The 69,256-nt window shown below is 53.9% G+C and overlaps 4 protein-coding genes across 8 annotated transcripts in view; 1 reads left to right on the top strand and 3 right to left on the bottom strand.

The window, feature by feature from the left end:
- The window catches only part of Prkd2 (protein kinase D2), a 32,027-nt gene extending 24,519 nt beyond the window's left edge, over positions 1-7,508 (bottom strand). The window contains exons 1-6 of one of the 2 annotated variants that reach the window (XM_027431337.2): positions 7,356-7,508; positions 5,974-6,448; positions 3,414-3,552; positions 2,140-2,271; positions 1,088-1,242; positions 750-975 (exon numbers count right to left, since the gene is read on the bottom strand). In XM_027431337.2, the coding sequence (XP_027287138.1) occupies positions 750-975; positions 1,088-1,242; positions 2,140-2,271; positions 3,414-3,552; positions 5,974-6,219 (898 nt within the window). In that variant the 5' untranslated portion in view covers positions 6,220-6,448; positions 7,356-7,508. Of the gene's footprint in view, positions 1-749; positions 976-1,087; positions 1,243-2,139; positions 2,272-3,413; positions 3,553-5,973; positions 6,593-7,355 lie in introns of those variants that run through there. The other variant, XM_027431338.2, reaches the window with a different exon arrangement.
- Positions 7,509-9,523: 2,015 nt separating this feature from the next.
- Strn4 (striatin 4) lies at positions 9,524-36,022 on the bottom strand. The gene is made up of 18 exons (XM_035449209.1): positions 35,676-36,022; positions 28,879-28,985; positions 28,259-28,332; positions 27,046-27,124; positions 24,036-24,233; positions 21,882-22,023; positions 18,539-18,698; positions 17,889-18,002; positions 17,449-17,564; positions 15,864-16,039; positions 15,740-15,787; positions 14,968-15,089; positions 12,721-12,891; positions 12,453-12,593; positions 12,062-12,160; positions 11,788-11,874; positions 10,478-10,710; positions 9,524-10,259 (listed from the first exon to the last, which is right to left on the bottom strand). The coding sequence occupies exons 1-17, from the start codon at positions 35,967-35,969 to the stop codon at positions 10,541-10,543; spliced, it is 2,298 nt and encodes a 765-aa protein (XP_035305100.1). The 5' UTR covers positions 35,970-36,022; the 3' UTR covers positions 9,524-10,259; positions 10,478-10,540.
- On the top strand, positions 35,533-45,208 carry LOC113837384 (fukutin-related protein). Of its 3 annotated transcripts, none has more exons than XM_035449211.1 (4): positions 35,533-35,586; positions 39,798-39,860; positions 42,442-44,266; positions 44,360-45,208. In XM_035449211.1, the coding sequence occupies exon 3, from the start codon at positions 42,483-42,485 to the stop codon at positions 43,968-43,970; it is 1,488 nt and encodes a 495-aa protein (XP_035305102.1). In that variant the 5' UTR covers positions 35,533-35,586; positions 39,798-39,860; positions 42,442-42,482; the 3' UTR covers positions 43,971-44,266; positions 44,360-45,208. The 3 variants fall into 3 exon arrangements, with proteins under 3 accessions (XP_035305102.1, XP_035305103.1, XP_035305101.1); XM_035449212.1 differs by lacking the exon at positions 35,533-35,586 and adding an exon at positions 38,614-38,951; XM_035449210.1 differs by lacking the exon at positions 35,533-35,586 and adding an exon at positions 38,963-39,706.
- Positions 45,209-51,246: 6,038 nt separating this feature from the next.
- On the bottom strand, positions 51,247-65,842 carry Slc1a5 (solute carrier family 1 member 5). 2 transcript variants are annotated; one of them, XM_027431345.2, is made up of 9 exons: positions 64,538-65,842; positions 61,136-61,178; positions 60,285-60,323; positions 59,770-59,817; positions 57,987-58,147; positions 53,815-54,048; positions 53,342-53,536; positions 53,086-53,220; positions 51,247-52,023 (listed from the first exon to the last, which is right to left on the bottom strand). In XM_027431345.2, exons 1-9 carry the CDS (start codon positions 65,104-65,106, stop codon positions 51,789-51,791), a joined length of 1,659 nt encoding a protein of 552 aa, XP_027287146.1. In that variant the 5' UTR covers positions 65,107-65,842; the 3' UTR covers positions 51,247-51,788. The 2 variants fall into 2 exon arrangements, with proteins under 2 accessions (XP_027287146.1, XP_027287147.1); XM_027431346.2 differs by lacking the exon at positions 64,538-65,842 and adding an exon at positions 61,874-61,979.
- Positions 65,843-69,256: the final 3,414 nt, after the last annotated feature.

The raw sequence follows: 69,256 nt of genomic DNA, 5'->3' as shown, positions 1-69,256 counted from the left end.
ACTCAGGTCATGAGGTTTGGCAGCAAGCACCTCTAACCTGTTGAGTGACCCCAATGACCCAGTCTTTTTTATCTTTCCTCTTTCTTCTAGATATTTTTATTGTTGTTTTGAAGACCTCCCGGAGCCCGGTTTGGACAGGAATTGGCTAAGGCAGGAGGTGACTTAACTCCCAGGCTGATTACAGGCTTGTGTGGCACCATCTAGCTCAAAGGTGGGGTACTGAGGATGGACCCTAGAACCTCACAATATTTCACGTAGTTCAGGTTGGCCTCAAACTATGTAGCTGGCGCTCGTCTTGAATTCCTGACCCTCGTGTCTCAACATGTCAAGTGCTGGGTGGGATTACAGGTGTGTAATTCCAGATGATTTCAGAAGTCTTGAATATATATCTGTATATATATTTGGTTTTGCAAGACAGCCTTTCTCTGTGTAACAGCCCTGGCTGGCCTCGAACTCACAGAGATCCGCCTGCCTCTGCCTCCCAAGTGTTGGGATTAAAAGCTTGTGCCACCATTGCCTGGCTCCAGAAGTCTTGAATCGTCTGCTCCTAAGGTTCCCTGACTCTCAGATCCTTGGGTCTTACAGTGTGAATTCTATCCTGTTCTAGGAATCTACATTTCCAAGGGTTTAGGGTTCTAGAACTCCTGAGACCTCCAGGGTGGCCTGGATTCGGAACATGGGTCTGAGATGCCGTGCTCCTCCTGAGGGGTGGATTGAGACCCACAGTCTTCCCAGCTGGTCCTACTGACCTTTGCACTGCAGGCCCTGGCGGAATAGACCCTTGAGCAGCTTCTTGCAGGCCTGGCAAACGGTGGGCCGTGTGTAGCTGTGTATAAGGAAGGTGTGCGGCACCTTGACCTTGGACATCAGCATCTTGTCCAGCTCAATGGGTCGGCCTGTGTAGAAGGAAGAGGAAGAGGAGGACGACGACGACGAGGGTGGCCGGCGAGGAAGGAGGTCGGTGGTGCTACGGCTCTACCCAGCAGCGAGGGTGGAAGGAACGGATGAGTTTATTAGCACCTGCCTGGCCCCATCAGCCCCCAGCCTCCCACCCTCCCCGCCCACCCCCATTCTCCAGCCCCCTCACCAGCTCCTCAGCGGTGCAGGGTAGGGATTCGGAGCTTCCTAGGCGCACAGAATGGCCACTGGCCAGAGACGTGGATGACAGGCGGCGCTTGCGAGCACCGCTGCAGTTGTTAGGGATGCTGAAGGCACAGCGTTTGTGGTAATTCAGCCCGCAGCCTGCAGAGGGCGCAAGACCGTCAGAGCTCAAACCTGCACTCACTACTAGGTATGCCCCCCAATCTAAACAAGCAGCCTGTCCTGCCCTCCACAGCAAACATGGATGGGGCACCCTAAAACTCAGTGCTCAAGTCCACATCCTGTTGATGAATGCGCCTGATTTTCACTAGACCTAAAAACTATGAGGAGTTGAGAATCCCAGCCCATAGAATTCAGCCTGTGGTACCCACGACCCCAGACAGGCCGTCCCGAGGATTGCGGAGCTGCCTGGCCAGCCTTGAAGTCCTCCAGGCAAATTCCTACAGATAAGCCTTTACTATGTCTCTCTGTTCTGTTTCTCTGCTTGGCCCCTGACTGACACGAGCTCGTTCTTCCGTCGAGATCTCCCCAGAGATGGCTCAGCGGTCTGAGCATTTGTTACTCTTGTAGAAGAGGACCCGGGTTCAGTTCCCAAACCCATGCATGCGGTGTAACAGAAATATATTCATGCAAAACACCCATGCACAAAACATAAAAATAAAAAAAATCTCCAAGTTCTTACTCTGGGAGCCCCATTTTCCTATGCCCTAGCCCCAGACCCGAGCTCTGACTCCTTCCCTGCTTTGTCCAGGAACCCCTAACTTCAGTTACCAAGGATCACCTCCTAAACTCCACACCCATTCCAGAGCCCGGGGGCCCAGACCCCTCCCTATTCCCCAAATTTAGCCCTGGAGCCCTAACCTAGCCCATTAGCCCCACACCCTGGGCTCCGCCCACACACTTTAATCCCATTCCTCTCCCAAAGTTTCCCTTAGGGAGTTTTCGCCTCGCCCACCTTCTAAACTTCACTCCTTGAACCCAGCCCCACCCCAGCCCCAGCCTTCCCAAACCCTGGACCCCAAACCCTCCGCCCCTCACCATCACACTTGAGGCCCTGGCGCACAAGACCGAAGAGCATCTCCCCACAGTGGTCGCAGAAGGCGGGAGCGCGGTATGAGTGTACAGTGAGAGCATGCGGACGGATCTGGAAGTCCTCAAACGTGGCGGAGGCTGTAGGCAGCAAGGAGGAGCGTACACTTGAGCCAAGAAGGTAGATGCCTGGTCTACAGAGTGAGTTCTAGGACAGCCAGGGCTACACAGAGAAACTTGGTTCCAAATAAATAAATAAATACAAAAGAATTCCAGCTCCCCACTAGGCAAAACGCCTATATGCCTCCTGATAGGAGGGAATTAATGAGTTGTTTAGTGGGCAGAGTACTTACTATTTTTTTTCAATATTAAAACAGTCCTGAGTGCTGGGTGGTGATGGCGCATGCCTTTAACCACAGCACTCAGAGGCAGAGACGGGTGGATCTCTGTGAGTTCAAGGCTAGCCTGGTCTACAGAGTGAGTTCCTAGACAGCCAGAGCTACATAATGAGACCCTGCCTCAAAATAAATAAATAAATAAATAAACAAATAAACAAAATAAATAAACAGAATAAAATAGTCCTGGAGCCAGTGAGACAGCTCAGCAATTAAAAGATGCTTGCTGCCAATCCTGGCAATCTGACTCCCGACACGTGGGACCCATTTGGTGCAACAATTCCCAGAAGCTGTCTCACACACAAACACACACAAAATGTAAAACAGTTCTGGTGGGCTGAGGGTATAGCTCACCGGTGCAGCGCTTGCCTCAAAAGTGCAAGATTCCAGGTTCAATCCCCACTACCATAAAGGAAGGGGCCTGCTAACTGGGTCCAGTGGTAGTCATTTTTTTCTTTCTTTCTTTCTTTTTTTTTTTTTTTTTTTTTTTTTTTGGTTTTTCGAGACAGGGTTTCTCTGTAGCTTTGGAACCTGTTCTGGAACTCACTCTATAAACCAGGCTGGCCTCGAACCCACAGAGATCCGCCTCCTGAGCGGATTTTTTTTGCCAGCATTATGCCTGTGCCTGCGGAGGTCAAGTCAAAAGAGGGCGGGCGTCAGATGCCTTGGGACTGGAGCTACAGTCGACTGGTGGTGAGAGAACCAGCGTTCTTGACTAACCCTGAGCCACCTGTCCAGCCCCGGTGTCTCACTCTTTAGCCCAAGCTGGCCTTAAACCCGTGGCACTTCTCAGAACTATCTGTGCCCCCGGGAATGCTGGGATCACGGGTGAGCCCCAGCGGTGCCCACCTTCAGCCACCCCTCCCTCCCAGAGGCCTGGCTCCTCACCCGACAGAACCACCTCCACCAGGTCGCCCTCCTGGATATCCGCAGCTGACCGCACCAGCTGCAGGAGGTTGGCAGACGTGGGGTCATGTTTGAAGAGCAGGATCTTGTCGTACAGGCCGTAGAAGCCACACTCTGGGAACTGACGGATGGAAGGGGGAGGGGAGTGGCGACAGAAAAGCTCAGAGCAGCCGGCGGCAGCCTACTTGAACCCTCTAGGGGCAGAACCGGCTGCTTCCCCCGGAAACCGAGACCCTACAGCCCACCGCTTCCTGTCTGACCCCTCCCAACCCCAGCTCCAGCCAGCAGGATGGGGGGGGCAGGTGTTCTGGGGGGGTGGGCACTGGCTAGTCTGGTGGAGGGACCAGCAGGGGAAGGGCTGGGGGTCAATGGTGGGGGTGGGTGGGTGGGTGGGGTGGGGGGTGGGGGTTAAAGGCCCCCGTGACATAATGAACACTTTGGGTTTTCCAGAGCTGGCGGGACACTGAGTGATCACCCCCTCCTCTTTTGGCCACATCTCCACCCCAGCTTCCTTCCTGAATCTATTGTCCCTGTTACCTGGCGCTAAGCCCAGCATTGAGGCAGAATGAACTAGAAAGGAGGGGGCTTAGGAGTTTTTTTTGGGGGGGGTGCTCAAGATAGCTGGAGGTAGGGAGGCCTCCCCTTATCCCAAGGCTCCAAAGACCCAGGTGTGCGTTGGGAGGGGACAGGAAATGAAACACCGTAAAACAGAAAGTGAAACTGCCCAGGTGGGGCACCGGGAAGGAAGGCAGGCAGGAAGGGGCCCTAAATTACAGCACCTGTACCCCAGGAAGAGCAGAAAACAAACTAGGCTGGGCCTGAGGAGGGGACCCTGGGGATCTGAACTCTCTGGTACCAAGGATTTCACTCCAGGGACAATGTGCTGGAGCCCCAGCCCTGCTTACCATCAAGCCCAGTGAGAGCTGGGCTGGACTTGGGGAGTTGGTGGGCACAGCCCTGCCCACCCTGCACCTTCTACAGAAAACCAGCCCCTTTCTACAGAAAGCCTCGCCCCTCATGGTGGCTTGATCTAGTTTCCTTTTTTCTTTTACTCTCTCTGTCTCTGAGACAGGGTCTGGAGATGTCCTAGCCTGACTTAAAGCTCCTGATCCTCCTGCCTCTGCCTTCCCAGTGCTGGGATTACAAAAGGGCCAGGCCTGGGAGATCACTTTCTAAACTAGTTTCACCGCCTGGAAAAAATGGGGGAGGAGGCCCTGTTCCTGCTGCTTCCCCAAAGCCCGAAGGATCCATTTCCAGGAGCCTGAGAAAAGCCTAAATCTGATGTTTTTGGATTCCAACGTGCTCTCATTATAGAATTACACATTCTGGTTTCCAACGGTAACTGTCGTATTATCAGTGTCATCTAGGATTCTTATGATGTAGCAACAAGATAAACTTAAGATTCTAATACTTGAATGCCTTAGTGTGGGAAGATTTCAGTGTCCAGCTACTCAGAACTCTGAAGTTCTCACAGTTTCACAATCAGGCACTTAACGACACACGAACATCCCCAAGCCTGGGACAGGGACGTGTGTGTGTGTGTGTGTGTGTGTGTGTGTGTGTGTGTGTGTGTGTTGGAACCCAGGGCTTTTGCTTGGTTGGCAAGTGCTCTACCAGCCTGGTCATAACTTTTGTTTGTTTGTTAAGACAGGGTTTCTCTGTGTAGCCCTGGCTGTCCTGGAACTCACTCTATAGACCAAGGTGGCCTCACACTCACAGAGCTCCTCCTGCCTCTGCCTCCTCCTTACATGCTGGGATTAAAGACGTGAGCCACTACCACCTGGCCTGGTTGTAACTTTTAACGTTCCTAGGATTTGGGCATGTAGTCCTACACGGTTCCCTCTTGCCATGACACTCAAGGGAGGAACCTTGATATCCAAAGCGAAGAGTAACATAGGGAAACTGTGATTAGGAGAGCAGACAGAGTCTGCAGGGCTTTTTTTTGGGGGGGGGGAGGGGGGTGCCTTGCTCCTTCACACCCCATCTGAGGCCTGGGAAAGGGTAGAGATTGCACGCAGAGAGAGACCTTGCTTGTCCCTGGCAGCCTGTCCACACATCCACACCCACACATGTCACCCGATCACCATGGCCGGCATGGCTTCAGTTTCTACTGTTTCCAAAGAACCGAGGCCCAGGGGGGGACCATCAGGAGAGGTCCCCCCTGATCCCGATCCCGATGGGCAGCTCCCCTTTGCCCCTACCTCCTCCCCACTCCACACCTGGCAGGCCCCTCCCTTCCTTTCTGCCCGCTGCAGAAGAAAACAACAACAGCAGCAGCAGCAGCAGCAGCAGCAGCAAGCAGGGACATGCAATTTGGGGAGGCCTCTGGGGCACCCCACCCCTACCCGGGCCTCTCTCAAACCGGTGGTGGAGTAAGGACACAACTGGAGAGTAGTGGTTGCCCCTCCTCGGCTCAGTTACGACCTAAGCCCCCCAGTCCCCCCCAGACACACACCTCCTCTCTCCCCAGCAAGCCCCAGGCCACCTCTGAAGCCGCTTCTTTATGGGATCCCCCCCCCCCCCCCCCACCCCGTGCCCTCACCTTCTGGTCCACGATCGAACAGGCCAGTTGCTTCACTTGGGCCAGCTCGGAGGCGGCCGGCAAGAGCACGAACTCTCGGGTCAATCCGATCTGGATGTGAAAGGAGACCCCGGAGGCCGGAGTCGGGAGCTGAGGCAGCAGAGGTGGCGGCGGTGACTGGAGATCCGAGCCGCCCGCGGGGGGTGGAGGAGCCCCGGGCCCGGGGGAGCCGGGGAGTCCGGCGGGATGGGAGGGGGCGGCGGCCATGGGGGAGCCAGCCAGCCCCGGAGCTGCGGGCGCCCGGCCCGGCCCGGGACGGAGGGAGGGAAGGAGGGAGGAACGGAGGGAGGGTCGGGGGGGGGTCCCCGAGGGACCTGGGACCTAGATCCGGGAGCTGTGGTGCGGCGGTGGCGGTGGCGGTGGCGGTAAGAAGGCGGGCATTTGAGAGAGAGACGGGTCTGTCAGGCTGAGGGAGGGACTGGAGGACGGCGGGACCCTGGGCAGTGAGAGAAAAGGGATCGAGTGGGCCCCAGGCCGGGAGTCAGAAGGGAAAGCCGTGGAGTGGAGCAGGCTAGCCCGGGAAGCAGGGACCCCGCGAACCGAGGCCGCTGCGAGACACAGGGTCGGGGGAGCGGAGCAGGGGGTGGGGGGAGCGGAGCCGGGGATGGGGGGAGCGGAGCCGGGGGAGCAGAGCCGGGGATGGGGGAGCCGGGATCGGGGGAGCGGAGCCGGGGGAGCCGGGGGTGGGGGAGAGGGGTCGGGAGATCCGGGGGTCGGGGGGAGCCGGGGATCGGGGGAGCCGGGGTCGGGGGAGCCGGGGATGGGGGAGCCGGGGATGGGGGAGCCGGGGGTCGGGGGAGCCGGGGGTCGAGAGATCCGGGGGTCGGGGGGAGCCGGAGGTCGGGGGAGCCGGGGTCGAGAGATCCGGGGGTCGGGGGGAGCCGGGGGTCGGGGAGCCGGGAGTCGGGGGAGCCGGGGGTGGGGGAGAGGGGTCGGGAGATCCGGGGGTCGGGGGAGCCGGGAGTCGGCGAGCCGGGGGTCGGGGGAGCCGGGTGGGGGAGCCGGGGGTCGGGGGGAGCAGAGCCGGAGGGAGCCGGGGGATGGGGAGCCGGGGTGGGGGAGCCGGGGGTCGGGGGAGCCGGGATGGGGGAGCCGGGGGTCGGGAGGAGCCGGGGTCGGGGGAGCAGAGCCGGAGGGAGCCGGGGACGGGGGAGCCGGGGGTGGGGGAGCCGGGGGTGGGGGTCGGGGGATCCCACCCGGGACCCAGCAGACTTGACGGCGGGCTGGAGCTCAGAGCGGGAGGCCCGAGGGTCCGCAGGGACCGAGCGGATCCTGGAGACCCGACCGGCCGGGGATGGGGACAGAGGGGTCCCGGGGCCAGGGCTGAGGGGAGAGACTCTTACAGGTCGCGCGCGGACGGTGGAGAAAAGCTGGGTCAGGGGCGGCGGCGGCGAAGGCGGCGTTGCCGGAGGCGGGGCGGGTGGGGGGCAAGGGAGGGTCGCACAGTGCGGTGGCTCTTTTTTTTTTTTTTTTTTTTCTTCCCCCCCTTCAAAGTTTTAAGTCGGCGGCAGCGGCCCAGAAGGAAGTCTCGGGAACGACGATGGCGCAGCCGGCCAATCAACACGGGGCTCCGTGACGCCGCGGGGCGGGGCCTTTGACCCAGGGGCCTGGGGCGGAAGGGGAAGGCGGGACCTGGCACCAGGGAGTTGGGGCGCTGGGGGGGACGGGTGGGGGGGAGAGAGGACGAGACAAGGGGCGATCTGGTGGCTCGAGTGGGAGGAGGGCGGCAGGGTCAGCGCTGCTTCCTCCGCACGCTCCAGTCTGGAAAGTTAACTTTGCGCTGCAGTCAACCGCGGGCGAGCGGGCGAGCGGGAGGGGCGGGCGCTTGGAGGTTCAAAGAGGGAGCTAGCTGTCAGACTGGCCCGCATCCGGCGCTCACCCCAGGGAAAAGGCTCGGAAATCGCTGTCAGACGACGATGGCTTTCCAGCTCTTGGTCCCATCTCCCCCCGCCACGAGGCCTCGGGATGCACAGGAGAGCTTAGCCCCGGGTCTGGAACACTCCAGTGAGTTAAACTGAGAGGGGTACGACAGAGCCTGAACCCCCCCAACCGAGGTGGCACGCCAGAGGGCAACACCACTTCATAGAGCGGGTGCCTACATCTTTCTGGCTGTGTGACTTGAGGTAGGGGCTTCCCCCTCTGTGAGCCTTAGTTTCTCTGTCAGGAGGCTGTATTCCGGAGACGCAATACAGGTGCCTGCCTGGAACACAGCTCAAGTGGCTGCCCTTAAATTTTGCAGAGAGAAACGGGAGGCACCAGACTCAGGGGCTTCTGGCTGGGTAGTGAGATGGCTCAGTGGGTAAAGGCACTTGCTGCCAAGCTCACTGACCTGAGTTCAATCCTGGAGACTCACCTAATCAAAGGAGAACCAGCTGGGTTGTCCTCTGACCTCCACCCTTCTCCTAAATACAATAGTGCAAAATCAGGAAATCTAAAAGTTACCATCTACTGAGAGCCTTCGAGCCAGGCCTGTGTAACCAACCCCAACTCCATCAGGAGCAATTCTGACTTCTACCTAACAATCAGGCAGAGGCTCCCCGCTAGTCTTCACAGCTTTAAAGCAACGACCTGTCCACAAGAGCCCCCCCTTACTGTTGAGTGTTGCTGGGGCAGCTGAGGTCGTACAGTGCTGGCTGTCACCACATCCGGGGGGTGGGGGGGCAGAGGCTGAGGAAGGAAGTCTGAGGCTGGAGTGAAAACCCAAACTACCACCTGGGGAAGCTGCAAAGAGCCCAAAGGGATGGGGGAGGCAAGGCCACGTGGAGCTCACAGCCTAGTCACTCGAGTATCACCCAAAAATCACATACCCACCTGCACCTTCTCCTAGATGGATGGGCATGCCCCCAGCGTGATCACGTACCTATCTGTGGGGCCCAGACTTCCAGCCCTATTTACCCCTTGACCCTTGTAGAGGGGCCGGAAGGTGTGTGCCTGCCTGTTGGAGTCAGCCTGAGATCTTGAGCAGACCTCACTCTCTTCCTCTGCAGTATGGACTCCCAGCCCTACCCCACTGAGGCGATGAAGATGGTGAGAGGACGAGGCCCTAACCCCTACAAGGTGACGTTGAACACAGGAGAAGGAGAGGGGCTTCTGCACTGTCATGAGGACTGGGTACCTGCACGGCCTCCACAGACTTGTCTATCAACTCCCTTCCTGTTCTGTCAGTCCAGGAGTGGCTATGGGGCAGGAAAGGAGCTGTAGCTCTCAGCTCCTGAGCAGGCAGGGGGTCTTCAACTAAATCATTCATTGCTACAACACAGCATCTGTTATCAGTTTACTGCCCCCGGGGAAGACATGTTTAGTGACAGAAAGGAGGGGCTCACAGAGATTTGGTGCGGTGTGCCACTTCTGCCCCTCCACTGACATGCCCCCCAGCTCTACCCACACCCCATTCTAACACAGAACATAAATCCACCACGCATCCCTCTCCCCAGACTCCACTCAGCCAAGGCATAAGGACTGACCCGCCCCAAAGTTCCCTATCCCCTTGACAGACGGCCTGGGGAACCTATCTTACTCCAAAGGGTTTATTGAGACAATTTTTTCACGTACAAGTTGGGGGCAAAAGGGATGGGGCTTATAAACAGGAACCTGAAGGGGGAACCAAGGGCACAAAGTAGAACCCAAATAATAAAGAGTGAAATAAATAGAGGCGGAGTGTGGAGCTGGGAGGAGACTGACAGACTATCACACAGTGATAACGCGGGGTGGGGTGGGGTGGGCGCCATGAAAATCCCATTCATTTATACAGATAGACAATGAGCTAGGGGCCCAGGGCCCACGCCACCCTCTCCATCTCAAGGAGGGCCTGTGGCTGGGAGAGGGCCCCAGATGTGTGGAGGCTCTCCCCAGGGAGGCCTGGCCTCAGAGGCTTGGTTAGTGTTGGAAAGCAGGAGGAAGGGACTGAGGTCCCAGAGGACAGCCTGGGGGGCCCACACAAGAGGGCCACAGGAGACCCCTCTCAGCGCAGCCCTTCATCTGACGGGTGAGGGAGGGGTGGCACTCTAGAGCGGAGCCTGGCACCGTCTACTGTCTTGGAAAAAAACAGATCCCCAAGGACACCCAGCCCTGGCTATGCCCAACTCTGGAGGACAGCTGTATCAGGACTTAGGGCTGGGGCATGAGCAGAAAGTCCAGAGGCCATCCTTGAGGGGGGATTCCTGGGGAAAGGGCCATTAGCACCACCAGGCTCCAGGAAGATGAAAGAGGCCGAGACTCTGAGACTCTCGAGGGAGGCCGGGGGCTGCCTGCAGAGACAGAGGGAAAGCGGTTGGTTAGGACACAGTCTCACTCTAGCCCCGATTCCTCCTGTCTTCTCAGGGAAGCCTCATTCTCACAGGACTGTGGGCTTTGGCACAAGTCAAACTGACAGGAGAGCGGGTCATGGAGGAGGGGGTGTCTTCTGGGGCAAGGACACTGGGTTTCTGTATTCCTACCTAGAACATAAATGGCCTCTAGCCCTTACCTCAGCCCCACTGGCCTGGCCCCGCTCTCTGCCACTGTGTAGCCAGGGCGAGGCCAGGTGGGATCATACGAAGACCTTGGCTAGAGCATCAGCACCAGCACTGGCAATAAGTGCCTTGCTGGGATGGCAGGCCACTGCATGGATGGCCTCCTCGTGCTTCTTGCGGTGGGCCGTGATCTCCTGCACACACGTCTTATTGTCTAGGCTCCATAAGCGCAGAGAACAGTCATGGCCTGCACAGGTGGGGAGCAGAAGAGGCTGTTACCAAGCTTGAGCTCAGACCTCACGTAAAGGTCTCGGGGCAGAGGCAGCTCAGCCCTCTTCCTCCCACGGCTCTGCTTTGTTCCCCATCCTGTCAACCATTCTGCTATCCTATCTAAGAACCCTGGGAGGAATGGTGCAGACAAACAGGCAGTTCTCGGCCTACAGAGAGACTGAGCACGAACGGCTTAAAGTGGTAGAGTGTGGCTCAGACACTGTACACTGGCCTGGCCCACTCAAGGCCCAGGGTTCTATCACCAACACAGCAGAGAAGAAAGAAAATGGCAGACACTAGCCCCAGGTGATAGGGGGAAAGACATTGGCCTAAGGAAGGGGAGCCTTCCAGGTAGAGGGATGGCCAAGAAGAGCCCAGGGCAAGCAGCCGATGAGGGCAGGGACTTGAGGGTGGAAATGAAGCCAGCAGACTGGCCTGGGCTAGGGCCTGTACTGGGCACGGGAGGGCATGACTAGCCTGAGGCTCTGCTCCTCAAGCTAGCTGCCAGAAGCAACTGACAGGAGAGCGGGTCATGGAGGAGATCTCAGGCTTGTCTGAGCCTCAGATCTCAGGCTTGTCTGAGCCAGGACGGGGTCTGACACCACTGGCAGGGAGCAGGAGGTCTGGGGTGTAGCTGTTCAGCCAGCACATGGTCACACCAGACCAAGCGAGCTGTGATCTGCTCAGAGCCTCCACCGCCACTGCTTGGGTATCTGCAAGCACCTGTGCACACACTCGGTGCAGCTGACACTGGTCTGAGAGACCTGTCCGCCCATTCGAAAGTAGACAGCTGCTAAGCCTGCATCTCAGCTGCCGAGCCTATCTCTGAGAGCAGAGAGGGACCAAGCGCTTAACCTCTGGGGGGATCTGGGCCTATCACTACAGACCTACAACATGAGGACAAACCCCCAGGCAGGGCTACCAAGGACAGTCAAAGAGGCTAAGGCAGGAATTTCTAGCACACATAAGGGTGGAGTTGCTTGCCATGGCTGCGGCCCCTTCTCTTTGCTTCCAACCCTCCTGAGGAAGGGGCAGCAAGAGGGGCCCAACTTACTTCCTGACATCAAGAACACGCCATTGGGATCCACAGCTAGGCAGGTAACTGCGTCCAGGTGGGCAACCATAGAGTGCACGGATTTACCTGGAAGTGGGGACAGAGAGTGGCTGGCAGTGGCCTCCCGCTACAAGCCTTATCTGGGAGCCGTGTCCTGGCTGAGAGCCTATAAGGCAGACCCTAGGTTCTGGCAGTCTGAATGTGCTCTACCCCTGTATGCCCCACCCCCTGTTCCCAAAAACACTGTGAGGGGACAATGAAGGCTGGGCCTCACCTGTCCGATTGTCCAGGAATCGGATGCCCCTGTCGTCGTGCGCTGTGATGCTGAGGGGCTGATTGGGGTGACTCACCACCTGGTTGATCTGTGTTGGGCCTGGAAGGTTAAGTGGGGAGAGGAAGGGGACTGAGGAGGGAAACAGGAGCACTGGGACAGAGGGAGGAGGGGCAGGCCACTTCTGCAATTAGAGACATGCTGCCCAACCCACTGTGTCAAGCTGGCTGGCCACCACTGAGCCTTGTTTCCTTCCTGCTTGTGGCCCCCTGAGGGCACATGGGTAACACTCTGATCTCACTGATGGCTAGGTCCCCAGAGCTACGGGAGGAACTGGGGTCCTATGGGCATTCAAACCCCAGTCCCATTGGCCTGCCTGGCCAAGGGCCCTCACCGCTGCTCCCTCGGGACTCCAATGTGAGGAGGGCACTGCCAGCTTCCAAGTCATAAAGAACAGTGTCACCAGAACGAAAGGAGGCCACGACATGGGCAGGCTCGGTGCTGGTGAAGGCCACTGAGGTGGGGATTCCGTGTTCTGAGAGCACAGGAGAGAAAAGGCTACTCAAGGGGCCTGTCCTGCCCTGTGGCTGGGGGCCCTCCTCAGGAGCCACCCCGAGCCCTGGGCTCTGCATCCTGCTTGAGACACTGGGGTCAACACTCACCTCCAGACATGGGGAAGGTACAGAGGCAGCTTGGACCACTGCTGCTGGGGTCCCAAATGCGAACGGTGCCATCAGCGGAGCAGGATGCTAGTCGCTGGGAGATGGGGCTGAAAGCCAGACCCCACACAGCATCCCCATGGCCTTCCAGGACGTGACTCAGCACGCTTGGGTCTGGGGAGGCCAGGAGGAAATAGGCTATTAGAGATGCCAGGCCCACTGGACGGCCCAGGGGCTGCAGCTCTGCTGGGACCTGGTGGCTGCCCACGGACCTCAGGCTCCTCTGGGTAGTCTCTAGGGCTCAGGAACAGCTCGACAGCTTAGAAAATGAGGCTTCTGAGTTCACTGTCTTCCCAAGACCAGCGCCACCAGTGGAGCAAGAGGGGCAGTGCTGTCCCTACAAACCAGGGTCTTGCCCCTTTAGCCCCTGGAATGTCTTTTCTTGCTAGGTTCGCAACAGCCTCTGCTGCCCAAAGGACTTTCTTTGGCCTCTCTAGCTGTTGGGACGCCACACAGTTCTGGCTCAAGTCCAGCTGACACCTGAAGTATGGCAGTTCACTTAGGACTGATAACTGTTACCTTGACAGTAAATACAACTCTGTACCCTGCCACAACAAACTTAGCACAAGGCCATATTCAAGAGTAAGGCAGCACTGGGGAGGCAGAGGCAGGAGGATCTCTGTGAGTTCGAGGCCAGTGTGGTCTACAAAGCCAGTTCTAGGGCAGCCAGGGCTGTTACACAGAGAAACCCTGTCTCAAAACAACAAACACCATGGGGTGGAAGAAACGGCTCATTGGGTAACAGCATTTGCTCTCATGCCAGACTAAATGGTGGCTCACAGCCATCTGGAACACACACAGATACATGCAAAGAGAGTCAAACAGGCATCAGTGAGTAGGTAGGGCAAGGGCACTGAGTGTGAGGGACTTTGGGTATCTCCTCACTTAAAAAAAAAGCCGTCTTGAAAAACCAAACTAAAGATTTTAAATTAAGCAGACCCGAAGTCTCTCTCTATTTTTAAAAATTGATTTATTTATTCTAATTTTATGTGCATCGGTCTTTTGCTTACATATATGTCTGTATGAGGGTGTCAGGTCCGCTGGACCTGGAGTTATAGACAGCAGTGAGCTGCCAGGTGGGTGCTGGGAGTTGTATCCAGGTCCTCTGGAAAAGTAGCCAGTGTTCTTAGCCACTTAGACATCTCTCCAGCCCCCAAGAGCTGGGATTTATTTAAAGACTTTTTCTTTTTTTTTTGAGAAAGGATCTTACTGTATAGCCCCAACTGGCCTAGAACACACATTGTGGAGACCAGGCTGGCCTCAAACTCACTGAGTTCCGCCTGCCTCTGCCTCCAGAGCGCTGGGATTAAAGGTGTGTGTCATTATACTCAGCCTGTAAGACACTTGTTTTCAAAAATGTATTCAAAGAATTTTTTTCATCAAATATATTGTGATGGGGTGGGAGGGAGAACTGTGGTTGGAATGTAAAATGAAATCAAAAAATAAAAAATGGAAAAAAATACATTGTGATCATATTCTTTCCCTCCCCAACTCTGCCCAGATTCTCCCACCTCCTAACCCACCCAGCTTCATGCTCTTTCTCTCTCAAAAAAAAAAAAAAAAAAAAAAAAAAAAAAAAAAAAAAAAAAATAGACACACTAATGCAGAGGATAAAAAATGAAAACCAACCCCAACAACATGGAGTCTGTTTTGTGTTGCCCTAGAGTGTGACTGATACACCCAGTGACACTGGTCAGAGACAGGGTTTCTCTGTGTAACAGTCCCGACTGTTCTCGAACTCCCTCTGTAGACCAGGCTGGCCTGGAACTCACAGAGATCCGCCTGCCTCTGCCTCCCGAGTGCTGGGATTAAAGGCGTGCGCCACCACTGCCCGGCTCCTCCGCTTTGACTCTTGAAGGGCTAAGAGACGAAGCTCAGCTCACTTCCTCTGCTTCTAACACACCGTCTACTGAGCCCCAATAAGACCTTGGCTGGTCCCCAAGAACAGAGTCCAACAAGCTGCCCAAGCCCATGTGGCCCTGCCTGAGGACCTCTTGTCTCTGCTTCCCCAAAAGGCCAGCTCATGCTGATTCTCAGGTGCAGCCTAAACCTCCTCTCACCACTGCCACTCCGGCTTCATCTCCCTCTGCCCCACCCACTTTTCACTGATACTAAATCAGACAGGGAGCCCCACAGAGCTGCTTCGCAGGGCTGTGACATGAGGTGGGGGTGGGAGGGGTCTGTCCTCACCGTAGCCATCGTACGGGTCCATGTTGAGGTCAGGGATCTTCCAGCTGTGGATACGGCCATCAGCTCCAGCACTGTAACAGTACTCGCTGTTGCTGCCCATGGTGACGGCCAGCACAGGGCCCCTGCAGGGTGCAAGGGTGGCTGATAGAAGGCAGTCAAGGCCCAGGCCTTCCTTGCTCATGGGAGCCTGAGGGTTTCTCCTAGCTAGCTGTCTGTTTTTCGAAACAAGGTTGCTCTGTGTAGCCCTAGGTGTCCTGAATCTCGCTCTGGAGACCAGGCTGGCCTTGAACTCAGAGAGATCCACCTGCCTCTGCCTCCCCTGTGCTAGGATTAAAGGCATGCGCCACCATGCCCAGCTCTCCTAGCTATTTTTAAAAGTTTAATTTATTTATTGTCACATATCACAACGTGCACACGGAGGTCAGGGGACAATTTTCTGGAGTTGATTCTCTTCACATGGACCCTGGGGAGCAAACTTAGGTTGTCAAGCTCAGTAGGAGGTATCTTTATCCACTGAGCCCTCTCATCAGTCTCCTTTCCTAGGTATTTTTTAAGGATGCCAAAGGTAATTTGTCATCTACACTCTGGCTGTGCCACCTGGGAAAGCTGCCTGTCTTCTACCCTTTCACTTTACTGCTCAGAAGGGCCTCAGTGAAACCACAGAGGGCCCAGGATGGCGACTGCTGCTCCAGGTCCCCAGGGAAGCAGGCAGCAGCCTCGGCCGTGCTGCTGGGTGCAGGACTGAGACAGGCTCAGGCATCTATCTCCCTACCTGTGAGCGCGGAAAGCATGAATGGGCTCCACGTCCAGTGCAGCGTTTCTGTGGGAAAAGGAGGAATCTCGTCACTGAGACCCCAGGTCCCAGGGCCCCGCCCCTTCCAGGATGGCATCCTTACTTCTTGGCTGTAACTGCCTTCTGAAGGTTCCACAGCTTAAGTGTGCCATCCTCAGAGGCAGTGAGCAGTGCTGACTGGCTGTGGTGGAAGGCCAGGGAGCGGATGCCATCGTAGTGTGAGCGGAGGGTAAACTTAGGGTTCCATGTCTTCTTGAAGGCGTCTTTGCTGTCAGACAGCTGGGGATGGGAAGCTGCCTCAGTGTCCTCCTGTATATCCCAGCACTCGTACAGACACTGACACCACCCACCCCCTTCAGGCTGGAACTGACCAGTCCCAGCCTGACTTCCCTTCTGCAGGCCCAGAAGAGCCCTTCACATACTCAGCAGGTTTCAGCAGTATGGGATTCTGAAGGGGCCAAGCGAGCCTTACTCTTTGGGGCCTCACAGTTCAGAGGCCCCTCAGGGAGACAGACAGGTCCTAAATGCATAGAACCAGGAACTCTGAGCATGAGAAGGGGACACCAAGGCAGTCTAGCTTCCTCTGCAGGGACCAAGAGGCTCTTGTGAGGTAGTGACAAACAAGCAGGACTTAACCAGCATCAGGCAAGGGGAAAGGGACTTTAGAAAGACGCTGCGTGTGCAAAGGCCCTGAGGCAGGAAGCTGGGATACACAACATTTAGGAGCAGGCCACACGAGAGGAAGCTAGAGAGGTCAACGGCAGGCAGAAGAGCGGGTCCCGCTCAGAAACCCGCAATTTGTTCCATCCCAAGCAAAGGCCCTGGAGAAATGAGAAGCCACACGGGGCTGCAGAACAGTGGGATGACAGCAGGTCTCAGCCTTTCTAAGGAGGCTGGGATTGGGGGAAGGTCAGAGTAACTGCAGATAGGTCTCCAGGCTATAGAGCCCTAAGGAACAAGCCCTGAATGGGGAGCTTGAGACAGTTCCCTGGCAGGGGAGGCTGGGAAGCAGACCCATCAGGCTCCAGGAGAGATGCTCTGAGCATGTGTCCTACAAGGGGAAGCTACTCACTGCGAGGAGGCAGCCAGGTTTGGGAAGCTCAGCACCTTCAGACCCCCGTCACCTGGGCTCAGTTGGCATTTCTACCAAGATTCTTAGGAACTGGAGGATCTGTGCTCAAGTGGGTTCCCCATTCCCTGCAGCACCGTGGGGCAGCCTGAGGAACCCTGCAGTACACTCCTGCTAGCCTCACTTCTGCATTCTACACTAGCCTCCAATCTCACTGGGGTCAGTCACTTCATCTTCTGCCCTGGAAAAACGCACCCAAACTTAACCCAGAAATTCCCGGTGACCTGTGCAAGGTGCACAGCACAGAATGCCAGTCACCGGGCCCCTTCGTCCCAGCCCCTGTTCCACTCACAGTAGAGACCCTGAGTTGGAGAAGCATGGCTGATAATCATTTCCCCACCCCCCCAAAAAGGGAGGAACGAAGAAACCCCTGTGCCTTCCAGAGCTTGCACCTCAATGAGGTGTTTGCCAGACACCCCTCTCTAAGGCAGGGTGTGTTAAGCCTCCTGCTGGGGCTACACAATGACCTCTCACAGTCCTCACATAAAAGGAACAGAACCCAGACCTGCAACATGGTCAGAGCTGAGCCAAGAACTGATGGGGCGCCCCAAGAACTTACATCACAGCTGAGGTCGTTGTCATTGGTGACGGTGAGATCTGCCAAGTCCCCCAGGCTCACCTCCCCTCCCCCGATAGTGTCCATGATGAAGACGTCTGAGGAGAAGCCAAAGGAACCTGGTAGGGGGGAGGGGTGGGTGGGGCAGACAGGGCCAGGGAAAGAGAGAGAGAGGCAGAGAGAGGCAGAAAGGATAAGAGAGGCAGGAAGACAGGATCAAGAATTGCAGCTGGAAAGGAAGACAGGGACAGACGGACAGACAGACAGGGCAGGACAGACAAAAAGAGAGGGAAACAGACAGACAGACGACCTTTTGGGACAGGGAGGCTGCAGACTGGAGACTGGGCCTTACCTCTCAGGACACAGAAACCCCGGGCTTAGCTCTGCAGCCCCCCGCCTCTGTCACAGACCCCAAGTTACTAGGGTATGGGGCTGGAGATTACCTTCATGAGGCCGGGGCTGGGGTGTGCCAGGAGGTGGGACAGTCACTTTGGGGGGCAGCCCATCCACATCCCGGAGGTCAGCAAGGATTCCCTGGAGTTTGACCCGACGGCTTTCTGCACGGAAGAGGCATGAGCAAGAATCACCCACCAATTCTCCCCAATCTTTGCAGGGGAGGGGGGAGAAGCCCACCCCAGTGCTGCTGGCCTTCCCATAAACAGTGGAGGCTGTAAAGCACTGACCCCGGGAAAGACAGACTGGCAGGGACCCAGTGAGAGGTGGCAGGCAAATCCTGACTCTACCCGAGGCCCAGGGGACCCCAAGGCCCTTCTGGCCAGGAGTCACAAGACAGGAAGACACAACCCCACCCCCCTTCTCCACCATCAGTTTTCATCCTGTCCCCTGCTTGAGCTGGACAGGACTGGACACTTGCCGTGAAGGCTGGAGCTGACTTCTGGCAGGGCCACTTGAATACGGTTTGCAGGGACTTTCCAGGGAAGGGTATGGGCCTGGACCTGGCTTGCGGCTTGAGCTATCCTTGACCCACCTCAGGAAGTATATCCGCCTGGGCAGAGCCCCAGACAGGAAGCAGCTGAAGCATGCAGGGTCGGATCCTGTCTTAGCCAGGCCTGTAAGTCAGTTCCCAACTCACCCAGCTCATGAGGGTTCCCCTCTGCAGCACAACGTCGAGGGTCTGGAGATCCCTCACCATCTTCTCCTGAGCCCAGGAAATCAAACTCATTGATGGCATCTTCTGAGTCATCTTCCTCATCCTCACCCTCCATTTCAGGGACCAGGGCCTTGGATGGGAGCTAGGGTGGGGAAACAAGTGGGGGAAGGAATGGGGTCCAGAGGTCAACTCCAGCTGGTCCCTGGGAAAAGGCAAGCCACCTGCTCACTTCCCGAAGCCTAGATCTGGAAACTGCTGTGGGACCTCCTCCACCACAGCACTGGGCCCTCTCCTCTCTCCTCACAGCTTTGCTGAGCCCCTCCCCAGCACATGGCTCTCAAGAAGTCAGACAACACAAGCCCTGGAGGTGTTCAGAGACACGCAATGGTGGTGGTGGTGGTGATGATGAACAGAACCTTCTATTTTCACTCTGGGCATAAAACTAACAGTGGTAACACACACTTGTCACTCAGCTGTGTGCTTAGCAAGAGCTAGTGACTCACAGAAGGCACTTACAGACATGGCTGCACTCTACCCCACAGCCCTGTGAGCAGTAACCCAAGCTACTACCCTTCTTCCCATCCTGTATGTGTGAGAACAAGCTAGACAGATGAAGCCAATTGCCTCAGGTGCCCAAATTCAAACTGGGCCCCAAAATGGGCAGCACCAACAGACCGTGGTGCCTCAGGACACAGCTGACTCCCAAGGTGGTCATGCAGGGGTTCTGAATCTAGAAATAACAACTTTCAGGCATCCACACAAGTGAGGGACAAGAACATGTGGAGCGCACAGGCCTTTTGTACACAACAGTCAAGGGGAGGATGGGTATGACCGCTCATGCCTGAACTAGTACTCAGGAGGCTGAGGCAGAAGGATGGCCAAGAGTTCTGGGCTAGCCTCAGTCAGTGTGAAGCTCTGTCTCCAAAGTGAACAAATGGGCTGGGATAAGCGTGGGCACAGAGTGCTTGCCTGGCGTGTGTGAGGCCCTTGAGTTTGGGCATCAGAACCACAGGACACAAAAGCAGAGTTAAAGTGAAGAATCATTTCTGGTTTGAGGGCTGGTTCCAGGAGATACCCAAATAATACCCAAAGCATCACCCAGACTCAGAAGAAAAGTCCTGAGAGGCTGGGGAGGCGGCTCAGATGGTTGCCTGCCAATCAAGCCTCAGGCCCCGAGTTCAATCCCCAGCACCAGGTAAAAAGGCAGGTCTGGCAGTGTGTCCTTGCGATGCAGTGTGGGCGAGAGGGAGATAGCATTTCTGAGGTCTGCTAGTCAGCCAGCCTGGAGGCTTATCAGCAAGACCAGGCCCAGGAGGAGACCTGTCTCCGTAACACAAGGTAAGCCAGACATGGTGGTGCAAGCTTTTAATCACAGTACTCAGGAGGCAGAGGCAGGAGGATATCTGTAAGTTCCAAGCCATCTTGGTCTACATATCAAGCTCCGGGACAGCCAGGAATACATAGAAAAACTCTGTTGTCAGACAAACAAACAAACAAACAAACAATAAAATGTGATGATTATTCTTGGTTGTCAACTGACTATATCTGGAATTAACTAAAACCCAAGCAGCTGGGCACACCTGTGAGGGATTTTCTTAACTAAATCATCTGAAGTGGGAAAATCCACTTTGAATCCATATCTTCTGAGGTGGAAACATCGACCTTTAAGTCTAGGCCACACCTGCTGGCACCTATAACAAACAAGGACATGAAGAAACTCGCTCTCTGCCTGCTGGCCCTCACTAGCAAGTCCATTCCTTCATTGGCATTGGAGTCTGCTTCTTCGGGATTCTGGCATATACTGAAGACCAGCTGAGACATCCAGCCTAGTGGACAGAGAAACTACTGGACTTTTTGTCTGTCTGTTTGCTTGTTTTTTTTTTTTTTAGAAACAAAGTTTCTCTGTGTAGCCTTGGCTGTCCTGGAACTCACTCTGGAGACCAGACTGGCCTCAAACTCACAGAGATCCATCTGCCTCTGCCTCCTGAGTGCTGGGATTAAAGGCATGTGTCACCACTGCCTGGTACTACTGGATTCTTGAATCTTCTGTTGGTAGTCACTGTTAGACAAGCTGGACCACAGCCTGTAGGCCATTCTAGTAAGCTTCCTTACTTTCTTCCTTTCTATCCATCCATATATATATCTAGCTAGCTGGCTGCAGATTTATTCTACTGGTTCTGTACTTCCAGAGAACTCTGACTAATACACAAATAATACATAAAACACCAAAAATGAAAACAAACCCAAAAAATACAAGGCAGACGGCTCTTAAGGAAGTAGACCCCTCCACATGAAGTAGCCACGCATACATGTGTTCTCTTGCCGTCTCATACACATACAAAAGGAAAGACAGTCCCAAGTGGGGGTGGGGGTAGGGAGGAACCAGGATGCCAAGTTAAAGTGCCCACATCAAGACACCCTTTAGCCTTTTGCCTCCTCCAGGGTTTCAGGTCTGTCATTTTGCTCCATCTGGACAGGACCCTGTGCTAAGTCATGCTAGGGACCCTCGGGACAGAGTGGAAGCCAAGCCCCTCTCACTGCCACCTCAAGGGGCTGTCAGGGTCTAGAGAAGGGAACCCAAGAGCTCTGGAAGCTCACAGGAGACACCCAGGGCAAGACAGAGAAGGGGTGCCTGGACCGAGTGGGAGAGTCACAGAAGCCACATCTGGGAAAGTGGAGTTCAGGAAAAGCCAAGGCCTTTCCCACAGCTGGTGGCTTTGCCCTCACCTCGGGACATCCTGCAGGTGGCCATCTACAAAGCCACTACTGTTCACTTGTGGTCTTATGCCACGGCCTGCTCAGAGCCGGGCTGTGAAGGGCTCAGCAAATGCTTAATGGGCAACTAAGAGCACATGACAACCAAGGACAGAACCCTGAAACCAGTGCAGGACCATGGAGGTAGGATCACACTGGGCGCCGGGAGCCAGATGTGAGGGCAGGCCTGTGAGGTCAGGATGCTACTTTACGATCAGTGTCCAAAGGCAAGGGTCCTGACCACAGTAGCAGACCGGAACCCCCCAGAGCATACTGACTCCCTAGACTTCACGCAGGCCTGGGCCCAGGCACATTTACTCCATTCACAAATCTTTGCTGAGAGCCTGTGCTTCACACCCCTCTCAGGATATGGGGACGGAAAGCAGGAGCCCCAGGTTAAAAACGTTCAACTTAGGGTGGGGGGCGGGGGAGCTGAAAGGAAGCAGCCCTGTGTGGGTCAGGACACTGAGCTGGCCTGCAGGAGCAGAAATGAAAGGCAGAATGGGGCATTGTCTATTATCTGGGGCCAGGGGAGCCGGGGCAGAGGCCAGGGCAGCCGCAGAAGACTCACCCTCACACGCTGCTTCTTGTGCTGGACACTGTCTACTTCATCGTCCTCATCGCTGTCCTCATCCTCACAGTTCTGCAGGAAGGGGATCTGCTCCAGCACCGAGCCACCCAGGCGCTCCTTGCCATCTTTGCCTGCTGCATTTCTGCCAAGACAGCAAAGTAGACAGAGGGATGTCAGTCCTGCCAGGTGACAAGATGCCAGAGAGGGAGACACTGCAGACAGAGCCAAGCTCCTCAGCCTCACAGAGCCTTGGCTTTGAGCATGAGCAGCCTCTTCTTCTTCTTTTTTTTTTTTTTTAAAGATTTTATTTATTTGTTATGTATACAACATTCTGCTTCCATGTACATCTGCACACCAGAAGAGAGCACCAGATCTCATAATGGATGGTTGTGAGCCACCATGTGGTTGCTGGGAATTGAACTCAGGACCTCTGGAAGAGCAGTCGGTGCTCTTAACCTCTGAGCCATCTCTCCAGCCCCTCTGAGCCATCTCTCCAGCCCCTCTGAGCCATCTCTCCAGCCCGAGCAGCCTCTTCTTATTCAGCCTCTGCCATGCACCATCATTCCTGGGACCTTTGTACAGACCTAAGGTCTGCTTCCCGCCCACTGAATTCCAGCCATGGTGACAGAGCATCCCCTGAACATGCCTGCCCACATCTGACCAAGTCAAATATGAGCTGGGTAAGAAGAAGTCACTGCCCGGTGCCTCTGCCCTAATCAGCCCAGGAGCAGCGGCCGCCCTGCAAGACTCGGTCACCTCCAACTCTTCGCTGTCAACTAACATGGACATGGGAGAGCCTTGCCCCATCACACAGGCAGCATTCCTCCTTAGGGACACCCACCCTCCCTCCCTCCCGCGGTCTACTGGCACACCAGAACCGTCAACTGCCAGGACACAGCTACACTTTCTACGGAGATCAATACAGAGCACGCTCTCTGGCCACTCCAGAATACTGTCCTTTGAGGACTTGCTCCGTCCACACCCACCTCTGCCTCCTCTCTGGCTGCTGCTTCCTCCTCCACCTTTCCTTGTCAATCTCAAGACTGAGGAGCCCTCGGGGCCCACAGTGGGATCCCTCCCCAAACATCAGTTCCCTTAAACTAGAGAGATGTTTAGGGCTCCAAGCTACACGTGGCCTCTTGATGTAGGACATATGGCAACTTAACCTCAACACAGCTGCAAAACTGCATCAACTCCTGCCACTCCCCACCTGGATCCTGACTTCAGAAGGTGCCACTCCATTCCTCAGACAACCCTCCCTCTTCTTTCCTTTCCCCAAGTCCTTTACAAGGCCTAGTTCTTACCCGTCCATTGCTAAGGTCCATCAGCCCTGGCCTAGACCCTACAGTCAGCCCCCACCTGGCCTCCCTGCTTCCGCAATCTCTCCTCAAAGCAGACTAAGACGTCAGATGATATACCCCTGCTGGAAACCACTGGCTTCCCACAGCCCTGTGGGTAAGCATCCCCTGTTTATCGTGGCCTGGTAGGCACTTCGTGATCTGCCTCCCGAGATCTGGCCTTACCACAGACCACAGGCCACAAGACTCTGTGTTTACTGCAACAGTCATGCCACAGGTCTCCTGCTTTCCACACATATCAAGTCCTTTCTGTCTTAGAATCCGACCCTTCCCTTGCCTAGACAGCATTCTTTCCTGACATTCTCTGGCAGAATGCTACCCCCACAAAGTAGTCCTATCTTCCAGCCACCAAGAGTACTACTACTCCTGTTACTTTTTTTTTTATTTTTTCTCCTGGCCAGGCTGGTCTCCAACCCCTGGGCTCAAGCAATCTCCTGCCTCTGCCTCCTGAGTAGCTGGGGCCACAGGGGTGTGCCACAGTACCTGGCAATTTCCTGTCACTCTCTTCACATTCTTCATAGCACTCAACGTCACCTAAGGATGACGCTACTGCTTCTGACAATACCAACTACCCATGGGAAGATGAACAAAATGAGCCCCAAGACAAGAGTAGATATGCCTCCTCACCTGTTTCCCGCTGCAATCAAACCACCCGAGGGCTATCCTCAGCTAGGAACAAAGGCCGTGTGACAACCTACAGGGGAAGCCTAGCAATGGTGGAGCCTACCACACAATCTAGCAGGGCCGGCAGAACAGCTGCAGGGAGGAAGAACATCATGCCTGCTCGGGGGCTCACCTCTTGATCTGTTCCTCGATCTGTTTTACCAGCAGAGACTCGCCACCGCTAAGTCCTCCGGGGCCTGGTGAAGCCCTGGGTGGCCCCTCGATAGGCTCAGTGGCCCCATTGAGCTCCACGGAGCGACCCAGAAGGGAACGCACACGCTTGGACCTCATGTCCAGGATGGTATCTGTGTAGCCCACCTCTTCCAGGTATCTGTGGGGGCAGAGTCAGGTCAGCCTACACATGAATTAAGCTACTCTGGCCGCTGGGGCCATGCAGAACCCAGCAGCCTTCTGAAGGGCCACCAAAGAGCATACGGCAATTTTTCAGAAGCAACCCCTGAGCAGCAGTTTGGCTTCTGATACTTCTCAATGGAAGCCCTGGTCCCCATGCATGCTGCTATGGCACACGGTGTCCCCGACATGTAGGGGAGAGCCCACGTGCAGGAAAAGCCAGATGTCCATTGACGGACGCTAGGCGGAAGGTGACGAAGGCAGAGCGCCACGGAAGATGGCTGTGATCAGCAGCACAGCGAACATGGTGTATGTTCCATGTTCCATGGGATTCCAGGTTTTATAAAAATGGAAGAGTGTGAAGGTGTGCATATGTTTTCATCACACACACACACACACACACACACACTCACACTCACACACACACACACACAGACACACACACACACACACACACACACACACACACTCACACTCACACACTCACACACACACACACACACACACACACACACACACTCACACACACACACACACACACACACACACACACACACACACACACACACACACACACACACACACACACACACACACACACACACACACACACCACACACACACACACACACACACACACACACACACACACACACACACACACACACACACATCACACACACACACACATCACACACACACACACACACACACACAACACACACACACACACACACACACACACACACACACACACACACACACACACACACACACACACACACACACACACACATCACACACACACACACACACACACACACACACACACACACACACACACACACACACACACACACACACACACACACACACACACACACACACACACACACATCACACACACACACACACACACACACACACACACACACACACACACACACACACACACACACACACACACACACATCACACACACACACACACACACACACACACACACACACACACACATCACACACACACACACACACACACACACACACACACACACACACACACACTGGTGCTTGCTTCCCGGACGCCTAGAAGACAGACATAAACTGAGCAACAGTGACCTCTGCAGGGGAGGATCCAGAACACAAGAGTACACTGTTTTTCCTGCAGCGCTGGGGATGGGCCCCAGGGCCTTGAGCATGCGAGGCAAGCGCTCTACCGCTGTGTATCGTTCTACTTACTTCTACACCTGAGCATTTATTACTTCTGCAACTTAAAAAACTGAAGCCAGCTGACACTGGCCTAAAGGAAAAAGAAAAAGAAGAAGAGAAAAAGATCAAAAAGTCAATCAAGGGGATCTGTGGCTTCCAAAGTTAAGGGACAACACTGCCTCGCTGCTCTGTTAGAGGCCCCTTAGGGTGTCTGTGCCCTCCTCTGCTTGGCTCACCACTGCAATGCTTGCATATGGCCCAGGCTCTCATCTCCCAGGGGACAAGAGGGGTGGAGAAGCCCAGCAATCTAGAGGTGGCTGCATTTACCAAATGGTCTCTGCACCGTGAGAATCAGGGCCAAGCCAGCAGTTACACAGTACAGGCACATGTGACTGGCTCTCATTACATTTGCTTCACAGCCCTCCGGGGTTATTAGTGCCCACTTAAGCTAGCAGTGGTTTGTTTGCAGAGAGTGAGCTGAAGGCAGTCGAGGTCAGCTTCCTGAGGTCTGTCATGAGTCCTAAGACTAAAACACCTCACGATGGATTGGCTCTTGAGATCTCTGGCTTTCCAGAAGGGTGCCTATTACATGGTGGTGATTTTTTTTTTTTTTTTTTTTTTTTTAATTTGGTTTTTCGAGACAGGGTTTCTCTGTGGCTTTGGAGGCTGCCCTGGAACTAGCTCTTGTAGACCAGGCTGGCCTCGAACTCACAGAGATCCGCCTGCCTCTGTCTCCCGAGTGCTGGGATTAAAGGCGTGCGCCTCCACCGCCCACCGCCCACCGCCCCGCGGTGGTGGTGATTTTTATGGTGCTGGGGGGATGGACTCCAGGGCCTGGCCCACAGTAAGTAAGGGCTCAACCCTTAAGCCACATTCCACCCATGAGATTCTGAACATTATATAACCTAGCTAATCTATACAGAGGATTTGATAATACTTAGTCAAAGCATTACAAAACCTAAGAACAGTAAAAGCAGAGTCCCGGCTCTTAACACAGTACAGAGCACACCACTCTCAACTCGGGGCACCTCTCCAAGTGTTGGGGTGGATGGTGGAGATGCCAATGTGTACAGGGTCATATTTGCTCAGAAGTGGTACTATTTACTTCTCAGGTATCCTAAAATGCTAAAATCTTTAACAAAAATCCTGATTTGGCTGGAGGCTGGTGGTCCACCAATTCTGTTTGGGCCTCTCTTCTCTTAAGACATAGGACAGCTCACCTCTCAGAGGGCAAGTCAACAGGGCTCACCAGGTCCTCTGAGAACCTGGGTTGAACCCACAGCACCCAGGTACTACTATTGCTATAATTTAACTTTACTCTTTAAAAAATAACTTCCCCTAACATTATTCTTTTAAGAGGAAATGTCAGAGAACTATGCAGGGTTGAGTTTGGGGTGTGGGAAGGTGGCCCCTGCTGCAAGTCTTCCCTCTAATTCCCGTCGGGTGACGGCAGTGTGGGATCCTGATAGTTCATGTCCCAGTGGGGACAGGAAGGACTGTGGATTCCTTGGGCTTATCTTCTGAGCCAAGTATGCTGTGTGTTTCATGCCCCATCCTGTCCCACCCCTCCCCCTCACTCACTGTCGCAGAAGCTGTCGCCCCTCCTTCCACACCAACGGGCTGTTCTCCAGTGTGACCGACTCCACAGGGCCATTAGACACTAGAGAGAAGAGAGGAGGCCGTCTCAGTCGGGGCATGGATACTTTCCTGTCACCCCTCCATCCTCTCCCATCAAGTCTGAATCTGCCACCATCACCGCCCTTGTCCCCACCTCCTGAGTGCATTCCACCCACTCTCCCACACCAAGTGACTCCTCTCTTGGATGCTCTCCTCACTGCTAGGCTTCTGACTGGCCGCTGCCAACCGCCCCCAATAACAGAGCCGTGCCTCCACACGCATGGCTGGCTGCTCCTTCCTATGCAGGGAGTGGGCAGACTGGCTCTACAAAGTGGGCAGGCTGGGGTCGAGTCGGCTCTGCACTTCCTAGAGCAGCTCTGAGCACCTACGAAAGCCTGCTTCCCATGAAACAGCTTTCACCTCTCAGGGTGAGGAGACGCTGGCTGGGAAACCTGCTCTGTGCATTGCTCATCGGGTATCCACTGGGCATCTATAAGGCTGGGATAGACGCCTGGGCCACACCAATCAAGAACTCACATCTTGGCAGGAGAAGATGACCTCCCTCCCTTGACCCCGAGGCCAAGGGCTTCACAAAGCCCTAGACCAAGCTCCCAGCATCAGCGGCACAGCCAAACACACCGTCTACCCGCACTGCCTGGATACTAGTGCTCACCTGAAAACACCCATCCCCTCCCTCCCATGGGCATCTGGCCCCTCCTCCAGTGCCCACAGAACAGGACTACATCTATCCTGCTCTTCACCGTGCCCCTGTCCTGTGACAGGAAGCCAACAAACACATCATGTATCAACTTTTGAGGGTAAATGACTGAATGACAGTCCAGTGCAAACACCACCTCTTCAGTGACGTCTTTCCTACGCTTTCCAAAGCATGCCATAAATAGTTCCACTCACTCCCCTAGCAGGAGGAAGCAGGAGCTGCTGGGGCGTCCATCACGCCCTGAGGACAGCAGGATGGCAGGCAGGTGGGGCTGGGCAGTCTGAAACAGGACTGATGGGAAGACACACCAGCATGCAGCTCTACCCCACTCCACCCTACAGCCACTGCTGCTTTTCAAGGAGCCAAGTAAGAAAGCACAGGAGGCCATCTGCAACGTCTCTCTCTATGCCAAGCAGCTGCCATGCCAGCGTGGCCAAGGGAGGGTGCAAGTGCAGGTACCTTGTTCGGACACATCTGTCTTCTTCTCCCCCTGGTTCAGGTCTGTCCCGAACTTCAGCTTATGGTATTTGGCCCTAAAACAGCAAATAACAAATGAGTAGAGATGAGTAGACAGGGCGATGCTGGGTGGTGGGGGCGCTCGCCTTTAGTCCCAACACTTGGGAGGCAGAGGTAGACAAATCTCCACGAGTTCAAAGCCAGCCTGGTCTACAAAGCAAGTTTCAGGACAGTCAGAGCTATACAGAAAGGCCCTGTCTCGAAAAACAAGACAAAAAAGCAGACAAGGCAAAGACCACCTCAGAAAGCCCAAGTCCCAGGCCTCTTTCATTCACTCCCTGCCCCACAGTACCAGCTCTAAGAGCCTCAGTTCCTTCCCAGAACCTCAGCCAGCAACACCATCAGACTGTGGCAAGAATAAGCAAGGTAGCAGCTGTCCAGAATTGGTGCACACAGGTTTGCCAAAGTCCCTAAAGCTGCTGCTGGCAGCTGAATCCACCCACCACAATCTGTTTCACCCCGCTCCTGGGGATGACGGGAAGAGGAAGGTGGAGAAACTTCCTCTGCTGGCAGCCTGCCACCCTATCTGAAACAGTGACCTCTCTGGCAGGGGCAGCTCTCACCTCTCCTGCTTTAGTGCATATTCTAGCATCTTGATCCGCCGCACCAGGTCCGTCTTTAGATTCTCTTGGCCTTTCCTCTCACCTTGGAGGAAAGCCACCTGAGCCTGGGACAGAAGAGAAAGTTAGATAGCATGGCTGAGGGTCACTGATGCTGTGTCTCCCTCCCCAGTTCAGGAACAGCTTCAGGGCCTCCCCCACAGCGATGCCAGTGTTCAATAAGAAGAGAGGACAGGCTGGGCCCACCTCCAGGGTCTCCGGGTCTACTACCCATAAAAGAGCTCAATCTATAATCTCAGCACTTGGGAGGCTGAGGCAAAGGGACTGCTACACCTTCAAGTCTAGTATGAGCTAAGATTAAGACTCTACCTTACAAAGAAGAAAAGGAAAAAGAAAAGAAAGAGAAGCTGAGGAGCCATTTTTAACCCATGGAGTTCAAACAGGGACAGCATGGCCTGACTTGGCTATGGCCTTCTGAGGAGTTAGGTCAGGGATGGGCGGGGGCGTTAAGCATTAACAGCTGTGTCCCTATGGTTGCTGGTGGAGGCGGCAGCCCACTCTTCCTTCAGAGCGTCTGTTGCTGGGAGGCGTAGGAAGCTACTTCTGGCACTCAGGGACAAGAGTAGGAGCCTGGGCTCAGCTCCCACTGCAATGCAGAGCCTTCGGAGTTTTATGCTGCCCAGGGCATGAGGAGATGGGCCCCAGACACGGTGTACAGTCCCTGCCAAGCTCTCCTCCCTGTCTGCTAGTTGGGCTGCTCGAGCAGCCCTTCTACCAAAGCCCAGAGCACGGGACTCTTGCTGGCTTCCTCAGAATGGCTCCCCTGTTCCAGCCCAAGGCAGCCTGAGAACCAGGCTCTGCCGCTGATTTGCTGTGGACACTTAGCTCACCAGTCTTCCTCTTTTAAGAGAATAGAGCACCGTGGGCACTGTTCCTTCATAAGCAGCTCTTAACCTACCACGAGGGCTGCTGTACCAGTCCCCACCTTTGCCTCTCTTCATTTTTTCACCCTGTCCCAGCTAGTCAAAGGGACCTAACCCTGAACCAAGACCCATCAGAGAGAGCGCCTTGGGAGACCAGGCCCTTGCAGATGGCTGTCTTCCTGGGGCCCTGCTTCCTGCACATCATAGGTCTGAAGTGCTTCCAGGGCTCCCCCAAAAGCTCACAGGCTGACCTGCCCGGTTCTTCCAGGCAGTGCCCACTCAAGCTGCTCAACCTTGGGGCTAGCAGGGCCCTGACCTACCCACCCTGTCCCTGTGCCCCAGGCTTGCTACCTCTCACCTCCATCTCTACCCAGGGTTAACAGAGAACTGAGGCTGACCACAAGTTAGGGAAGGGAGCTGCAGACAGAAGACAGACAACAGAGCAGGGCAGACTAAAGACACTCTTAAAAGTAGAGCAAGGCTGCATGCATCAGAATGGGAAACTAGGGTTAGTGAACAAAGTGGGAGAAAGGGCCATGGGCCACAGAGACAGACACGGTGTCTGCCGGCAGAGCACAGGGAAACCACAGAAGAAAGCTATAACCAGGTGTGTACCAAAGTCATTACAACTACAAGTGGAGAACCAAGTGTGAATTTAGCAAAGCTCTAAGAGGATGCACCCCAATAAAAGCAGCAGCCACAGAAACTCTAGGACTGGGCAGGGGATGTCAGAGTGCTGGCCTAGCATACACGAAGCCCTAAATCTGATATCCAGCACCACATAAAATTGAGCATGGTGGCATTAATATGTGTAATCTCTACAAACACACGAATAAATAAATCCAATAGAAACTTTTTTAAAACCCAAAAGAACTGAGACTAGTTGAGTAGGGGCCTCACCAGCACCCTCTCAGTCTGCTGTCCTTTTCAATCCTTCTGGTGGAGAAGAGGAAGGAGAACCAGGAAGATGTGGCTGAAGTGTCTTGCATTGGTGGAATCCCAAAAAAACTAACTAGGAAGTGTTGGCCCTGGCCTGTCAGTCTCCTGCAGGAGGGCAGCAGGGGAGCTGGGAATTGCAAGTGCCAGGCCCTCCAGCCACAGGGCCCGACTTGGGGTTGCCATCTCTTCCAGGCTGCTCCTCTAAGGCAGCACCCTCCCGGAACACAGAGCCACTCCTGCTGCAGGTCTTCTCACCCTTGAGCTCCCACTCAGTGTGTGGCCTGGAACCTATAGCTCACACAGCTCCTGACAGGGAGCTTCCCCTGGATCCCAGAGTGCCCAGTAGGCTGAGGGGAGGAGGAACTGCGTGCGCACTTTCTCCCTGGAGCCCCATCTACTCTCTCCATGGCAAGAACATGGGGTTCAGACCTCTCCCCAAGGCTCCTTTCTCAGAAGCACACAGCAGAGCCCCACAACTGACTTATGCATAGACACGGACAGTTCTTTGCAGTCTCCTGAATAAAGCAGCCTCTTCTCCTGGTCTAGAAGGCTCTGAGGGGCAGGAGCTGCACCCTGCTCCTGAGAAGCCGTCCATCCCAACACACTCCTCAGAGTATACCTCCACTACCTCTCTGCTCTGGACTCTGGAAGCTCCTGGCCAGCCCTCTTCCCACCCGTGTCCTTCCTGGGCACTGTATCATACATAAACAGCAGGCGCCAGCTCCTTGGTACAGACACTGCCCAGCCATGGAGGGTCTCAAGGAAGGCGCCTTTCAGAGAGTGTGAGTGCTGGATGGAAGAATGGTGAGATGGGATGCCGCATGCCACACGTGTTGGTACACCCATTACAAAGGGGTGTGATTATTCCAGCACTCAAGGATTGCGAGTTGGAGGACATCCTGGGTTACAGAGTAAGACCTGACTCAAAACTAAAAATGTGGTAGCAAGTGCCTTTAATTCCAGCAATCAGGAGCTAGAGGTGTGTGTAATTGGGGTGGGGAGAGGCTCTGAGTTTAAGGCCAGCCTGATCTATATATGAACACAGCACAGCCATAGTCACAGAGCAAGACCTAGCCTCAAAAATAAAGGAAGAGAGGAAGGGAGGGAGGTGCACGGCCAAGGAGAAGACTCTGCAAGTGAGGATGCCAGACGCCAGCTGCCAAGCCTGCTGCCTGAGCTCCATCTCAGGACCCACACGACGAAGGAGAAAACCAACTCCTGCAATTTGTCATCTGACCTCCACAATAAACAAACTTAATTTTTAAAATTAAAAATAAAATTTAGCCAGGTGTGGTAGTGTACTCCTTTAATCCCAGGACTCAGAGGTACAGGCAGGTGAATCTCTGTGAGATCAAGGACAGCCTGGTCTACATTGTGAGTTCCAGGAAAGCCAGAGCTTGAAACAAAAAATTAAAATAAAATAAAATTGTAAAAAGGAGTCCAAAAGACAGATTGGTCATCACTTTAATAAAGATATCTACTTCAGCACTCCATATCACACAGGATAACTCAGTCAACAAAGCCATACTGTGTGTGTGTGTGTGTGTGTGTGTGTGTGTGTGTGTGTGTGTGCGCGTGCGTGCAGAAGCACTATTACCCTTACCCTGTCTATTGAGACGAGACCTCTCCTCAGCCTGGAGATGTTGGTGGGTAGGCTGCCTAGCCAGTGAGCCCCAGGAACCTGCCCATCTCCACTTCTCCAGTACTGGATTACAAGTGTGCGCCACCACACCCACCTTTTTTTACGTGGGTTCTTGGGGGTTAAACTCAAGCCCTCACACTTGCTCAGCAAGTTCTTTACCACCTGAGCTGTCTCTTAAGACCTCAAAGATATTTCTGACTGGGTTGGAAAGGTAGAAACAATCCTAAAAACCAAATGACAAGGGTCAAAATAAGCTATGATATAAATATTCAAGGGAATACTATACTGTTTTATAACTTATGAAGTCACAAAGTGATATATTCTAGTACATTGCCATTCGTTGTGTGCACGCGCGCGAGCGCAAGCGCAAGCACACGCGCGCGCGTGCGCACACACACACACACACACACACACACACACACACACACCCCTGATGTAACAAAAGTACAGAGTGATGATGCTGTAGCCTCTTACAGAGTGCCCTCCATGAGTTCCACAAAAGGTTACTTGAGGGGACACACACACACCTCTCATTAAGAGGTAGCACACACCTGTAATCCCAACGCTTAGAATGCTGAGGCAGGAGGATGGTAAGATTGAGCTGAGCTTGGGCTACACGGCGAGGGGTGGGGAGGCATTACAGTGGATGCTGTCAGCTGTGCTCAGGTCAAGTTCCGGAGGGAGGCCAAGATTCAGCCCTCACTATGCTCTGATGGCTTGGGTGACCTGCTGAGGCCTCGAAATTTCCGCGGAGACTTTTCTCACCCGTGCTGAGTTACAGAGAGGGGAAAGATCCACAGGGTTGGCCTTCTCGAGCAAAACCCCAATCCTCCTCCGCTTGTTAAAAAAAAAAAAGAGGAAGGGAAACCATTTTCCCCTCAGAATTCTACAAGAATTAAGTGATAGCATGGACCCTAGTACTTCATACAGCGTCCAGCACATCGTACGCCCCGAAGAAATAGCAGCTGCTGTCACTATTGCTGAGTGAGGTAATGGCATTGGGGCTGCCTACATAATGGGGTATTGAGAAGATCAGATGAGATGTATGCTGGGAAAGAGCCTTAGTGAGACTTGGGCACAACGCGAGGAACACTTACATAAGGATTTCTCTCCCACCACAGCCTCAGCTACCAGCTAAAGATGGAAGAAAAGTGGCATGTTGGTTCGCTTCCTTCATCCCATGGGCAAAACTCAAATCAGACGCTTACTTGGGGCCCTACTTCAGGGAGACGGGAATGAGCACACTGGAAACACAAAGCCCTGGAGTGCCAGGAGCCAAATACTACTTCTGTTAACCACATCACAGCCTAGGAACCGTTTGACTCCTGGTGGCCGGTCACCTTTCTGATTCCTCCATCTGAAGGACCACTTTCCACAAGCAGTACCTCCGTCAAGGTCACAGAGCCCGCCCCCCCCCACTCCATGAAGAATCACCCGGAACCTTCCTTCCTTCTCCGCCAACCATCAAGTCCCTTTCCAGAACCCTGCACAAACACTTCTCTCTCAGAGTGCCCCCCACACACACCTCACGCTGTCTTCCCCCTAACTCATCACCCAAAGGCACCTCCATGCCTCTTCACTGTGTCCATCACAGGTGCTCTTTCTTGTCATCACACTGGATATATCCAACTGCAGGGGCAGCTCAGGGTTCCCTCCTAACATCCCCAACTGCAGGGGCAGCTCAGGGTTCCCTCCTAACATCCCCAACTGCAGGGGCAGCTCAGGGTTCCCTCCTACCTAACATCCCCAAGTCTTTCAACCCAGAGCCATCACTCTACCACTGCCTCCAAGCCCCCCAACAAGCTGTCGCTCTCCACCCTCAAGTTCTCCTAGGGGTTCCTTAGAGTTATGTCCTCTGCCCTCTCTGTGATTCCACCCCAAACAGTCCCTTCCCTACATGGTCACCCGCACATCCCCAAAGCGTCCTTCTTGGACAGAAGGCCACAGAACTCCATCCTGGGACACCTGCCATAAACCCTCCTCCCACGCGGCCACTTTGCGATTCCTCCTCCAGGCCAGACACTCCCCCAAGGTACCCAGCCCAGCTCTCAGACTCCGCTCTCTTTACTCCTGGTACCCTGGTACCCAGGGTGGGGGTGGGAGGATGTCCAGGGTGAGCGTGTCATCCCCCAAGGCACCTGGTCCATCCCACCTGCCCTGTCACCTACCATCTGGTGAGGATCCGGGTACCAGGAGGTTTTTTATTCGCCCAGACCCCATCCCCTTTCTCAGCACCTGGTCCCCCTGGCAGACTCTCTCTCTTTACTCCTGGTACCCAGGGTAGGGGTGGGGGTGATGTCCAGGGCGAGCATGTCATCCCCAAAGGCACCTGGTCCATCCCACCCACCCTGTCACCTAGCATCTGATGAGGATCCGGGTACCAGGAGTTTTTTATTCTCCCAGACCCCATCCCCTTTCTCAGCACCCAGTCCCCGGGCAGACTCTCTCTCTACTCCTGGTACCCGGGGTGGGGGTAGGAGGATGTCCAGGGTGAGCGTGTCATCCCCAAAGGCATCTGGTCCATCCCACCCGCCCTGTCACCTACCATCTGGTGAGGATCCGTGTACCAGGAGTTTTTTATTCTCCCAGACCCCATCCCCTTTCTCAGCACCCGGTCCCCGGGCAGACTCTCTCTCTACTCCTGGTACCCGGGGTGGGGGGGATGTCCAGGGCGAGCGTGTCATCCCCAAAGGTCCATCCCAACTCTCAGACTCTCTCTCGTTACTCCTGGTACCCGGGGTGGGGGTGGGGGGATGTCCAGGGCGAGCGTGTCATCCCCAAAGGTCCATCCCAGCTCTCAGACTCTCTTTACTCCTGGTACCCGGGGTGGGGTGGGGGGGTGATGCCCAGGGCGAGCGCGTCATCCCCAAAGGTCCACCCCACCCACCCTGTCACCTAGCATCTGGTGAGGATCCGGGTACCAGGCGTTTTGTTTCTTCGCCCAGACCCCATCCCCATCCCCTTTCTCAGCACGGGGTCCCCGGGGACCCGGGACTCGGCGTCGCTCAGGCAACCAACCCCTCGCCTTGGGCCCGTCACTCTCACTCGCGGCTCCCGGGACGGCTCGGCTCGGCTCGGCTCCTCCGGCCGGTCCCGGCTCGCGTCCCGCCCCGAGGCCCCGGGGACCCCGGCGCCGTCCCCGCCCGCCCCTCCCGGCCGTCCGGCGGCCATTGCTGCAAGATGGCGGCGGCGGGGCGGCGGCGGCGGGTGAGGCGAGGCCGGGGCCGGGGCCGGGCCGGGCGGGGTCGCGGGGAGGGCGGAGGGCGGGAGGGCAGGAGGGGCGGCGGGGCTCACTGCAGCTCGGCGCGCTCGGCCTCCCAGCGGGCCTTCTCGGCCTCGAAGCGCGCCCACTCGTGCTGGATGAAGTGCAGGATCCCGGGCAGGCTGAGGGGCTCGGGGCCGCCGCGGGGCCCGGGCTGCCTCCGCCGCCACCTCCCTTCCCTGCCGGCCCGGGCCGGAGCGGGCTGGAGGCCGAGGCCGCCGCCGCCGCGCCGCCGCCGCCGCCGCCGGGTTGGGAGCCGCGCCCGAGCCCAGAGGGCGGCAGGAGGAGGCGGCCGAGGCGACCGCGGCGGCGCTCGCTCCTCCATCATGGAGGCCCGGGGCCGGCCGCGCGCCGCCGTGCCTCGCGCGCCTGCGCGGACGCGCCGCCCAGAGCGCACACGGAGCGCACACGCGCACAGGGGAGCACGCGCGCGCGCGCGCAGAGCACAGAGCGCACACGCGCGCGCACAGAGCACATAGAGCACATACACACAGCACACACACACAGAGTGCACACACACAGAGTGCACACACACAGAGCACACACACACAGAACACACACACAGAACACACACACAGAACACACACAGAGTGCACACACACACACAGAACACACACACAGAGCACACACAGAGTGCACACACACACAGAGCACACACACACAGAACACACACACAGAGCACATACAGAGCACATACACACAGAACACAGAGTGCACACACACAGAACACACACATACACAGAGTACACACACACAGAACACACAGAGTGCACACACACAGAGCACACACAGAGTGCACACACACACAGAGCACACACACAGAGCACACACACAGAGCACACACACACAGACACACACAGAGCACACACACAGACACACACACAGAGTGCACACACACAGCACAGAGTGCACACACACAGAGTGTACACACACACAGAGCACACACACACAGAACACACACACAGAACACACACACAGAACACACACAGAGTGCACACACACACACAGAACACACACACAGAGCACACACAGAGTGCACACACACACAGAGCACACACACACAGAACACACACACAGAGCACATACAGAGCACATACACACAGAACACAGAGTGCACACACACAGAACACACACATACACAGAGTACACACACACAGAACACACAGAGTGCACACACACAGAGCACACACAGAGTGCACACACACAGAGCACACACACAGAGCACACACACAGAGCACACACACACAGAACACAGAGTGCACACACACACAACACACACATACACAGAGTACACACACACAGAACACACAGAGTGCACACACACAGAGTGCACACACACAGAGTGCACACACAGAGTGCACACACGCACAGAGCACATACACAGAGCACACACACGCACAGAGCACACACACACAGAGCACACACACACACAGAGCACACACACAGAGTGCACACACGCACAGAGCACATACACAGAGCACACACACAGAGTGCACACACACACACAGAGCACACACAGAGTACACACACGCACAGAGTACACACACACAGAACACACACACAGAGTGCACACACAGAGCACACACACAGAGTGCACACACACAGAGTGCACACACGCACAGAGCACACACTCAGAGCGCACACACAGAGTGCACACACACACAGAGCACACACACAGAGTGCACACACGCACAGAGTACACACACACACAGAGCACACACTCAGAGCACACACACAGAGTACACACACGCACAGAGTACACACACGCACAGCACACACACACACACACAGAGCACACACACAGAGTACACACACACACAGAACACACACACAGAGCACACACAGAGTACACACACACAGAACACACAGAGTGCACACACACACAGAGTGCACACACACACAGAGTGCACACACACACAGAGTGCACACACACACAGAGTGCACACACAGAGTGCACACACGCACAGAGCACATACACAGAGCACACACACGCACAGAGCACACACAGAGCACACACACACAGAGCACACACACAGAGTGCACACACGCACAGAGCACATACACAGAGCACACACACAGAGTGCACACACACACAGAGCACACACAGAGTACACACATGCACAGAGTACACACACACAGAACACACACACAGAGTGCACACACAGAGCACACACACAGAGCACACACACAGAGTGCACACACACAGAGCACACACACAGAGTGCACACACGCACAGAGCACACACTCAGAGCACACACACAGAGTGCACACACGCACAGAGTACACACACGCACAGAGCACACACTCAGAGCACACACACAGAGTACACACACACGCACAGAGTACACACACGCACAGAGCACACACACACAGAGCACACACACACACAGAACACACACACAGAGCAACACACACAGAGAGCACACACACAGAGTGCACACATGCGCACAGAGTACACACACACAGCGCACACCCGCACAGAGCACACACACGCGCACAGAGCGCGCACACACAGAGTGCACACACAGAGTGCACACACACACACCCACACAGAGCACACGCGCACAGAGTACACACACAGCGCACACCCACACACAGAGCACACACAGAGTGCACACACGCACAGAGCACACACAGAGTACACACACGCACAGAGTACACACACGCACAGAGCACACACACAGAGCACATACACGCACAGAGCGCACAGAGCACATAGAGCACAGAGCACATACAGAGCACACACAGAGCACACACGCGCGCACAGAGTACACACACACACACAGAGCGCGCACACACGCGCACAGAGCACACGCACAGAGCGCACGCACACGCGCACAGAGCGCACACGCGCGCACAGAACACAGAGCACACACGCACAGAGCACACACATGCACAGAGCGCACACACGCGCGCACACACACCCGCACAGGGAGCACACAAAGCACACACGCGCACAGAGCACACACACCACTTGGCGTGCGCGCGCTCTGGGTCTCCTGGCGGGCGAGGGGAGCGCAGAGGCAAGCCTCGCCCCCTCCCAGGGTTAACCCGCCCCCCCCCAGGGTGTGCACCCTCTGAGATGCCAACAGGGAGAAGAGGGGAGGGGAGGGGGACTGGCTGCCTCCGCTGAGGCCAAGGACCCAAGGCCCCCTCGCAATCGTCCCCCTTGCAGGAGTGAAGACAGAACGGGACTTCTGCCTTCTTCTCCCCAATGTCAGAGCCCTATCCCTCTCCAGATGCAAATACCAACCACAACCACCCCATCACTTTCTCATTAAGAGGAGGAGAAGAAAAAAGAGACTTGGGGGTAATTTCGACAGTGGGATCCCATCCCCGAGCCCTGACCAAGTCCGTTGTCACAGCAACCCTATCCAACCTGGAGGGCTCTTCCAGCCCCCCTCCCATTTTTCGTATGTGGACCCCCCAACCTCCGCTGTCATTGCACCAGGAGGCGGTTGCTAAGGTAACCCAAGTCCCTGGTGGTTCTTCTGACCCTAGCCTCATCGGTTACTATGGCAACCTCTCCTCACCTAGTGCTCAGGTAGAAAAGAGAACCCAGCCCCAAAGACATTCCTCTAAGAAAAATGCCTCTGTCCCGCCCCTCCCCCCAGCCAACCCAGTTGGTATTACCATAGTAACCATCCCCCCTTCCCATATGGGAGGTCCATGGACAAACCAACCAGGTGTTTTTATTTAGAGAAGTGCTGCTGTGGGACAGTTGCTATGGTTACAGGACTTGGACCATTTCCAGGGAGATGAGGAACAGTCAAAGCCATGCCCTGGTTACTATAACGGGGCAATCTCCCACCTTCTAGTGATCCAGAAAGATAGGGGATGTTTTAGGATTATCTCCAAAGGATGCATGTGTCTAGGGAAGAAGTTGTCATGGTAACAGCTGCTGGTCACTTCTGCCCTTCCTCAGGACACCACCATGGAAGAGGGATAGTTATAGCTTACAGCTGATAACCAATGTGCCTTCTACCCACCCACCCGACTCCTCAGACAAGTGAAGTGGTGGCCCAGCTTCAAACAGAAAAAAAAAGTCCTTGACTTCTTTTGTGGGTAGGATGAAATTGTGCTTTTTTTTTTTTTTTTTTTTTTTTTTTTTTTGCATGGAGTTGGCTCATTGGATGTTTTCTGGTTCCTTCCTCAGCAGAGCAGATGACTCAAGGTGGAGCTACCCTCCTTGAGCACCCTCAGCCTGAAACCTAGGGAGGTAAGAAGTCCCCCTGATGTCACAAGAATCACGTAGGCTTTCCTGAATAGACCTCCTTTTTGTACCTACCTGGGTGATGAGGCTCAGGCCAAATCAAGGTGATAGACTTACACTTTAAAATTTTCACTTATTTCGTGTGTGTGTGTGTGTGTGTGTGTGTGTGTGTGTGTGCGCGCGCGCGCGCGCGTACGCTCACGAGCGCGTGTGTAGAGAGTCAGAGGACAACTTGCTGGGGTCGATTCGTTCCTTCTGTTGGGTGGGTCCTGGAAATGGAATTCAGGTCAGACTTTGTGTCAAGCACTTTTACCTGCTGGGCCACCAGACCAGACTTTATACACGGTTTTGTTGCTGTTGGTCTGGATTTTTTTCTGACACTCTCACACAGCCCAGGTTGGCCTCAAACTCAAGCACTGGCCAGGGATGAGCGTGAATTTTTAATCCTCCTGCCCCCACCTCCCAAGAGCTGTGATTACACACATGTAATGCCACTTCCAGCACCTAAGATGTTTCGAGGAAGGAATGGAAAGCCAATGAGATCTCAGCTTCCTTCTCCCTTCCCTGTTACTCATTCGTGCCCCCTGCTGGCCCTCCTACTAGTGTTGTTTTTGTCTGCCTCTCTTTTCAGGACTGCAGAACACAGATCTCTGAACCCAGGGGCCAAGGCTGGGGTTGGGGCTGAGGACTTAGCTTAGCTGGTAGAGGGCTTGTGGAAGACGGCATTCCACACCTGTAATCCCAGCCCAGTCCTTGGCAGGTAGACATATCTAGTTCAAGGTCAGCCTGGCCAACATTGAGACCCTGTCTCAAAAACAAACAACCTGGCACAAGAGTACTTGCTAAGTACCTACTTGAGGGCTGGAGAGATGGCTCAGAGGTTAAGAGCACTGATTGTTCTTCCAGAGGTCCTGAGTTCAATTCCCAGCAACCACATGGTGGCTCACGACCACCTTGAATGAGATCTGGTGTCCACTGCTGGCATGCAGGCAGAAGACTATATATATAATAAGTAAATAAAATCTTTTTTTTTTTAAAAAAAAGTACCTACTTGATATACTGACTTCCGTCAGTAAGTCACAAACCATATTCAGCTTTCTGAGCACCTGTCAGCTTAGCTCTGGAAGAGATGTAGTGAAAGAGTTGGGCTATATGATTGCAAATAGATAAATAAATAGAGCCAGAGTTGGGTGGACATAGTAGCATAGGCCTGTAATCTCAGCAGTCAGAAGGGCCAAGAGTTTCTTAGTTCAAAGCCAGCCTTCAATATACAGTGAGATTCCATCTCAACAAAGCAAGATGGTTTACTAGGGTTTTTTGGTATTATTTTTTGTTTGTTTGTTTTTGAGACAAGGTCTAATTGTATATGCCAGGCTGGCCTCAAACTCATGGAGATCGCTTGTTTCTGCTTCTAGATTCTGGTATTAAAGGCGAGTGTCACTGTACCCATTGGTTTACTTGTCTGAAGCAGGATTCTGGAACTGGCTTCTTGCATCAAATGTCATGTCCCTCTTCTCTGCTGGGTTACTTTGAGCAAGTGACTTCACCTCTCTGTGCTTCAGTTTCCTCACTTTACTTTTACTTAAGTATATGAGTGTTTTGCCTACGTGCATGTCTGTGTACTGACTACATGCATGCCCGGTGCCCATGGAGGCCAGAAAAGGGCACCAAAATCCCTGGAACTGGAGTTACAGACAGTTGTGAGCAGCTTTGTGAATTCCCGAGCTCTTCGCTGCTAAACCATCTCCCCAGCCCTGTTTTGTGTTTGTTTGATTGGTTTCCCCCACCCCTTCCTTATTGTACTGGGAATGAAATATTTTTATGCTATGCAATTTTGCCACTAAAAGCCACACCCCCAGGGGACTCCTTGATGGTGAGTTCTAGGCTTCTATTGCTAAGCCCTGCCCCAGCCCTCTCCATATGTAGACCAAACTGGCTTTGAACTCATGGAGATCCACCTGCCTCTGCCTCCTGAGTGCCAGGGTTAAAGGGCAGCAGCTGTTGGCTTCTTTCCTTCTTCTACTTTGGGGTTTTTGTTTTGTTTTGTTGAGGTACAAAGTCTCACCATGTAGCCATGCTTGCCTTGAACTGTCCATCTTCCCGCTTCTGCTTTCCGAGGGCTGGACTGCACAATGTACTACAGCTTTTTTTTGTTTTGTTTTTTTGTTTTTTGTTTTTCGAGACAGGGTTTCTCTGTGGCTTTGGAGGCTGTCCTGGAACTAGCTCTTGTAGACCAGGCTGGTCTCGAACTCACAGAGATCCGCCTGCCTCTGCCTCCCGAGTGCTGGGATTAAAGGCGAGCGCCACCAACGCCCGGCTGTACTACAGCTTTTAAACATTGTGATCAAGTACACATAGCATCAAATATATCATCTTAACCAGTCTTGCATGTACAGCTCCGTCGTTCCTTTACCACTGTGCTGTCCCACACCTGCAGACCCAGCATTGGGAGGTAGCTGCAGAAAGATGAGCTGTCCAACCTAGGAAATCACGGAAGGCTAGTCCTGAGATCAGATCCAGGAAGAGGGTGGGAGGGAGGGGGTACCGACAACCTGCTCCAGCCTCCCTTTTCATCCTATCTCCCCAGGATGCCCTGGACACCCCTGCTAGGGTCTGACATCGGGCCCCATGCGGCTCACCCGCTGCTGGGCTGCCCTGGCAGCCGCCATCATCCTCAACCTCCTCGTCTTCTTCTATGTGTCCTGGCTACAACACCAGCCCAGAAACTCCCGGGCACGGGGCCCCCGCCGGACTCCTGCCACTGGTCCCCGTGTCACCGTCCTAATTCGGGAGTTTGAGGCATTTGACAACGCGGTCCCCGAGCTGGTGGATTCCTTCCTGCAGCAGGATCCAGCCCAGCCTGTGGTGGTGGCAGCGGACACGCTCCCTTACCCGCCCCTGGCCTTGCCTCGCATCCCCAACGTTCGCCTGGCGCTGCTGCAGCCGGCCCTGGACCGGTCGGCGGCGGCCTCGCGCCCAGAGACCTACGTGGCCACCGAGTTCGTGGCCCTGGTGCCTGACGGAACACGGGCCGAGTCCCCAGGCCACCTGGAGCGGATGGTGGAGGCGCTCCGGGGGAGCAGCGCGCGCCTCGTCGCCGCCCCGGTCGCCACCGCCAACCCAGCGCGGTGCCTGGCACTGAACATCAGCCTGCGGGAGTGGACGGCACACTACGGTCCAGCGCCCGGCGCGCCCCGCTGCGACGCCCTAGACGGTGACGCCGTGGTGCTGCTGCGCTCCCGCGACCTCTTCAACCTCTCGGCGCCCCTGGCGCGGCCCCTGGCCACCAGCCTCTTCCTGCAGACCGCCCTACGGGGCTGGACCGTGCAGCTGCTGGGCTTGACCTTCGCCGCGGCCCGCCAACCCCCGCTGGCCACGGCCCACGCGCGCTGGAAGGCGGATCGCGAGGGGCGCTCGCGGAGGGCGGCGCTGCTGCGCGCGCTGGGCATCCGCCTGGTGAGCTGGGGGGAGGGCGGGCGGCTCGAGTGGTTCGGCTGCCACAAGGAGAGCGCGCGCTGCTTCGGCACGGTGGCGGGCGACACGCCCTCCTACCTGTACGAGGGTCGCTGGACGCCGCCCTGCTGCCTGCGCGCGCTGCGCGAGACGGCCCGCTACGTGGTGGGCGTGCTGGAGGCGGCGGGCGTGCGCTACTGGCTGGAGGGCGGCTCGCTGCTCGGGGCGGCCCGGCACGGCGACATCATCCCCTGGGACTACGACGTCGACCTGGGCATCTACCTGGAGGACGTGGGCAACTGCGAGCAGCTGCGGGGCGCCGAGGCGGGCTCGGTGGTGGACGAGCGCGGCTTCGTGTGGGAGAAGGCGGTGGAGGGCGACTTCTTCCGCGTGCAGTACAGCGAGAGCAACCACCTGCACGTGGACCTGTGGCCTTTCTACCCCCGCAACGGGGTCATGACCAAGGACACGTGGCTGGACCACCGGCAGGACGTGGAGTTCCCGGAGCACTTCCTGCAGCCGCTGGTCCCCCTGGCCTTCGCGGGCTTCATGGCACAGGCCCCAAACAACTACCGCCGCTTCCTGGAGCTCAAGTTCGGGCCCGGCGTCATCGAGAACCCGGAGTACCCCAACCCTGCCCTCTTGAGCTTGGCAGGCGGCTGAAACCCTGCTGCTCTGTACCTGGGGCGGGGGTGGGGGGGACAGCAGGGTGCAGGGAGCCTCTTCTTTTTTCCTTGGGGGGGGGGGTCGTGCGGGATCTGAGCAAGCTTGTTTGATTGGGCCAGGTGAGGCTGTGCACGGGAGACTAAAAGAGGTGAGCTGGCCAAGGGCGACTTAAGGGAGCCCACAGGAAATGCCCGGCCTGGGTAGGAAGCAGAACCCCGCGGAAGACTGGAGAAACACACATATTCTCAGGCCGCGAGCTGGGGCTGTGTGCGGAGACCTCCGAGCCCATCTTGGTAATGCAGGGGAGTGGGGGGCGGGGGGGCCTTTGATGGACAGGACCAGGGACTGGAGCCCATCCTCAGGGCTTCGCACTCCTTTAATCCCAGCACTCAGGAGGCAGAGGCAGGATCTCTAATAGTCTTCGCCCTGTATCCCAAGAGCCCTCGGCCCCGGTCTACCACACACAACTTAGGAGACCCTGGACCAGCTGTGCGCAGTCTTGCTTTCCACGTTTCTGTTGAGATGCCGGATGCCTCCTCCATCGGTATCCAAACCCTCAGGATCCCTGGCTGTCGTGTTTGCCCCCTCCACCAGAGGGCGCGCCTGTCCCGTTCCCTTCCTCTTTGACGACTGCCAGCTTGTTTTCCTGGAGTGGCTCTGGGTGGTGGGACCGCACTGGCCGCCTCCCTCCTCCTCGAATGTGGCACTTTTCTTTGAGAACACTGCGTGAGACATCTGCTGCTTCTAAACCCCTTCGTGCACCTGCAAGACTAACAGGGCTCTGGTTTGAGGTCCTGGCTGACATATTTAATTACCTCGTTCAGTCCTCTGCACCAGTTGCCCCTCTCGCCAGGAGGGGTAAACCTTCGCCATAGCTCACAGTTGCCAAGAGCTTACTGGGGCCCAGCCATGCACAGGGATGGATTTATCCTCACTCTTACCCCCGGAATTGACAGCTGCTATCACGTCCGTTTTCCAGGGAGGATAACTGAGGCCAAAATGACCAGATAGTTTAGGGAGTGGCCAGTAGGGGACTTGAATTCAGGCCATCATTTCAAGGGCCTCAAGCACCCAAGTGGGGCCTTGAGATGGTTGTGCTATTTAACAGGTTAAAAATAGTAACTTTCCTTATTTGATTATGCATATGAATTATGTTCAAACCACTACTACCAGGCTGTATAATGTTAAATAAAGCTTAAATTGTATTACCTTAAAATTAAAAAGTTCAAGATGAATAGAGCCTTTTGTTTTCTTGCTTCAAGAATTTGCTCCACACACTACCTGGATGTGTGCTCCCCCATTTATTTTATTGGGAGGAGCGGGGGTTTGAGGCAGGGTCTAACTTTGTAGCCTAGGCTGGCTTCAAGCTTAAGATCCTCCTGTCTCCGACTAGAGTGCTGGGATTGCAGGTGTGTACCAAAACGTCTGGTCCAACAGAGGCTTTTTGTCGTTCCCTGACCCGAGGTCTGTCCTTGCTATGGATCCCAGGCTGGCCTGTAATGTATAATTCTCCTGCCTCTCCCAGGTGCTGGGATTATAGATCTGTGTCCCCACACCCTGGTCCTGATTTTTTGTTATTTTTTAAAGCTCAGGACTAGGGATGTAGCTCCCGGGTTTGTCTAGCCTGCACAGGTCCTAGGCTTGATCACCTGAACCACAAAATAGTAATAGCTAACTATCAAAGCATAGGAAGCCAGCACAGCTGTGTGCATTTGTGATCTCCGCTATTTAGGAGGCTGAGGCTGGAGTACTTCAGTACGGGAGTTCAAGGCCAGCCTTCAACACAGCAAACCCGGTTTCAGCCAGACTAAAGGAAAGCATCAGGAGTGGTGGCTTGTGCCTCCAACCTCAGCACTTGAGCCGTGGAGGCCGGAAGAGCAGAATTTCAAGGCCATCATCAACTACATGGAGAGTTCCAGGCCAGCCTAGGCTACAAGTGTCCATGTCTCAAAAGACCCGAACTGTTGGGCCGGGCGTAATGGTGCACTCCTTTAATCCCAGCACTCAGGAGGCAGAGGCAGGATCTCTAATTCAAGGCCAGCCTAGTTTACAGGGTGAGTTCCAGGACAGTCAGAGCTACACAGAAAAAGAAACCCTGTCTTGAAAAACCAAAATTAATAAATAAAAATTAAAAAAGAAAGAAACCAGGTTGAGAAAGTCATAGAGAGGAAGCCACTAAAGCAACACTCCCCCATGGTCTCTGCTTTGGTTCCTGCCTCTTGGTCCCTGCCCTGACTTCCTTTAGTGCTGGACTATGACCTGAGAGTTTTAAGATGAATAAACCCCTTTCTCCCCAAATTGCATTTAGTCATGGAGCTGGGGTTTGTGTGTGTGTGTGTGTGTGTGTGTGTTGAGACAGAGTTTCTCTGTGTAGCCCTGGCTGTCTTGGAACTCTCTCTGTAGACCAGGCTGGCCTCGAACTCAGAGATCCCCCTGCCTCTGCCTCCCGAGTGCTGGGAGTATGTCACCACACTCACCTAAGTAAAGAAACTATTAGGGACATCCTGAGGTCGCAACAGAGAAAAAAAAAAATTACCATCTCCCACACAGTAATTGTGATGATGCCAGCAAGAAGGCTCAGCAGGTGAACACACTTGCTGCCAAGCCTGACAGCCTGAGTTGATCCCCAGGTCCCACATGGTGACAAAGCATGCATGATGCCCTTCCCCAGTAAGTTAATAAAAGAATATGTAAAATTACTACTTTGCCAATTAATTACCAGCCAGAAGAAAAATTGTTTCTACATTTTCATAATCTATACATCCAGATCGAACCAACTAAATGTCAGCCTTCCTTGCAGGCAAATATACTATTGATCTACACCCCACCCGGAAGTCTCTATTGTAAACACAAGGTCCTCTGTGAGGCTCTAACCGCCCGCCTCTGGATTTTCCAGGAAGTGCGACACCTGTGTAAAACGAGGGAAGCTTGTGTCGGCTTTCATTAGAAACTCGGCCAGGGCGTGCCCATCACATCAGAAAATCTTGTGGCCTACGGCACTTGGCAATTGGCCTCTAGAACATCTCCCAGCGCATTTGGAGCTGCCAGGTGAGTGGGTACCTAGTGTCAGACAACACCCCTGGGGTTGTAATTTACATTTCACATATAATTTATATGTTACAAATGCTTAGCATACAGAAGGCCTTAGGTTCAACCCCCCAGCACTTACAGAGGTAGAGGCAGAAACAGTAGCTCAAGGGCAACCTTGGCTACATAAAAAATTCCAGGCCAGCCAGGGCTGCACGTTGAGTTCTCAGTCGAGGCTACAAAGCAAGACCCTGTTTCAAAAATTAAAACCAGGGCTGGAGAGATGGCTCAGAGGTTAAGAGCACTGGCTGTTCTTCCAGAGGTCCTGAGTTCAATTCCCAGCAACCACATGGTGGCTCACAACCATCCGTTATGAGATCGGGTGCCCTCTTCTGGCGCACAGGCATATATGGAGGCAGAATGTTGTATTCATAATAAATAAATACATCAAAAAAAAAAATTAAAACCAAACAGGACTCGGAAGAGTATTGGCCTCCACATGCACAAAAGTCAATACTTTTTTGAGGGGCGGGGGTTTGAGACAGGGTTTCTCTGTGGCCTTGGAGGCTGTCCTGGAACTAGCTCTTGTAGACCAGGCTGGTCTCGAACTCACAGAGATCTGCCTGCCTCGGACTCACAGGTGCTGAGATGAAAGGGGTGCGCCACCACCGCCCGGCACAAAACCAATAAAAGTGTAAAAAGAATTAAAACAAAAACTAAATCACTAGAGTAGGTGCTGGGTGGGTAAGTGGGGTGTGGGTTAAATATCCTCAGAGAAGACCTTGCTGAGGTGACATTTGAGAGATGAAGAAAGATCCAAGCAGAGATCTGGGTCAAAGGTGTCCAGGGGAAGCAACAGCCAGAGAGAGGTCTCTGGGGCAAGAGCCAGCCTGGCAAGATGGGGTCAGGGAGGGTGCTTGCCACCAAGCCTGAGACCTGAGTTCAACCCCCAGATCCCACATAGTGGAGGGTGAAAACTGACACATTCATAAATATACATTGCGTATATACACACACTTTTTTTTGTTTTTTGTTTTTTTCGAGACAGGGCTTCTCTATATAACTGCTTTGGCTGTTCCTGCAACTCACTTTGTAGACCAGGCTGATCTCAAACTCAGATTCACCACACCCACATTGTGTGGGTCCTGGGGATTGAATTCAGATCATCTGTAGGCCAGCCTGGTCTACAGAGCAAATTCCAGGTCAGCCAGGGCTGCACAGAGAAACCCTGTCTTGAAAAACAAACAAACAAGCCTGGCGTTGGTGGCGCACGCCTATAATCCTAGCACTCGGTAGGCAGAGGCAGGCGGATCTCTGTGAGTTCGAGGCCAGCCTGGTCTCCAGAGCAAGTGCCAGGACAGGCCCCAAAGCTACACAGAGAAACCCTGTCTCGAAAAACCAAAAAGAAATTGCCAAAGAATAAGTAATAGTCTAAAATAAATTTATTTATGGAGTGAAACCTTGTCTCAAAAAGCCAAAACCAAACGAACAGAAAGAGAGACCAGTGTGGCTGGAGTGAGGGGGGTGGGTGGAATTGGCTACAGAAGGCCAAGGCTGCGGAGGCCCCACTGTGTGGGACACCTCCAAACAGAGAGTGGGAGCGCCCAGAAGTGGGAACTGATGCCCTCTTGTGGACATACGGGGAATAGTTCAACCAGGAGAGCCCAGAGTTAGGGGAGTCTGCTCAATTTCAGATGGGTGATGCGTCCGGTGGAGCACGGTAGTGGCCGCTGTGGGAGGTGACAGGAACCAGGTGTGAAGTTCTTTTGACATCAGGAAAACGTGGCGTGTGGTAGCCTGAGTATGAGGTATGAAGGGCTGGGGTGGCAGCCCAGTTGGTGGAGGGGTTGCCTAGAATACACGATACCCTCGGCTGGTCCCCAGTGCCACATACAGCTGGGCACAGTGTCACATGGCTGTAATCCTACCACTCAGAAGGTGGAAACAGGAGGACTAGAGATTCAAGGTCAGTCTCAGCTATAGTGCCAGGCAAGCTTGGGTAAAATGGAATCATATCCAGGAAAAAAATAAGGAAGGAAGGAAGGAAGGAAGGAAGCCCATTGAGCCAAGCAAAGTAGAGAACATCTATAACCATAGCACTCAACAGGCTGAGGCAGAATGATGGGAAGTTCAAAACCAACCTGGGCTACATAGCCACCTTCTCTCCCCTTTCAAAAATAAAATAAAATAAGATAAACAAAGCTACCCCTCCTCAAGAAAATAAAAATAAGGGCTGGAGAGATGGCTCAGTGATTAAGAGCATTGGCTGCTCTTCCAGAGGACCTGAGTTCAATCCCCAGCAATCACATGGTGGCTCACAACCATCCGTTATGAGATCTGGTGCCCTCTTTCTGGCTTGAAGGGATACGTGCAGACAGAACACTGTATACATAATAAATAAAATTTAAAAGAAAAATTAAAAGAAGAACCCTAAAAGAGCAAATTATTATATGGGAAATCTTTGGATAGTGAGAGTAGGCAGTGGTAAATGAACTTTCTAGAAAGTTGTGCAAGACCCACACCCCCAATGCCAACAACCTTGTGTTTGTTAGAAGGGCTCTACCACTGAGCCACACCCCCAGCCCCTCACTGGGGGATTCTTGGCAGGGGCTCTACCACTGAGCCACGCCCCCAGCCCCTCACTGGGGGATTCTAGGCAGGGGCTCTACCACTGAGCCACGCCCCCAGCCCCTCACTGGGGGATTCTAGGCAGGGGCTCTACCACTGAGCCACGCCCCCAGCCCCTCACTGGGGGATTCTAGGCAGGGGCTCCACCACTGAGCCACACCCCAGCCCCTCACTGGGGGATTCTAGGCAGGGGCTCTACCACCACTGAGCCATGCGCAACCCCAGTACAGGATTTGTAAGTAGAACACAGAGAGAACAAAATGAACTAATTCTTACAACCACAGGTTCATTAATTTTCCCAAAGATAATACATTATTCATTTTATCCAAAAGGCCCTAGTTCAGATGTCACCAAGCCAGGATCAATGATTTTTTTTTAAGATTTTATTTATTTATTTATTATGTATACAACATTCTGCCTCCATGTATGCCTGCAGGCCAGCAGGGGGCTCCAGATCTCATTCGAGGCAGTGGTGAGCCACCATGTGGTTGCTGGGAATTGAACTCAGGACCTCTGGAAGAACAGTCAGAGCTCTTATCCTCTGAACCATCTCTCCAGCCCTCAGTGATTATTTTTAACAGTAAACTTTTAAGTATAGCCGGGTGTAGTGGTTCTTGTTTTTAATTCCATCATTCAGGAGACAGGCTGGTGGATCTCTGTGAGCTCAAAGTCAGTCAGGGGTACATAGTGAGACCTTGTCTCAAAAACCATTAAAAAAAATTCCTGGGACTGGAGGATTCTAGTGGCTCGGAGGTGTAGACCAGGGTGGTCTCGAACTCACAGAGATCCACCTGCCTCTGCCTCCCGAGTGCTGGGATTAAAGGCGTGCACCACCAACGCCCGGCATTAGGCATTTTACATTGTGCTTTTTATTCACACATTTGGGTGGTGTGCAGCTTGCAAGAATCAGTTGTCTTTCCACCAGGTGGACCCCAGGTATGGAACTCAGGTCATCTGTCTTTGCAACAGGTTCCTGAACCCCTAAGCCATCTTACCAGCTCAGTGATCTCTGAAGAGTTAGTGAAGCCTAAACTAGTCTTTGGCATTGATATGCTTAGTGTGTTTAGCCAAAGCATGCCTTTTACTTTCTTATGTACATTGGTGTTTTCCCTGTATGTCTATAAGGGCATCGGATTCCTTGGAACTGGACTGATAGATGGTTGTGAGCTGCCATGTGGGTGCTGGGAATTGAACCCGGGTCCCTCTAGAAGAGCAGTCAGTGCTTTTAACCACTGAGCCATCTCTCCAGCCCAATTAGTCAAAATATTAAAATGTATATATGTATTCCTTTGAACACAGTATCTCACTACGGAGCACCGGATGGCCTGAAACTCACTCTGTAGAACAGGCTGGCAGAGAGACCTGTCTGCCTCTGCCCTCTGGGTTGCTAGGATTTAAGGTGTGTGTCACCTATGCCTAGCTAAAAACATCTGAGACAGTGTCAGAGCCCAGGCCGGCCTGATTCTTCTTCCTGTGTCCTGTCCCAGGTATGGTCCTCAAACCAGATTCCCAAATGCTGAAATTAAAGATGTGTGCCAGCAAGTGAGTTCCAGGACAGGCAGGACTGTTACACAGAAAAACAAACAAAGAAACCAAAACATGTGCCAGCACGCTGATATTAGATTCTTGGTACTCTTCATTTCATACATTTGATGCCATTTTATTGCTTTAAAAAATGTGATCTGGAGTGACAATATTCATCTTTAGCTTTCCCTTGGGACTTTGTTGGGGAGTGTTTGTTGTCATAAAGGGACTACTGGGAAGGTCACAGTGTGCATGGCATGAGCACACACACCACACACCACACACCAAACACACACACACACACACACACAGCTTTGGCCATCAGGTAGCATCAAATCACTTGTCTTCAAAGGAAAGAGATCTCTAGTGGGTAGACAGACAGGTAGGCTGGATGGCTCTGGGTGACAGAGAATGTCGTCTCCTTGAGTGGGAGCCAGGATGGGGGAAGGTATGTGGAGACAATCATATATAAGCACTGTACCCCAGCAATGAGGCCCCCGGATATCCGTTCCAGGAAGGAGACAGGGACCCCTAGTTTCCCGGTCTGTGTAAACTCCTCCCCTGGAGTTTCTCCAGCCCTCATGATATCCACTTCCAATGAGACGCCACCAGGGCACAGAAAGCCCCTCCTGCTATTCACATGACAGACTCCTTTTCACACGCGGCAGCGTCCCCGGCGGGTCCTCGGTACTGCTTGAGAAGGGGGTTCCCCTCCTCTGGGGCCAGGGGCAGTGGATTCAGAGACGTTTCGTTCTTCACCTGGATCAGTTCAGGCTCCGAGCTCGGCGTCTTGGTTCGATCCACATAACTTTGAAGCAGTCCGGCCCCGAAGGCGTCACCTTCCACATTGATGATGGTACAGGACCTGTCCCTAAAGGGGCACAAACAGCAGCAAGGTGAGAGGGAAGCAAGAAGCAGGAGACCAGGGCCCAGGTGGCTTGCCTTCTCCCACGAGAAAAGCTGTTCTGTGAGATAGGGTCTCGCTACATAACCGCCATGGGACTCACTACACAGACCAGGCTGGCTTCAAACGAATAGATTCTCCTGCCTCTGTCTCCCGAGTGCTGGGATTTAAAGTGCTGACATCCCTATTTTCTGAGATAGCATCTTTCACTAAATTGAACATGATCACATCCGTTGAACTGGCTGGCCACTGTGCTCAGAGACCCATCCATTTCCGTCAGGCCCAGGCTTTATATGGGTGTTAGGGATGCAAATTCAGGACTTCATGCTTGTGTAGTACTTACTTAACTCTCTTCCCATTGTACAGATGGAGAAATTGAGACAGAGGAGAAATAAGATCCCATAGTTATGACAGAACTGAACTTAAGCTGCCTGTCCTAGGAGTCATGGCTGCAAAGTCCGACCGCTCACCGCCTCTCTGGGCAAGCATAGTGGCCCACACATGTATTTCTAGTACCACAAAGTCTGAGACAGGATAATGAATTTGAGGCTAGCAGCCACAGTTACATAATGAAATCCAGTCCCAAGCAAACAAATAAACCACCCCAAAGCAAACAAAAACTGGCAGGTAGACTTGAGCCCGATCTCCAGAATCCACACAAAAGTGGACAGAGAAAACCAACCATCCTTTATCACACAGAAACAATAATACATAAATTAATCATCATTACCATTATTTTCTGTTTTGTTTGGTCTTGAGACGAGGTTTCTCTGTGCAGTCTCGGCTGTCCTGAGACCCTCTCTGTAGACCAGGCTGGTCTCGAACTCAGAAATACACCCACCTGCCTCTTCCTCCCAAGTGCTGCGATTGAAAGGTGTGCACCCACCGCCGGGACATAGGGAGATTAGGGTTTCACATGCTCTCTCTAGGACCTGTCTTGTCTTTCTTCCTGTGCTCAGAAGTCCTTATGCCCTTTCCCTGGGGGTGGGGGGACTCCTCAGTCCGGCAAACTCCCAAGGCCCCACTCACACTAGCCAGTCCACAGCCAAGATCAAGGAGATGTCTTTGACAGGGAGGCTGACGGCTTCCAAGATGATGGCAAGCGTGAGGACCCCGCCGGCAGGGATGCCTGCGGCGCCCACGCTGGATGCGGTAGCTGTGACCCTGGGGAGAGAAGAGAAGTGAGACAGGAGCATCCGTGATGGGGGGTTGGGGGGGCGCAGGGCGGGAAGGGGGGGTCACGGGGGTGGGGTCAGGGCTCCTGTCACAGCCCCGAGGCACTCACAGGATGGTAATGATCTTCACGAAGTCCAGGGACACCCCATTCAGCTGAGCAATGAACACGGCCGCCACACACTGGAACAGCGCCGCCCCATCCATGTTGACGGTGGCGCCGATGGGCAGGATGAACCGGCTGATGTGTTTGGCCACCCCGTTCTTCTCCTCTACACATTTCATCATCAGGGGCAGCGTGGCAGAGCTGACGGAGGAGGGCCCCACAGAGCGAGCCCGGGTGAGCGCTCCTGGACCGCAAGGGCTAGTCCAGTCCGAACCGGGGCTCACTCGCAAGCTGAGCTTCATCAGGGGACCCCGCCCAGCTGCCCAAGCTCCCTTTCCTCCCGCCGTCTGGGGGGATGTTCTAGCTCTCCAATGTCCTTCCCTCCCCCATCAAATGACCCCTGTCCCAACATCTCACAGGTCTTCAAGCACCGTCACCCACTCCCCGGCCCCTCTGTTACACCTGCTAACAGGCCTCACCTAGAAGAGGTCCCAAAAGCCGTGGCCAGTGGCGTCATGATACCCCACAGGAATCGATAGGGGTTTTGGCGGGTGAAGACGAAGTAGATGAGGGGCAGAACCAGGAGCCCGTGGATGGCATGGCCCAGGAGACAGCACAGGACGTACTTGCCCAGTCTGATGAACAGCTGGCGGATGTCTTCCATCTCCACAATCTTGCTGGCCACCAGGAACAGGATGCCCACAGGGGCGTACCTGATCATCACAGAGACAGATGACAGCCGCTGACCACATGCCTGTCACCGCCGGGCCCTGAGCTCGGCACTTTGATGGGCCTGCGGGAGACTCAGCTACCTCCCTCTGAAAGGGGCACAGCTGTGAGGCGTCCCCACCCCTGCCAGGACAGCCACTTCAGGTGTGCACTGGACAACGCATCAAAGAAGTCCCCGCCCCTGAATCATTTGCTCTCTGGGTTTGCTTGCTAAAGCAGCAGCTGCTGTCAGAAACACACTTGCAGGAAAAAAAAAAGAAAAGGTGTAGTAACTGGGTCACGCTAACTCCCAGGTCTGTGGCACCTGCAACTCGCCCTAAGCCTTTGATCATGGCTGACTGACAGCCTACCGGGGAGTTCCTATCACCAGCATGTCAGTCATAGCTAGTAGAGCCACCCCTGAACACGCGTATAAAACAGACTACAAAGCTGCCACCCCAGACACTTAGATACTAGTTAAGTATTAAGGCCAGGGGTTGGAAAGATGGTTCAGCAGTTAAGAGCACTGGCTGCTTTTCTAAAGGATCCAGATTCGGTTTCCGGAACCTACATGGTGGCTCCCAACAGCCTGGAACTCCAGCTCCAAGGGATCTGGTGTTCTCTTCTGACTTCCACAGGCATTGAATATACACGGTACACAGACATATATGCAGGCCAAATAATCACACACATGAATGAAATTCTTTTTTTTCCCCCCTTGTTTTTTTTTTTTTTTTTAAGATTTTATTTATTTATTATGTATACAACATTCTGCTTCCATGTCTATCTGCACACCAGAAGAGGGCACCAGATCTCATTACAGATGGTTGTGAGCCACACTGGCTCTGTAATCCAGGCTGGCCTCGAACTCACAGAGATCTACCTGCCCCTGCTTCCTGAATGCTGGGATTAAAGGCGTGCACCACTAACGCCTGGCTTTTCCTTTTTTTTTTTTTTTTGTGGTTGTTTCATGAAATTCTTAATAAAAAATAAAGTTCAAGGACATAAAACCTTGTCTCAAAAAGGGCTGACAAGTGTGGCCCAATAGTAGAGCCCCTGCCTAGAATGCCCCAGTGAGGGGCTGGGGGCGTGGCTCAGTGGTAGAGCCCCTGCCTAGAATCCCCCAGTGAGGGGTAGGGGTGTGGCTCAGTGGTAGAGCCCCTGCCTAGAATCCCCCAGTGAGGGGCTGGGGGTGTGGCTCAGTGGTGGAGCCCCTACCTAGAATCCCTTGAGAGGCTGGGGGTGGCTCAGTGGTAGCTCAACACCTGCTTTTAGTCTTTGCCACAAAATAAATAAAACAGCAACCAGGCAAGGTAATACTGCTAACTCAGGAACTGCAGCAGGATGAAGTGAGGTACTAACTGGGAGGCATTCGGACACAGTCCCGTTTCTGGTCCAGCAACCATCCATCCCTGTCTCCTAGGGCAAAGACCCCAAGATGCTCTTGCTGTCAGCTAGGTTTCCCAATACCCTCCTGCCTAGCTGCCATGGCCGATGGCCGCCTCAGCCCTTTCTCCTTTACACAAAAGAAAGGCACCAGTCCCCAGCCACCTGTGCAACTAGGGAGGGCCAGTTGGCCAGGCCCTAGCCACTCAGACTTGCCCAGAAATTTCCTACGTGCAAACACTTAAATAAATATTTGCCATTGTTTACTCCGGGAATGAGACAGACCAGGTACTGTCCCGAGAACAGTACACACATTAACTCCTTTGTGACCTCCGAAGCAGCTGCCAGGGGCCCCAACGCCTACAGAGAAAAATCAAGGCGCAGGGAAGGTAGGTCTTAACGCGAGTGGTGCACACAGCTGGAATGGGCTGCACCAGGGTGGGCAATCAAGCGGTCTCGGGAGCTGTTCTCACTCACATTCCCACCCGGCTACTGCAGCTGTCACCTTCCTGATCAAGACATACTAGGAGTATGGATGCCGCCCAATAGTGGAGCCTAGAACCTGCACCACTGCCCCCAAGGGAAGGGCTGGGGACGTGGCTCAGCCAAAGAGGACTTAGCAGTTACTTGGCTCTGGGTCAGATCCCCAGCACCAAACACACACACACACACACAGTACTGAATGTGGTAGTGAATGCCTGTGTTCACTTGGGTGCAGAAATAGGGGAACTAAGTCTGAGGCAAGCCTGGGCTACACAGTGAAACCCTATCTTTAAAAAAAAAAAAAGCCAGGCGTTGGTGGCACATGCCTTTAATCCCAGCACTCAGGAGGCAGAAGCAGGCAGATCTCTGTGAGTTTGAGGCTAGTCTGGTCTCCAGGAGCGAGTGCCAGGATAGGCTCCAAAGCTACACAGAGAAACCCTGTCTCAAAAAAACCAAAAAAAAATAAAAAAATAAAAAAACCCAAAAAAATAAAAAAAACCCAAAAAAATAAAAACCACAACAAAAAGGCATACCCAATGAGCATGGTCTTTTCTGGATTGTTGATTTGTTTTTTTGTTGTTGTTTTTTTTAAAAACAGGGTTTCACTATGTCGCTCTGGGGGTCCTAGAATTCACTATGTAAAACAGGCTGGCCTTGAAGCCACAGAGATCCATCCACTTGCCTCTGCCTTCGGAGCACTGAGATTAAGGACACTTTACACCGTGCCTGGCTAAAATTTTTCCATTTTATCCTATGTGTATGAGTGTTTTGCCTGAATGTAGGTCTATTCACCATGTATATGCCTGGTACCCTAAAAATGCCAGTAGAAGGGGGTCTGATCCCCTGGAGCTGGAGTTACAAATGTTTATGAGCCACCATGTGGGTGCTGGGAATCAAACCTGGATTGCCTGGAAGGGGACGCCCATAATCCCTGAGCTATTTCTCAGGGATTTTAGTTTTTATTTTATGTGTAAGGGGGTTTTGCTTGTTCGGATGTCTTGGTACCACATGGGTGCAGTGCTCACACAGGCCAGAAGGGGGCAATGGATTCCCCTGGAATTGAAGTTAGAGATGCTTAAAAGCCACCCTATGGATTCTAGGTACCAGACGGGGGTCTTCTGGAAGAGTAGTCAGGGCTCTTAACCACTGAGCACTCTCTCCAGTCCCAGAAAAACTGTTGTTTCTTTTCTTTTTTCTTTTTTGGTTTTTTGAGATAGGGTTTCTCTGTGGCTTTTGGAGGCTGTCCTGGCACTCGCTCTGGGGACCAGGCTGGCCTCCAACTCACAGAGATCCGCCTGCCTCTGCCTCCCCAGTGCTGGAATTAAAGGCGTGTGCCACCAACGCCCTGCCTTCTCTTTTGTTTTCGGCTTTTGTTTGTTTTGAGACAAAGTTTCTCTGTGTAATAATAGTCCTGACTGTCCTGGAACTCTCTTTATAGACCAGGTTAGCCTGGAACTCACAGAGATCCACCTGCCTCTGTCTCCACAGTGTTTGGTTTTTTTGTTTAAGTCGCCACCTTGTCTTTTCTGCCCTTTAGATCCAGGTCAAGTGGGCGGAGACAAAGTGGGGACCAGATGGACAAGGAGGAAACCAGAGGCATCTGCGTGTGGTTTTTGCTTTCGTTTCCTGAAGTCATAACAAAAACCAAAGGACAGCATTCACACCAGTGACTCGCACAGGGGTGGAACGCAGGCGCCCTTGGCAGCGGTGGGGCAAGCCAAGGGACACCGTGGCCCCAGATAAACCTCTTTTCCTGTGCTTCCGTGAGTCACCTACACCCCCACGGCAACCAGGTAAGGCAGGCACCATAGGTGATGGAAGCTGTCTTCCATCACCTTCTAGTACAATCAAGAAGGCAAATGCACCAATTCTAGTAGCCACCGGATACAGAATGGTCACCATTTTAGAGACAGGGAAACTGAGGCACGGAGAAGGCAAGTTGCTCGTCCAAGGTGGCATATCTAGGGAATCGTAGACGCTAGATTCTGATGAAGACCCCCTCAGGTTCCAGTGGGAGCACAGGAGGTTCCCACTGGTACAGCAGACACGCCCACCCCTTGTCCCCACCGCTTACCACATAATCCAGGAGACCAGGACCATGGTGGCATCATTGAAGGAGTTGAAGAAACGGATGAGCAGTTCGCCCTCAGGCCCCAGCTTCCTGAGAGCCACACCAAAGACGATAGCGAACACCACCAGGCCCAGGATGTTCATGCCCTCGACCTCACCTCCCACCTTTGGGAAAAGAACAGAGCAGGGTGGGAAAGAGAGAGCATTAATCCGTCTACACATCCACTTGTCCTATGCCCTGCAGGGGCCCAGGAAATGAGACCAGGGGTCACCCACAGGGAGTAAGTCCTGGTTGTTATTATTATTATTATTATTAATTATTATCATTATTTATCAGCCTTACACAAGCTAGGCTCACCTGGGAAGAAGGAACAACCTCAAATGAGAAAAAGCCTCTATCAGATTGGCCTGTAGGCAAATCTGGGCAGCATTTTCTTGATTAATAATTGATGTGGGAGGGACCAGCCCACGGTGGTAGGTGCTGCCACCCCTGGGCGGGTGGTTCTGGATTCTACAAGAAAGCAGGCTGAGCAAGCAAACCATGGGGAGCATTTCTCCTGGACTCCTCCCTCAGCTCCTGCCTGAGTCCCTTCATGACGGACCATCTACAGCTAAGGGGAAACAAACCCTTTTCCTTCCCAAGTTGCTTTGCATCATAATGTTTCTCATGGCAACAGAAAGCAAATTAAGAGGTACCCAAGCAAGGCAGGAGGTGTCAGCCAGGAGCCCTACTTGTGACCCCTCTAAACCTCAGCCCCAAGGGATCAACCCCTTGTTGGCCTCTGTGCTCGAAAACAGCACACATCAATCAATCAGTCTTTAAAATAAAGAGGGGAATATTGCTATAACTCAGTGGGTAAAGGTACTTGTCACCGGGCTGGAGAGATGGCTCAGCGGTTAAGAGCACCGACTATTCTTCCAGAGGACCTGAGTTCAGTTCCCAGCAACCACATGGTGGCTCACAACCACCTTGAATGAGATCTGGTGCCCTCTGCTGGCCTGCAGGCAGAAGGCTGTATAGACTGCATACATAATAAATAAATAAAATCTTTTAAAAAAAAGAAAAGGGGGGGCGGTTCTAGAGAGGACCTAGAAATGAGTATAAATCGAGCATTCCCAGAACAAGACGAAACCTACCCACTCTGGCTAACAGGAAATGAACCGGCAGACAAAGTTTCAAGATGAGGCTGAGGGAATGGACAAAGTAAAACGAATTCTAGAGGGAAAGGGGACAGGGGGACATGGACACTGGGGACCCTGGGCAATGGACAGGATTAGACTTTCGCCGTGGACAGGTGGGAGAGAGGACGGGATCAGGTAGAAAGAAGAGCGCACAAGGGCTGAATCCACCAGTGACAGGCTGGAGGTGTGGCTCAGTATTTGGGGCTTGCCTAGCAAGCTTTAGGGAACAACTGACCTTCAGCACCTCAGGAGACACTAAGGACTATAGAATCCCATTGGTCTCTTATAACCTGAATTCCATATGGATCCAGAGACAACACTGAACTTTTGATCCTCCTGCCTCTACATCCCCAATGTGGGCTGCCAGTCACACGCCACCACTCCTGTTTTACATGGTGCTAGGGACCCAACCCGGGTCCGTCACATTCATGCCAAACAAACACTCCACCCACTGGGCTACATCCCCAGCTCCAAGGACCACAGACTCTAAATACTTTTTTGGGGGGGAAGGCTTGGTAGAAGACTCAAGCAGCAGAGGGTGAGAGGCACCCTGAAAAGCCACAGCAGGCCTGTGGCAGAGCTTCTTCAGCCCTTGCCCTGCTCACCTGGACCAGGGTGGCGTTGGTCTCTCTGTGTGCACAGTCAGTAGTCAGCTGTAGACAGGGTTGGAAGGGTCAGTAAGTTGTCATGCCAACTGCCAGCATGGCTCCCTGCCCCCGTGCTGGAAACAGCAGTGCCTAAAAACCTGCTCCACCACCCCTTCTTTTGAGATAGTCTCTTGTAGCCCTTGCTGGCCCAGAACTCCCTATGTAGCCAAGGATGACCCTAAACTCCTGAAATTTCTGTTCTCCTATTTACTACTGGGATCACGGGTGTGGTGTGTGCCGCCATGCTTGGCTTATGCGGTACCGGCAAATGAAACTCGGGGCTTCACTTCACACACAGTAGGTAGGCACTGTACCAAAGGAACCACAACTCCAGTCTCCAGGACTGCAGAGTTTATATCTAAATGCACACTCAACTTTTGGAAGATTCAGAAGACAGAGGGGATGGAGGGTACCAAAACTGAAAAGCTACGCTGGGCCAGTGGCAAGGCACCCCCACCCACCCTTCAGCTCACCTGTTTCTCAGATGTTCTGAGTTCGTATGAAGTAGAATACTGCAGATGGGGTGAGGGGGGAAAAAAAAGTCAGTGTCAAATGTCACCAAAAACCTGCCACATACCACACCGGGAACAAAGCCACAAATCAGGCCCAAGCATCCCTACGTTCCTCCCTTCCTTTCTCCTTTCAAAGACAGGGTCTTTCTCAGCCCTGGCTGCCTCCTAACTCCTTCAAGGATAACCTTGAGCTCCCTCCCCATGCACTCCCCAAGTGCTGGGACTGTAGGTAAGGGCCATCATGCCCAGTTTCATTTATTAAGACACTGTCTCACTCGGGAGGCAGAGGCAGGCAGATCTCTGTGAGTTCGAGACCAGCCTGGTCTACAAGAGCTAGTTCCAGGACAGCCTCCAAAGCCACAGAGAAACCCTGTCTCGAAACCCCTCCCCTCCCCAGACACTGTTTCCTTGTGTCGCCTGGACTCGCTATCCTCTTACCTCAGCCTTCCCAAGCTAGTATTACAGACTCCACCAAAGACTTTCCTATATTCTCATTTCTTTAAAATTTAATTGTGTGTGTGTCCACATGTGCACACACACACACACACACACACACACACACACACAAAACCCACAGTGTGTTTGGAGGTCAGGGGACAACTGTTTGTTCCAGGAATCAAAATCAGGTTTTCAGGCTCCCACTGCCATCTGGCCAGGCCCCCAGAGTCTCACCTCTTAATGGGAAAGGCATGGATGAGTCTCTTTGGCAACCCAAAAGCCCCCTTGGCAAGTTGCTACACCCGTTTTCCTTTTCTCTAAGTCCACCCCCCCACCACCACCACTAGTCCCTTAGCACACCCCAGAGGACTCACAGAGCGGAATGCAGCAGACACCAGATTGGAGGGGAAAATATTCCTGCAGAAACAGACATTGATGTTAGGTGCTGTCGTGGGAGGGTAGGGTGGGGGCAGACGGGAGAGCGACAGGGCTAGCCTCTTGGAGGGTGATGGGAATCTCTTGTTTAAGAAAGTGTCCCATGATCTCTGTGAGTTCGAGACCAGCCTGGTCTACAAGAGCGAGTTCCTGGACAGCCTCCAAAGCCACAGAGAAACCCTGTCTCGAAAAACAAACAAAAAGTGTCCCATGGCCTCAAACATAATATGCAGCTTGAAGGTGACTTTAAACTTCTGATTCTCCTGCATCTACCTACCAAGTCTTAGGATTACAATCACATTCCTTACAACACACACGCACCCTACCCTATATGTAACTTTTCTCCATCGACTGTGTGGGACTCAAGAGATCAAACCCAGTCCATCAGGTTTGGCAACAAAAGTACTTTAAGACCCTGAGCCATACCAAACACTCCCTTGCATCCTCTAATTCATTTATTTTTGCTGTAATAGAGACAGAACCCAAGGACCTTGCCCACTCTCTACCACTGAACTCCATTCTCAGCCCTCTTTTTAATTTTTTGAGACAGGGTCTTGCTAAGTCGAACAGGCTGGCCTTAAACTGCGGTAAGCCCACGCTTTGCCTCAGGCTTGTGATCTTTCAACCCCCAGAGTAGCTGGAGGACAAGACAGTTCAACACCAACAGGCCAGCACACCTTTCTAGGATGTGGGAGTCTCAGCTGGCCTCTTCTGGCCCCCAGGAAGCTGGTGTTTCAGAACCAAGGGATTGTGGGTTAGGGAAAAAAAAAAAAACTGGGCTTTTGAGAGGCAGGCAAAGACAGGGTCATACCAGGCCTCAGCTCCACCCCCTGCACCATTTAATACCCTGGGTATCTTGCATCAGCTACTTCCTGGAGGGCTGAGGACAGGGCAATCCCTAAGGGGCAGGCTGGTGGGTCGGAGAGCATGGGGGAGGACCTGGGCGTGATGAATTGTGGCAGTCAGAGGCTAAGATCTGGTGACAAGGGACGGCTGTTGCGGTTATGAATATGCATCTGCCCTTGCGTGGCCACTTGTGTGTGGCGGGCGTTTGCCATATGCCAGGTGGCAAAGCTCTTGTTTCACATAGCCAACTCCTTTTTAACTGAAGGGGAACGCAGGTGTGTTGGTGCAGGCATGGCGGCTGCTGTAAAAAGCAAGGCGACACAGGGTGACCCTGTCTCAAAACTCTCTCTCTCTCTCTCTCTCTATCACACACACACACACACACACACACACACACACACACACACACACACACACACACACACACACACACGGCTGGGGGGGGGCGGGGTTTGAAGCACAGAAAGGCAAGAAACTTGTCCAAGGAAGTGACAGGTGGAATTTTTGTTTGTCCTTGTTCTTGGGGGCAGGTGAGAGTCTCTTATGTAGCCCAAGATGGCCTAGAAATCCTGATCCTCTTGCCTCCACCTCTCCAGTGCTGGGTCTTAGAGGCGCTGGGCCTCTGTGTCTGGCTTGTACCGTCCTCTAGAACATGGGCTTAAAGCTTTTACGTGGCTAGTAGCATCTTTGAAAGTGGTTCCAAGCTGGGCAGTGGTGGCGCACGCCTTTAATCCCAGCACTTAGGAGGCTGAGGCAGGCGATCTGAGTTCGAGGCCGGCCTGGTCTACAGAGGGAGTTCCAGGACAGCCAGAGCTACACAGAGAAACCCTGCCTTAAACCCCACCCCACCCCCAAAATGTGTCTATAGGAAGGAGTGCTAGTGGGGGGAATCCAGATGACGACTTCCAGCACACACACACACACACACACACACACACACACACACACACACACGGCAGCTTACAACCACCTGTAACTACAGTCCCAGGGAATCCAATAGCCTCTTTTGGTATCTGAGTGCTGGGCACAAATGTGGTGCACATACAGGCAGGCCAGACATTCACACGCATAAGATTATAATAAAAACGTAGGGTGCACAGCCCCCTGTATGTGTGCCACACGTGTTTCTGTATGCCGTGTTTACCTTCGTGTTCTTGGCTAAGCCTGAGGGCGGCTGGCCACCCGGCCAGCCAAGTACATTCCAGCTGTTTTGAGCTTGGGTGGGAGGGAAAGGCTCTGTTCATAAACAGCCTGAAAATGGGTGTGCCTGCTCGCAGCCCAGGGCAGGGCCCAGGACCCAGCTAATCTCCACCAGCCAGGAGGCACACTCGGTATGGACAAGAAGAGAGCCCAGCCAGTCCTCATCGCAGTCCCTACCGAGGCCCAGAAACAGAGGATGCCCTGTTTTCTGACTCACTTTTTCCTCCGCCCCTTCTCTTTTCCTTCCAGGAAGTCCCCAATCTGAAGACACTGAATCAGAGGGCCTCATGGCAAGGCCACGTGGACCCTGAGTCTAGAGTCCTCCAAGTGGAGAGGGCACAAGAAGGATAAGTGTCACTCCCCACACCGGGGGAGGCACCGAAGGAAGTCAGATGCTAAGGCAGACACAAGGCACGGGAAGGCTGGCTGGCTGCCTGGGGTTAGAGTGTGAGCAGAAGCTGTGTCTGAGTGGCACGCGAGGACACTCTTAATCACTGGGAACTCAGGGAGCCCCTTACATCCCCATTGACCTCCAACCACTACTCCTGACAGAGGATTACAAAGGCCTTAGAGCATGGGTCCGAATCTTTACCTAGGAGCCCTATCTCTGCTCCCTTTGCCACCCAAAAATTCCCTCCCAATAGTTTGCACAGCTGTTTTTCTTTTTGTGGAGCTGAATACTTTTTTTTTTTTTTTTGGAGGAGGACTTGGCTCTGGCTCTTTTCCTTAGTCCTTGTATCTCTTTACACACACACACTCGCTTTGCAAGCCGAGGAAGGAGGCTGAGGCAGGACTACTAGGAGAGCAGCCTGAGCTCCGTAAGCAGACTTGGGAGATGGAGGCAGGAAGATAAGGCGTTCAAGGCCATGCTGGGCTGTATGAGAACCTGTCTCCAAAAACATAACAAGACTAGGAAGGGCTACTCTTCTTTCTTCCTCTATAAGCCCTTCTCTTCTAGACCTGCCCCCAAATTTGGGGAACTTCCGTAAAAATTCACCCTTCCAACGTGTTAAGAGGTCCTGTTAGCATTACCTTGGGTTTTCCTAGACTCTGGAAGGCGTGTCTCCCTCGGGGGGGGGGGGCGGGAATCTAAAGCCCTACCACTGTGGTGGCACACTCGTAAAATCCCTGCACTCGAGAGGGCGAAGCAGTATGACTGCCTCGAGTTCGGGGCCATCCTGAGCTACATCGATTTAGAGGGAGAAAAAAAAAACAACAAACTCCTTCTTCCCTCGAAGCATCGTTGTCGCTTGCACCGGGCCCCTTCCCATCCCAATCCCCGGCGGGGAACACACCTCATGAGATCCAGGAAGGAATCCAGCACCTCCTTGGGGGGTGTCTTGTGGCCACTGCCGTCTCCGACCGAGCAGTTGATGGCGCTAACGGCGACGCCCGGCTTCAGCGCCAAAGCCAAACCCACGCCGAGCGCGGACGCGAGCAGCGTGGTGACCAGGAAGAAGAGCAGCGCCCAGGCGCCCACGCGGCCCAGCGCGCTGGGGTCCAGGCTGGCGGCGCCTCCGATCAGGCTGCACACCACCAGCGGCAGGATGATCATCTTTAGCAGACGCAGCAGCAGCTCGCCCGGGAAGCCGAAGGCGGCCAGGCGCGCGGGGCCCAGCGCTTCGGCACCGCCCGCCGCCGAGACCCCCAGCCCTATCACCACGCCGGCCACCACGGCCGCCACCGTGAGCAGCACCAGCAGGTTGGCGCGAAGGCAGCGGCGCGCCTGCTCCCAGGAACCGCAGCAGCCACCCGCTTTCGCGCCTTGGTCCTCCCCGGAGCCCAGCAGCGCCAGGGCACCGTTGGCGGTGCCATCCACCGCCGTCACCCCCTTGGTGTCGGCCTTAGGGGGATCCACCACCATGCTGAGCCGCAAATGGGGGTTCCCTGAGCGCCTGGAGACCGGATGAGCGCCCGGAGACTGGGTGAGCGCTTGCCCCGAGACTGGGTGAGCGCCTGGAGGCCGGGTGAGCACCTGCCCGGAGACCGGGTGAGCGCCCGGAGACCGGGTGAGCGCCCGGAGACCGGGTGCAATGCTCTTAAAGACCGGGAGCAGAGGCGGGAACTTGTCAGAGGTCCTTGAAGTTGTGTGTCCACCTGCTCTCCAAGGCTGTGCGCAGAGACCCCTTTACCTTCCCCAGCGGTATCGGACACCCCGGAAAACTGGGAACCGAGAGCGAGCGCCTGGGTTGGTTTTCTTTTGCTGGGTTGGGGTTGAGGTTGGAGGACGGGCAGGTTCTTCAGACCAGGACGACGTGGGGATGGATCTGTGACTCCGGGAAGGCTTGAGGACGCACGCCCAAGTGGCTGAGGTCTTCCAGAAGCAGCTCAATAATCCAGGTGGCGTAGATCCCGGGATGCCTGCTGCCTCCGGGATCCGGGATCCGGGATTCCGGGCTTAGAGCCTCTTCCTGGCTCCGGGTCGTGGTCCCCGGGCACTGGAGTCCTGGGAGAAGGAGACCGAGGATCTCCGGTCCCGGAGAGGAAATGAGATTCTCAAATGCAAAGCCGACAGCGGCCCGAGGATGCGGGAAAGTGGCGCCAACGAGCCGAGGAAACACCTCCCAGGCCGCGCCGCGTGGCTCTGAGGCCGCTAGACGGAAGCGATTAGGATTAAAGGCGGAGGGCGGGGCTTGAGGAGGCGGAGGCCAGCCTGCGAGCGCTGATTGGTTAGGGAGCGTTCGGCGCCAGGCGGTGAGCGAGGGGCGGGTCCAAGATCAAAGAGGGGCTGGAGCCCCCCCAACCAAGGATGAATAACAATGCCCAGACAGGGGCGGGGCCGGAGAGTGGGTGTGGCCAGAGAGGATGCCAAGGCGTCCGAAAGGGGCGGGGCGTTGGGAAGCTCTACCAACCCACACCCACCCACCTCCATCTCATCATCCCTGCTAAAGGCTGTGGGTTGTAGTGAATAAACCACAGCAGGACCTCTAGGAAGGGCAGGTAGACATGGAAAGGTTTTTCTTTTTTGTTGTCTTAGGTTTTGTTTTTTGAGCCGGGGTTTCGTACAGCCCAGGCTGACCGTGAAGTGTTCTTGCCTCAACCTCCCAAAACTTGGCATTACAGGCATGGACCATCAGGCTCCTCTGGAGCACTTTAAGAAGTGCTTCAGGAGGATAAACCAGGTGGTGGCGGCACCTGACTTTAGTTTCAGCACTCGGGAGGCAGAGGCAGGTGGATCTCTGAGTTTGAGTCCACCCTGGTCTACAGAGTGAGTTCCAGGACATCCCGGGCTACACAGAGAAACCCAGTTTCAAAAAAACAAAAGATCAGGGAATTGGTGGCGCATGCCTTTAAAATCCCAGCACTCAGGAGGCAGAGGCAGGGGATCTCTGACCAGCCTGGTCTACAGAGCGAGTGCCAGGACAGCCTCCAAAACCACAGAGAAACCCTGTCTCGAAAAAAAAAAAAAACGAAGGAAGGAAGGAAGGAAAAAAAATTCCAGGGTGCTACCCTGAGAGATGGCTCAGTCATTAAGAGCACTTGCTGCTCTTGCAGAAGACCAGAATTGCTTTGGGACAGCCCCACGCATCTGGCTACACAGTCCCACACACTTCTGGCTACTGAGGACACTCCATGAATGTGGCATGCATACATACATTCATGTAGGCAAACATTCATATTAAAATATATAAATCTTTTTGAAATTCTGGGGAGTCCGGGCTGGAGCATTTTTCATTCCCAGCACTCAGGAGACAGGGCAGGAGGTTGATATGGGAAGAATCAGTAATTCAAGGTCAACCTCAGCAAGTTTGAGACCACCCTGAGACTCATACAAGACCTCGAGTATGTGGAATCCATTTATGTGCCGACAGCTCCACCTGCCCTCAGGTGGCTGTGGGGAGGCCAGAGGTGGACATCCCGTGTCACCCTGGATTGTTCTCCCCTTTATTTTTTGAGAGAGGGCCTTTCACAGAATCCCAGCTCATCAATTTTGACCAGGCTTGGGGCTAGTAAGACCCTGAGGTCCTCCTGTCTGTGTCTGCTATGGATAGGGTTAGTCTTTTACATGAACGCTGGGGATTCAAACCCCAGGTGTCATGCTTGAGCAGCAAATACTCTTCTTAGCTAGGAGAAATGATCAAACAGTCACAGATTGGGTACTCTCTACAGGAGAGTGACAGCTACAATACAAAACACACACACACACACACACACACACACACACACACAAATAAATGTAACAATAACTTTTTAAAAATTGGCCTTAGACCAATTCACCACAAAATCTATTCTTCGTCTAGACACTGTCACCCTTCCAAGGATAAGAAAGACAGACTCAGAGAGGAGGTAAGAGGCCACCTGAACCCAGAATCCTGGGGACGAGTAGGGTGAGTCTCAGCCAGGAAAATGAGGCTGAAGGGTGGGAATTAGGATTGGCCGAGACTGTTCTGCCCCACTGCCTGCTCCTTGGAAAAAACACACAAACTGGTTCCAGCCAGCTCTCTTCCCACTGGCCCAACCTCCTACCCGGATTCCTTCAGATTTCATCAGTGGGAGAAAGCTTCCCAAAGGGTGAAGGGGGGCAGTGAGAGACTGGGCTGAGCCCTGGGGAGCCAAGAGGCCCTTTGCCTGGGCTCTGTTGACCACCTGGGAAATGCCCTGAAGGTTGGTTCTCCTAAGAAGTCTGGCGGCGTCTGCCTGTAGGAGGAACAGAGGACACTTCAGGGCTCAGTCTGTTTTTCCAGCCTCCTGGGCAGGAGCTCACCCACAGCTCTTGCTCAGGCCTGCAATCTTAACTATGGGAGGATTCCAAGTTCATGACCAGCCTGGGGCACAGACAGTGACATCCAAGAGTAAAGATGGGTTTGAGGGGCAGGAGGAAAAGACTAGTTGGTGGCACGCCTTTAATCCCATCACTCGAGAGGCAGAGGCAGGCGGATCTCTGTGAGTTCGAGGCCAGCCTGGTCTCCAGAGCGAGTGCCAGGATAGGCTCCAAAGCTTCACAGAGAAACCCTGTCTCGAAAAAAAAAAAAAAAAAAAGAAAGAAAGAAAGAAAGGCAAGCCCTTACACACACACACACACACACACACACACACACACACACACACACACGCGCGCGCGCGCGCGCGCGGTCCTGTGATGCTTTTGTTCCAGTTCTCATAATTCATTAGATTAAACCCAAGTCCAGGACTATACACAGAGCACAGGAGCTGGGAGTTAATTACATAAATTATCCATTTCCTGCAGGCCTTTCAAACCTGCACCAGTACCAGGTGATTTCAGCAAGGTCAATAGCCCCTGCTGGGAGACAGGAAGCCCCTGTAGCCACGGGGTTCCTGCAGAACTTGTAGATGACTTTGCCTATGGACAGGGCTTTTGAATTCTGAAACAGACAGAAGCCCAGGAGTGAAAAATGAGGCTCAAACGTGGAATCAAAAGGGACCCATTTTTACCAATATTGAACTTTTTAGGGATTTAACTGTACAGGCTGTAAAAGAAAAAAAAGACGAGGAAGGGAGAGAGAGAGGGGTAAAGTAAGGAAAGAAGAAGCAAGGGAGGACTAAGGTGTGGCAAATCCATTAGAATTTGGGTAGGTACCAGCAGTGAACAGCAAGCCTTTGCTTTTGTATTTTATTAGTTGTATTATTTTATGTGTATTGGTGTTTCACCAGCATGTGTGTCTGTTGCCGTGGCTGACATTCTTACAGGCCAGAAGGGGTGTTGGATCCCCTGAAACTTTACACAGCCCGTTGAGAGGTGCCTTGTGGGTGGTGAGAATTGAATCCAGGTCCTATGGAAAAGCAGCCTTCTCTCCCACCTCCAGCCCTTCCCTCCAGTGGAAAGTTGGGACCGTTTGTGATTGCGGTGGAACCTAACCTATCCCCACTGACACAGCCTGAGGAGGGGAGGGAAGGAGAAATAATTTATTTTTAATTTTTTTGTGAGAATATTCTTTTTAAATTAATTTCCGTGTGAGTGTGTGTGTGTGTGTGTGTGTGTGTGTGTGTGTGTGTGTAGACATGGGCTCACAACGTATAGAGGCTGGAAGACAACTTTAAGGAGTCATTTCTGT

Source organism: Cricetulus griseus, chromosome 9 (genome assembly GCF_003668045.3).
Source record: "Cricetulus griseus strain 17A/GY chromosome 9, alternate assembly CriGri-PICRH-1.0, whole genome shotgun sequence".
Lineage (NCBI taxonomy): Eukaryota > Metazoa > Chordata > Mammalia > Rodentia > Cricetidae > Cricetulus > Cricetulus griseus.
This window is presented reverse-complemented; position numbering and strand designations above follow the sequence as displayed.

Bases quoted from the DNA above. Each gene is read 5' to 3' on its own strand.
- LOC113837384 (XM_035449211.1), top strand. From the start codon at position 42,483: ATGCGGCTCACCCGCTGCTGGGCTGCCCTGGCAGCCGCCATCATCCTC.
- Slc1a5 (XM_027431345.2), bottom strand. From the start codon at position 65,106: ATGGTGGTGGATCCCCCTAAGGCCGACACCAAGGGGGTGACGGCGGTG. The intron at 60,324-61,135 runs GTGAGTCCTCTG...CCCCATCTGCAG, and splicing joins TGTCTGCTGCATTCCGCTCT to TATTCTACTTCATACGAACT. The intron at 59,818-60,284 runs GTGAGCTGAAGG...CCCTGTCTACAG, and splicing joins TCAGAACATCTGAGAAACAG to CTGACTACTGACTGTGCACA.
- Strn4 (XM_035449209.1), bottom strand. From the start codon at position 35,969: ATGATGGAGGAGCGAGCGCCGCCGCGGTCGCCTCGGCCGCCTCCTCCT. The intron at 27,125-28,258 runs GTACCTGCACTT...TCTTCTCTCTAG, and splicing joins GACAGATGTGTCCGAACAAG to TGTCTAATGGCCCTGTGGAG. The intron at 10,711-11,787 runs GTAAGTTGGGCC...CCACCTGTGCAG, and splicing joins CGTGTTCTTGATGTCAGGAA to GCCATGACTGTTCTCTGCGC.